Source organism: Aulonocara sp. 'chitande type north' Nkhata Bay, linkage group LG7 (assembly GCF_057382095.1).
Source record: "Aulonocara sp. 'chitande type north' Nkhata Bay isolate Kocher_YH1m ecotype deep benthic linkage group LG7, A_spYH_male_GT1.1, whole genome shotgun sequence".
In the NCBI taxonomy this organism is placed as follows: Eukaryota; Metazoa; Chordata; class Actinopteri; order Cichliformes; family Cichlidae; genus Aulonocara; species Aulonocara sp. 'chitande type north' Nkhata Bay.
The window spans coordinates 1,541,721-1,613,809 of NC_141350.1; the positions used below are offsets into that span (position 1 = coordinate 1,541,721).

Genomic DNA, 72,089 nt, shown 5'->3' on the forward strand with positions numbered 1-72,089 from the left:
TGATTTGGAGTTTGTACGTGTTTTGTCTCTAGGGGCCACCGTAAATATTTATATATAAACATATAGAAATAAAACCACTTTTTTTTTTACATTAGTAGTTCCTTTTGTGCATAATTTTATATTATTGTTAATAAATTAATTAAAGCAACAAAACAACCTGAAGAGCCGGTTTAGAGCCGAAAGAGCCGGATCTCTAAAAAGAGCCGGAAATCCCATCACTAGTCTGTGAGCGCAGAACGTGCTCACAAAGCAGCAGATTGGGGATGACGTCACACACATGGGTCCTCTGTCAGAATATAGGAAAACCCGGACATTTTTATCAATCTCGAAAATCCCCCACGGACAGAACGTGAAAAGAGGACATGTCCGGGAAAAAGAGGACGGTTGGTCACCCAGCTTTAGATAAACTATTACTAAGCTAGCTAACAAGCTAACTTAGCATGCTCCTGTTAGCTGTTTACATAAAACAGAATAAATACAGTTTAACACATTCTGATGAATCCTTCAAATAAATAATTTGTTTGTTATGAATTTTTATTTGGAGTTTCCATTTAAATATTTCACACACAGGTGGAATACATGTTCAGTTTCTTTGACTCCCTGTAACGATACACTTTATTCTTTAAAAATAAAAATCCATTTAAAACAATTCACATTTTCAGCGGCCCACTTTCAAAAGCATCTAAGCACTGAGATCATGTCTTTGTCTTCACTGACAGCCGGTGTCGACAGGATTTTCTGCTTTAATATACGTGATGTGTGTTTCTATGCACATTTCTTAGAGTCCATTTAGCGTGCAGAGGTGCTTTTGGATGCCAGGCTTTGTTACAGCAGAGATCTTTTCACTCGTTGAACATCAATACTTATTTATCTGTCTGCAATCCCGACAGGCATAATGTCATCTGAACACACAGTTTGATCATTTCCAGTGCAAATGATTAAAAGTGGAAAACGGAATAAATTAAGAACACAACAGCAGCTGAATGCATGTATTCATCACTCCTTGGAAAAAAGTAATTACACTCATATTTATTATGAGGAACACAAATAAATGCTATGTCTAAAATGTACTGTGTACTCTCAAATATCATACAACTGTCATTTTTAGTGCAATTTCATTTGTTTACACCACAACTTGCTTTCCGTCCCTTTTCCAAAAGCTGCATGGAGAATGAAATTATCAAATGTTAGCCTGCAAGTGTATAAGTGTGTGTGTGTATGTAAAAAAACATATATACATACATATATATGTATATATATATATATACATATGGGGGAAAAACCATGATGGTCAGCTTCACATCGTGGGCAAAAGCTGCAGATTTTCTGCACAAGTCGTGATTTTGGTTGAGCGCCGAGGTACTGAGGCGCGGCTACACGATGCAGCACGATGTTGGTCGTGGCCTTGCTGCAGGCAGCGCTGCAGCTGACCTCCTCACTAATGCTACTAAAATTTGAAGCTTTTGTGAGACTCTGTATGAATAGCGGGGCTTTTAGGCTCACAAGCTAACATTATCCTTCTGCAGTGCATCTTTCTATGGTGCTTTCCAGTCCACCACTTACAGCTGCTGCTCTCTACATTCCTATGGTCATTGCAGTTTCTCACAGTTCTGTACAGTATTGCACAATTCAAGTTCATCTACTGCCTCCAAACAGTGGTGAGGACTAATATTCGATGTCCAACGTCATAATCTGTCATAAACTGTCGTTATCCAGAGTAAATAAGACGCATTCCTTCAAGCAGGTAAAAGATTCAATTATCAAGTAATCACCCCACCGTACATTCAGTGAAACAAAGTCAAAGTAAACACCGGCTCCTGGACAGCTGACGAATTCTTCGTCTCCTTGTGGTTTTGGCGTAGCCCCCTGTCCTGACTTTGGTTTTTATGCATGTGTAGCACTGAGCACAGATACAAGTGCAGCAACACTGTGTGACCACTCGTCTCCAAGATGAAAGATTACGGTTTAAAAATGCTGTCATTCATTTACTGAGCAACCCAGTGCTGGCTATTTACAAACAGGAAATCAATGACCCACTGTTGTAACTAGAGATAAATGACTAGATATACCGATTGTGCAAATATGCCGTAGTGTCCAGTGTAGATTTTATCAAATGAGAATCTGTCTATTAAAACTTAACACTTAAATCAGACAGAAGAGAAATAACCTAATCCCAGGCTTCACGTTGGGACTGTGCAAAGATGGGTGTTACCTTCTACTGCGATAGATTTCAGAGAGCCTTCTTTATGGATTTTAACACAGCCTGATAGAAACGCGAACACGCTTATCTCTCTGAAGGATATGATTTTTTTCAAATGCCTAAAGTATACCTCAAAATCTACACTCCTACACAGACTGAGAAAATCACATAAAATCTGCCAAAGTTTGTTCTTTGATACAAATACATCATATTCTTAATAAGGATAAACTAATAAAAAATATTCATCTGTCGTGAAATCTTTATAGGAAGAAAAAGTCACCTCTCCAAGCAGGAACTCCCTCTCACACAAAGACTAAAGTGCAGGAGCCAAGAATGCACCGTCTGCATCCATCCGGCTTAATATCAGAGTCTAGATGTAAGGCTGTCGTAATGCTCTTCTGTGATTGGTTAACTGTGAAAATCATAGTCACTAACATCTTTTTTCGCCATGTGGGTATCGTTCACGCCCACAGATCAGACAGCTGATAGATCCGATGAAGTCAAAAAACCAGGAAGTAAAAGCTTTGATCAAAACGACTGCAGAGACCTTTTTCTGTTGTAGGCATGTGGATGTATAAAGAATAAAATCAAAGTCACTTGTAGGAAATAGCCTGGCAGGGCCTGGGGCTCAAACTGGTGCCCACTGGAGTACAAAGCGTAACGGCAGCGTCTGTGACCTGCAGACACAAACAGGAGAAAGGAGCGTCAGAAACTGAGCACACAGTTTTCAGTCATCGGTGTGGCATCACGTTCATTTTCTTATTAAAAATAATGCAGATGAGGTTACAAACCTTTACATTACAAAAAACGTCTAGTTTTATAGAAAAGCAGCCTGAACGCTGAAAGCTCTGCCTCCCGTTCTCCTTTAAACGAACCAGAAGCGGTCTGCGAGCGAGGAGCTCTGTGCTGATGTGGTGCTGCGAAGTCTTTGACATAAGGGCCAATCTGATTATTCAAGGATTTTAAATTCAGTTCCAGATTTAACAGGAAGTCAATATGGGAGAAATATGCTCTCTGTTTCTGGCTGGGTATCATCTGAGCAGCAATGAAAATGTATGCTGATGATACTGCCTGAGGGAAGCATGTATAATGTAAACAGGGCCGGCTGCGGCGCAGAGCCCACTGGAACCCCATAATTAACCTTAATTTGTGAAGAAGACTCCCCATTTATATTAAAAATTGGAGCATATTAAAGAGATTTGGTTCATCCGCTGCACGCAGTACATTTAAAGCCTACAGCATGCTAATCTCTGTAATAAAATATAAAGGTTTGAGGTGTCAACCTGAGGTCTAGCAGGCTCTAAGAGTATCAGCTGTAACCTTCACTAAAGCTGTTTCTGTGCTGCGATCAGCTACTCTTTCAGGAGTTTGGACATGTGGGTCAAGTGATGTCTTTATAATAATGGTTTCATTCATGCAAGCATTAAAGCCACTCAGTTTATTTAAAAGTGACAACAACTATTTATACTTTCAAGAGGTCACCATAGCAGGTACCTCCACAGATCTGATGCAGCAGATTCTTAAACTTCCTCCCTGACACACCCCAAAGCAACGTGAGTCTCCTCCTGAGCCCAAACCAAGGATTCAGCCGCCCCCTCAGTCCCAGGTTGCTTAACTAACGATCTACGAGGTCGATACACAGAAGCTAAAATGTTCTCGTCATCCAAAGACTTCTGAACCTCTGAAGTCTGATTCTGACCACACGGTGGCAAACCTGAACAGGAATCAGAGAGCAGGTCTGCTGTGTGCGAGCAGCGAGGAGCTGTGTCACGATTTTTATATCTGTTAATACATTACAATGTTTATTTTCAGTGTAATACCAGGGGGATCTATGAACGAACAATGAGAAGCTGTGTCTCATTGTGTACGGGCAAAAAGTCTATTTAAATCACAAAAAGTTACCAAAACACTTTCCAGCAGCTAAACGAATACGATTCAGTCAGATGCAGCATGCGTGTGGTTTGTGGCTGATGTGAGAAATACGCTGATTAAATCATTTCTTCGTGACGTGACAACACTGTAAAAAACAGTCCTGCATTCGTGCACAAAGAAATGGATTTGTTTGACAGTTCGATTAGTCTGATGATCCTCTGACAATATGAAGCTGCATTGACATTAGTCTTAAACAAGAGACTTTTACCTTTCACCTCAGAAAGGACTGTTCACGGCACAAATTCACTGTTCTTCACAGCCAGCGGCTGGAAAAGCCTCGACTTCCTGGTTCTGGAACATGTACTGTGAAAATAAACATGCACACGTTAAAATAAATCCCAACAGAAACGTTTCATATTATATCAAACAATTTGTTTACACAACAAATATGTGAGGACTGCACTGTACAAAACTCAGTATGAGCTAATAAATCATTCACTCATTCATGTTGTTATGAAATATCCATGCTAATAAACACCAAGGCTGTAAATGCTGGGAACAGAAAAGATTATGAACAAACGTGGCACTAAAGGGAGCTTTGAACATTTAATAAAAGGTTGTAATTTTAGTGGCTTTAAAACATCCAAAATACACCAAATCACACTTTATGTGTTCTTCATACAAAACTCTGAATTTTATGTATTTATAATTACTGAATAATCTCAGCTCAATTTTATTTACAACAACCAACTCGATGCACTTTATACTGTAAGGTAAAGACTCTACAATCACACAGAGAAAATGTCAACAATCAAGTGTTCTCATCTAAATTGAAGAGGAACAGAAGCAGGATGAAGAATGAATTAAGACTCAGACCACAAGTTAAAGTAACAGTTGTATTAAACAGAACTAGCAGGGCTCCACAGCTGGTCTTTGTGTCTTCAGTCAACATGAGTGGGCTGTGGGGGGGTATCTGAAGCCACCCGTGTTGCACATGTGAAAACACTGTAATTATAAGACAGTTTAACAGAGTGCAGTGCTGGGGTTTTGTGTTTTTGTAGGATAGCAGGAACATTCAGGGTCAACAATTAGGAAAAGGCAGTTAGCAGTGGTTGATCTGAAAAAACACTTCAGATCAACATGTCTGTGAAGGTTCTCAGTCATCCAGGTCATCGTAGTCAAGGAGCTTGCAAACAAAAGCGTCTGGACTTCTTTAAGTTGCTTGAAGACGTTTCACCTCTCATTCGAGAAGCTTCTTCTGGCCAATGTTCACATTTTGGACAGAGAGGACAGATGGTTTGAAAGAGGAGTGAAAGAAGCATCTATGTCCACTGTGAGCGACCATCTTTGAACAGAGGCGGGGTTTACGACACCAACTCTCTGCCATCTATAATCCAGTTTTGAGATCCCTTCCCAGACGCCTTAACGCCCACTCACATCCTGGGCCATCTGACCTCAGGAAATCACATGATAAGGTGGGGCCAGGTTTCACAATGAACACACCTGAAACTCTGGCTGATTGGGACCCACACCCAGTTTCACACCTTGGCTCAGGCGATTAGAGGATCATCAGGGGGTCCTTTTGTCCCTCTGTGGGGGGTCACTCCCACTAGGTTTATATCTGGGACTCTCCACCATTTGACCTTAGAACTGAAGAAGCTTCTCGGATGAGAGGTGAAACGTCTTCAAGCAACTTAAAGAAGTCCAGACGCTTTTCTTTGCAAGCTCCTTTGACTTCAGATCAACATTTCATGGCACTAGGTTACCATGTGACCATTCTTCAAGGCAATTTTTAAAAATGCAGATCTCTCAAAGTGGGTTTTTAAAAAGCCAGATGTTGGTGACGATGTATCGAGAAAGAGGGCTGCACCTCTGAGGCACGAAAGTGGGGGAAAATCTGACTGAAGAAACTCCAACAATAGTGACTGAGGAGAAAGCCAGAAAAGGCACAGCCTTCCAAAGTGTTCCCAAAACCTTCACTGCTTGAGCTGGCAGCAGACATTTAGCCAGAGTTGGGTTGGTCTGCAGTGCATGGACAAATTATGTTTATTTACTTCAAAAGAAGTTTCAACTCCAGCAGACACACGAGCAGGTTTCCCCTGCTGCTGTAGATCATTCCAAAGTATCATGGTGACTGATTGATGAGAACCCCAAGGCTTGAGAGGAGAGAAACTTTGTGCTACAGGGTCTGAACATACTCATTTTTACCCCCACACAAGAGTGCTGGCACCACAGGAAAGGCTGAGATGCTTTACAAAATAAGAGACTGGGGAGCTCCGGTGTCAGAGTCAGTTCATCATCACTGACTGGAGGCTGAGCAGGAACCAGTGTTTTTAAAATGTTCACAGGAACCAATCAGCAGGTGACACATCAATAGGCCAGCCCATGGGATCAACCAATCAGGAGGAGATCTGCAGAAGACTCTCAAAGATCCTCAAAGGTGGAGAGGTCTCATACAAAACATCACTAAACTCCAGTGAATATGAGGCTGTAAGAAGAATATTTTGTCCTCCTGCAGCTGCTGGTAGTGAGAGCTTCCCACAAGGTGAACGGTATAAAAACATCTGGAGTTTGTATCAGAGTCACATTCTGCTTCCTTAAGTGTCTCTGTCACAGAGCAGTATGGAGCTGCTGTAGTAAAGCTCCACCTGCTGGGGCTTTTTCACACTGCACTGATGTGACTGATCCTGTTACAGCATTCACTTTGTAGCTGATCAGTGTTTTCACACTGATGCACATCATCGTAGTGAAACTGAAGCACTTGTGTTGCTGTGCGGAAAAATGTCTAAGAATCAGATGAACATTGAATTTAATGTTACTGAAACTGGAAATAAAATAGAAGATGAAAATCTCTCCATCATCGCCACGTGCTTGCTCGTAGGGGATTGTTGGGTATTTTCAATATTATTGAGCTGGTTTACCTCCCAGTGACTAAAGCTTTGAGAGTCACATGACTAAACTTACTGGTTTGAGGTTGGGCTCCATCTCTGTGAAGTTCCACTCAGTCAGAGGCAGACTTAGACTGAAAGGCTAGAAGAAACAGGGGGGAAGCAGCATAATGATATGAATACAATAATACACTCCGCTGGCTGCTGTCTATAATCATTAGGGATGGGTACCGGTATCATGGCACCGGTTCTGACATAAACGGTAGTAACCAGACCGAAAAGCAGAGCACATTTCGGTGCTTTATTTCTTCTTCTTTTTTTTACTGAGATGTCACACACTTTGGATTCTAGCCAATCATTTTACGTTTCCGAGGATAGTAGGCGGGGCCAGGTACGTACGTTCTGTTAGAGCAGAGCTACAGATTAAAAATGTCCAAGGTGAAGTGGTCAAAGTCTGGCTGTACTTCACAGCAAAAGATGCAAACTCAGCAGCAACAAGTGCTTTAAGCTGATACTGTGATACTGTCAAAGGAGGTAACACCTCGAATCTGATGAAACACCTGGCGACGCATAGCGTTTTTTTAAAGCCGAGAAATGCGCCGTATTTGATAGCTTGCTGCGAGACCTCACACCGAGCACATCTACTGCGGGTAGAGGAGAGTCCTGGCCCCTAGCCCTGCCAGTGTAGCAGAAATGATGAGGATGATGATGCAGCAGCAGCCGTTCTTCTCTGCGTGAGTAGCTTAATGTTGTTCGTGTGTAATTTACGTTGAGTAGGCTAACCACGTTATTACATTAATGCATGTAAGGTGAACTAGCAAACACCGTCGTAGTTACATGCGGCTGTTCTCTTGTTTGATGGCAGATACTCCCTTCACCCTGGCCAAAAACGCTAAAATGACCAAAGAAAAAGTGGAAAACAGCTAAACTTTGGACAAAGTTTGTTTTTTCCATTGTTTAAGCACTGCTTCCAGCCAAGAGTGATGCCATAAATCCCCCATAGCTGCAGAAAAGGCTAACATTGTTATCTTTTTACAAAAAACAGCTGAACATGAGAGGTTTTTGGACAAAGTTGGTGTTCTTGATTCTTTAAGCACCGGTTCGAGCACCGTTTAAGCACCGGCACCGTTTCAAAAGTACCGGTTTGGTACTGGTATCAGATAAAACCTAAACGATACCCATCCCTAATAATCATCAAACTGACATCGGTCAGCCTGATGTCGCAAATATCTACTGACATCCATGACAGCACTGGTCCCAGCTTCCACAGCGTTTTGCTGATGGCTCCTAAGAAGCAGATGCTGCAGCTCCTCCAGACTCATGTCCACATTCTCCACTGTGTCTGCAACCTCAGCTCTGCACACACACATGGAGGATGTGTTATACAATTCATACACCTCACAGTACTTTTCTGTTGCATTACATTTTTCATGACTTCGTCCACCTGTGAGCACCTACCTCTCCAGAGCAGGTCTCTTGCTCCTCCTCTCCAGCATGGAGCCTACAGAGCCCCTCCCCTCCAGAACAGATTGGACCATTGCAACAGGAAGGACAGGTGGTTCAGAGGAGCACACCTCACACGGGGAGGTCAACGCTACAGCCTCTCCTCCCGGTACACTGCTTCCTTTTCCTCCCCCTCGTACCCCTGGACTCACAGGCTCCTCTTTGATCAGCATCATGCACTTCTCCCTACAAGCAGAGTCACACGTTGTGTGTTAAAAGTAGCTTTTAATAGTGAGCCAAGAAAGTCACACATGGATCTCCTACCTAGTCTCATCAGGCTGCATCTGCAGAGCCATGCTCGCCTGAGACATATCAGTAACATCGGATATAATCGGTCCTCCTGCAAGTCCGCTAGCAGAGCAGGAAGCAGTATCACTGGATGGCTGAGGGCAAAGAGGAGAGGACTGTGATGCATGTTTGCTCTAATAAATTTAGCACCAATGAAGTTGAAGATTTTCAGGATGCTTGTATTTAGTTAAAAAAACAAAACAACACACAACCTAGAATCTGTTCAAACATATCTGGTTGTGAGCCCACATAAATGCTTTTGGTTCCTGAAAACAGTTGAAGTCAGAATTTCGTTGGACTCGTTTAGACCTTTTTTCAACTTCAACACTTCTGTGATTGTTGCCTTTGCAGCAGAGCCTGTATGTAACAGTCCTTTACAGACTCATGTGTTTGACCTCGGACTGCAGTGAAGCACATCGGTGGCCCCCTAAATCTGTCACTGCACATTGCTTCCCCCTAGTGGTGACGTACAGTAACAGCTGGATTGATGGCGCTGGAGTGTTAGGATATGTATTCAAACAGATGAGGACAAAATGATTAACCCCTCCTATTAAAGGTTAAAAAGTGCATCAGTTATAAACACGCTTGTCTAAAATGGAAAAAAATAATTGTTGATGTTCATAAAATAGGAGATGGATCCAAAGTTATCATTCCAAGTATCATGAACTGGAGTGAGAAGTTTCATCAAAGAAAGCTGGACAGTAAAGAGCCAGTCTGTCAGAGGTAGGAAGCAAAAGATTTCAAAGAAGGAAACTAGTGAGAGATGTGTTTACAGCAGAAGAACGACCGAGACACTGGTGAATGACTTGGCCGAGTTGGGAACTGAAGTCTCAAAGAAGATAATCACGAGAAGCCTGCACAGGAACAAAACTCCACTTCTTCAGAAGAGACGTCTTCAAGCCAGAAGACTTTGGTCAGATAAGACAAAACTAGAGCTCTTTGGCTAGAAACACTACTTATATCTGAAGAGGCCTCTCCTGTTTGAAGAGCCACCTCCACAGGACAAGACTCAGTGGTCCATCTGCATCTAAAGGTCAAAGGTCACTCTTTTGAGGACGCCAGTGTTCACATCTTAGACAGAGAGGACAGATGGTTTGAAAGAGGAGTGAAAGAAGCATCTATGTCCACTGTGAGCGACCATCTTTGAACAGAGGCGGGGTTTACGACACCAACTCTCTGCCATCTATAATCCAGTTTTGAGATCCTTCCCAGACGCCTTAACACCCACTCACATCCTGGACCATCTGACCTCAGGAAATCACATGATAAGGTGGGGCCAGGTTTCACAATGAACACACCTGAAACCCTGGCTGATTGTGACCCACACCTGTTTTCACACCTTGGCTCGTGGGATTAGGTAGAGGATCAATAGGGAGTCCATGACCCTCTTGGGGGAACACTCCCACAGGGCTTAAATCTGGGACTCTCCACCATGAGAGGTGAAACATCTTCAAGCATCTCCAGATGCTTTTCTTCCCAAGCTCCTTAGACAACCCCAAGGACACCATTCCCACAGTGAGACACAACTGTGGGGAGTCGGGAAAGATAACAGAAGATTTTGAAAGAAAACCTCAAGCACTCCACAGTGAAGAACTACCTGTAGAAGGCCAAAGTGAATGTTATTGAATGGCTTGCACAATGCACTGATTTAAATCCCACTGAAGTTCTTCAGACTGAGGTAAATGCAAGAAGAGACCATCAAACATGGAGAAGCCTGAGAGCTTAGCCAAAGAAGAATGGGCTGTGATATTTCAGGCGATGTAGGTGCGAGTTGCCAAAACCTACAACAAAAGAATAGAATCTATTATCCAGCAAAAATGATATGATTCATTATTAGTATCAGAGGTGCTAATGATTCTGTCCTCATCTGTATAATAAATTATGATTTAACACAGTAGCTGTCATGGTTCTACATTTAGATTCATCAGTATTGGGAAGTGTGTATGTACTCGATCAGTTGGTTTTAAAGGTCATTTTAGAATCGCACATAGCCGAGCACTTAGGAAGGCCAGCTGTTTACCTCACAGCTGATTTGACTGCATGTTGCTACCAGCGCTGTTTGTGCTGAATGTGGAAGGTCAGCAGCAGCACAGCAGATTATTAATTATAGTTCCCAGTAAAATGTGTCCACACGGTACTTTCAACAAACTGAAAACCAGACTTGAGGTGTGTCGTTCTCACCGACTGGATGTAGAAGGGCTCGTGGATGGCTTCCATCTGGTGACTATGGCTGAACTTGGAGGCAGGAGGGCTGGGAGAGCCATCGTCCAACATCAGAGGCCTGGAGGAAGCGTTATTGTTTCACTAAGTTATAAAACAGTAGTAATATCAGCTACGCACAATGATCATCAATGTACTAATTAACAAATGGTTAATTGGTGTGACTGGAGCAGACGTCTGTTTGTCTGTGGTGTTTACACTGAAACCTGCTGAATGCTACAGTTCTTTTCGATCCATCTTTGTTACACGGCTTCATGTAATTAACAATGCTGTGTCACAAGATTCAGTCTTTCAAGAGCTCATGTGCTCCTTCGGTTTTGTATTTATTAACCAACAAGTCCATGCAGCAAACACATGGTTGTGTGTGTGTGCTTTATATCCACGGATAATAATCTCAACACTGAAGGGCAAAGTCAGCTGGCAGCAGCCAGTGGTGTGCTAGACCCCACCTCCACTGTTTTAAATCATTAAACTGGACCTCTGTGATGTGTATGTGGAATGTTTTTAATGGATTAACCAACAAACTGTATGCTTGTCTGTGGTGATACAGACCATCCAAGGAATCTGTGCTTCAGTTTACATGCTAACACTGTAACTATGATGGCAAACATGCTAGACTTGTGCACATGTTAAGACCCATGCAGAAATGAGCTCGAAGCTTTTTTAAAAGGTTAATTTTGGAGCAAGGAAACTTGCAGTGAGAGTAGATGAACTAGGACACAAAACCCAGATTGTGGAAGTGTATGAAAAAAAAGACACACATTTCTGCAAAGCATACATCTGAACTCTTCCCGACCCAGAAATACACATTTCTTTGGCACTTTTGTGTTGCGGCGTGCCGTTGCTTTCTCACGTCGGCCTCGTTCACTCTCAGTAACAAAGCTGAACCAGCATTTTACACACACAGCCTGTCGTGCAGGGTCGCGCACCCTGCTCTGCCTTCACTGTGTGTGTGTGTTTGTGTCTGACTGACTGATTCAGCACTTGTCTCCATTCACATCGCTTGTTGAGTTCGATTATTCAGTTTGTCAGCTGAGCCAGCCCTTCCCTCTGCCCCACTGTGGCCCTGTTTGTCTCACTTTTGTTGATTGCTCTACTGTGCGCCCATGTGTGTTTGTGCACGGCTCTGTGTGTGTAGGTGTGTGTCTACTCACAGCTTTCTCTTTAGGCCCACAGTGCTGGGTGTGTTGGACTGCATCTGGCTGAACAGAAACTGAATCAGCTGGCAAAGACAGAACGAGCATGTGTGAATCAGCAGCTCACACAGGAAAACATCACCAACTCTCATTTTTACCTTCAGATATAAACAGAACAGGAAACTGAGAGACACGAGCCCTAACCTCCCCGCTCACATGTTCAGACGATGAACCTTTGTGTTTCTCAGGTCTGATGGTCTGAACATTTTCACTTTATAAACTGATTCATCTTTTTGTGAATCAGACATGCAGCAAAAGTGCTGATGCTTCAAGTAACAATCCAGTAAGCTAGCTGACAGTGTTAAAACAGCACTCTATCAAAGCAAAGGAAACAATGCTTTATGACGCCAGAACATTTACCTTCAACTCTAAAACAAAAAGTTCAAAAGAAATACTGTAAAACACTGTGATACAAGTGCCGTCGGTCCTGCATTCAAACGTCTCACAAATTTATACATAAATCACCTTAGCTGTGAAAAGAACTTCATTTACTTTCCACCACAGCGACGAACCCACAGAGAACAAACATCCACTGTGTAGTTTGAATAACGTCTGGAAGGAAAATTATACTCCTGCTGCCGACCTCTGGCAGGTTTCATCAGTTACAAAGATGCTGGAAGCTCAGCGATAACAGAAAGAAACGGTAACATCACCGAAATATAGCTTTGAAGTATTTGTTCAGTGTTTATTCCTTTAGAGTGGAAGATACATGTGAAATACAGAAGCGTGAATGGTAAATGGTAAATGGCCTGTATTTGTATAGCGCTTTACTCGTCCCTAAGGACCCCAAAGCGCTTTACATATCCAGTCATCCACACATTCACACACTGGTGATGGCAGCTACATTGTAGCCACAGCCACCCTGGGGCGCACTGACAGAGGCGAGGCTGCCGGACACTGGCGCCACCGGGCCCTCTGACCACCACCAGTAGGCAACGGGTGAAGTGTCTTACCCAAAGACACAACGACCGAGACTGTCCAAGCCGGGGCTCGAACCAGCAACCTTCCGATTACAAGGCGAACTCCCAACTCTTGAGCCACGACCGCCCCGTGAGTCAAACGTGAAGGCAAAAACTTTCATTACTTACTTTTGTATCTGTGTTTTACATAAACATATAAATGCATCATGAGTACCCATAGACTGACCTTGTTCATGACTTTCTGTTGCTGCGTGTGGTTCTGTCTCAGTGACACCACCTCCCGCCACAGCACCTCATTCTGCCTGCAAACGGAGGGGAAACACTGCAGAGATCAGAAAGGCGGAACGAGCAGAACGAATGCGAAACATTACAAGTACGACCTGAACGTTTTGTTATAGCCACCTGTTTATAGACTAATTACGTTTTTAATAAGCAGAGTTAAAAACTGGGTTTCGATGTGATGCAAAGAAAAGAGCACAGTCGATTCTTCCATGTAGGTTTTTTTCACTACTTTAGGTTCATTCAGGTTAATCTCACGAGCATGCGTGCTTCAGGCACAAGCAGTGTTTCATTTAACCTGTCAGGCATCAGTGCACAGCAGAAATCTTTCAGCCAAACATGCTCAACAAGTTTAATCATGTGCAATCTCTATAATGTATTTATGACTCTATTAGCTGTCTTTTCCTCCATTTGCCTAAAAACAATCCACCCTGAGGAAATGAAGATTCTGTCTTTGTTTTGTTGATGTGCAAAAGAAGAAAAGTTTAAATAGTTGTGTTGGTTAAATCCCAAATTTCCCTCAATGTGGAAATGTGTGCAGGGTAGCTAAAGGAAGCAATGGCCTCACGTCGACATAAACACACAGCGATGATGTTCATCATCCACCTGCTGACACACTGACTTTCTGTGATGGATGTCCACACCATTGCTCACATACATATGCACGCACCTGTGTTCACGTGTGCTCACCTTTCTGAGAAGATTACCAGTGGTTACCGATGTGTGTGTGTGTGTGTGTGTGTGTTAGTCAGGTGAGCAGGTGAACATTCTCTTCTCTCATTAACAAACAATACGGAGCACAAAGCAGCCACACAACAGGCACAGCAGCTCTGTTCAGTAACAATAGTGTGTAGAAAAAAAGTGAGGTCATCTACTTAGCAAGAGAAACAAAGCACAGGTTAGCTGCTGCTCTGACACAATCCCTGTCTTCAACATGGGCCAGCAATGTGTGAGTGTGTGGGTCAGATGACCACGAGCGGACATCGCTGTAGCATGGCTGTATTTATTTTACCAAAAACAAGTTCAGAGGACAAATAAAAAAAATGTTTTTAACTAGAAAAATGTGAAATATTTTTTCAAGGAGACAGAAGAGTCAGGAAGGGCATCGTTTCTCTGCCAGTGTAAAACTGAACAAGGACACTTTATGCAGCCCAACAAGCGTCAGTCATGTTTCTGGGCTCCACACACACATCATACTTTTCAGCTCCCTCAGAGGTTAAAATGTTAAAATAAATAAAAACAGGATCACAACGATCCAAAAGGGCTAACTGTTTTTATTTAGGTGTCTACGCTTTAATAATTGTTAGTTAATATGAAAGACTGTGCTTATATTCTTCCAGAGAACAGCACAACACTCTTCCACAATCACAGTAATTCACATTCAAATTTCAGTCAAATATAAACTATTAAACGTTTCTGTGCTTACACGTGTTTATGACTGTAATAATCTACAAATGTAGTTTTTGCACCTACAGTAAAATAAACAAAGTGATTTTGCAGAACGTCTGATGCTCCAGTTCACACTGGACTGAAACGTGTGTCTGAAACTTCAGGCTTTGAGTCAAAGGGAACTTTTTTCAGCACGTTTGTGCGAATCGTCTGAAGTTGAGTGTTTTTATTTTCTGCTGCACTAAAATCCCTTTTACCTAAAAATCTGTTGAACTTTTGAAACAGTGTCGCCTCTGTGACAATGACAAATCAAAATCAAGAAGGGGCGGGACTTGTGATATCAGTTCGCACAGACCCACACAGACACACAGACCCACACAGACCCACACAGACACACACAGACACACACAGACACACAGACCCACACAGACACACACAGACCCACACAGACACACACAGACACACACAGACACACAGACCCACACAGACCCACACAGACACACACAGACACACAGACACACACAGACCCACACAGACACACACAGACCCACACAGACCCACACAGACACACACAGACACACAGACACACAGACACACACAGACACACAGACCCACACAGACCCACACAGACCCACACACAGACACACAGACCCACACAGACCCACACAGACACACACAGACACACAGACACACACAGACACACACAGACACACACACACACACACAGACACACACACACACACAGACCCACACAGACCCACACAGACACACAGACACACACAGACACACACAGACACACACACACACACACAGACACACACACACACACAGACCCACACAGACCCACACACACACACAGACCCACACAGACCCACACAGACACACAGACACACACACACACACAGACACACACACACACACACACACACACACACACACAGACCCACACAGACCCACACAGACACACAGACCCACACACACACACAGACCCACACAGACACACACACACACACACACACACAGACACACACACACACACACACACACACACACACAGACCCACACAGACCCACACAGACACACAGACCCACACACACACACAGACCCACACAGACACACACAGACACACACACACACAGACACACACACACACACAGACACACAGACCCACACAGACCCACACAGACACACAGACCCACACAGACACACACAGACCCACACAGACACACACAGACACACACAGACACACACAGACCCACACAGACACACACAGACACACACGTCCTGTACTCACTGCTTCATGTCCTGCATCTGACACTCCATGTTGTCCTGTTGTGTCCTGAGAAGCTGGACTTCGTACAGCAGCTTACTGAGGTCCTCCTGACGAACTTTAGTCTCTTCACTCTTCACTATGGACACCTGAAAACATGATGCATTCTGGGTAACTCATTTCCAAACTAACATTGATGTTGTGTGTTCAGGTAAAAACACCTCAAATGATGAATAACTCCAGCAATTATCAAGCATCAATATCGGGTCCATTTTTCTCACTTTCCCACAAATGCAAAGGAAAAATCACATTTCTCATTTTTGAATGATTTGAATTATATGTTAAGATAAATCATAAGAACTTTGGCATAGAATTAATTTATGACAACAGAAATACTACAGTTCTACGGGCGTTTTACACGAATGGTAGTTCATGTCCACAAACTACACCAATGCTGTGTTTTCATGTCACGTTTTAAAATCTCCTTTATGTGAAAATTTGAACAGTGTTCAGTGAAAAAAGCTGCGCCTGAACTCTTGAAGTATGATGTTGTCACTGGATGTCCAGAGCTGAGGGAGATGGTTTGTTACAGACTGATATAAAAAGAAAACAATGATTTCTGTTTCTCAGATGTCTTTTTGTAAGAGAGAAATAAAATTTTTTGTGCAAAACCCCTCTCTAAACGTGCAGCTTCACCTAACTGGACCAATAGCAAGGTCTTGGACTTTGGTCAAAGCACCACACTGTTATTGGCTTTGATAGAAGCGTCGTCTAAGGAGCTTGAAAAGAAAAGCATCTGGACTGGATCTTAATAATTTTTATGAAGGAAAACAAACAATTTAGCATAATGAAGAACTCCTTCAGAGACATTGCTCCTATCTGCATCCATACCTTTCTTTTGATGTGTTCCAGCATGTGCTCATGTCCCTGGAGGAAGTACAGATGTTGGAACTCTGTATCGTCTCTCTCAGGTTTCACCAAACCACTCTGCTCGATGTTTACCACCTTACGAAAACCATCTATAAGCAAAAAGTAGGACTGATAAATAAATGGAGAATGAAGAGGAGAGGAGAGGAGAGGAGAGGAGAAACTCACACATGTTGAGTTGCCGGACGAAGCTTGCCATGTTGTTGTGTTTAAAATATTTGGGCAAAACCTCCTTAGCAAAGCGACCCTGGTCAAACACATGGAAACTAGTCCCAGTCTGAAACAGAGAAAACACAGAAATGCAGAATCAGTTTTCAGGATCTCTGTGCATAGCTAATCCAGCACTGAGAGAAATACATCATTCATGTGCGTACTAATCTGTACTGAATCGTTTTTGTGTTGCAAACATTAGCGTACGGCAGCTCAGTGTGACAGGAAACACCGCTGTGATGTACTTTTCCTCAGATCAACCAAAAACATGAAGAAACTGAAGATCAGGTTAACTTTTAGCCTTTTTAAATGTGTTTACACATTGAGTGCGGTTACCATCGTGCTGCGTTTGATTCCATCTCTGGATTTCACAGACATCCAGGTAAGCTCTTACAAGTAGCTGAGTTAACTTTAAATAATAATACGTTATGAGTTATTAAATAATACTAACAATAGGGAGTCATCTGGAAAACTGGCCGATGCCGGGGTTCGTCTACAGATGACTGATCCCAATAATAACACATTTTAATCAGAACTAGCAGTGAGTAACGCCAGTAACGCAGCGCAGCACAAACTCGGTGTAAACATGAAAGTAAATGTTTGTCTATTTGGGAATTTGGTGTTTTGGTCAAGCAGAGAGTCTGTCAGTGATAAAATGCAACATCACTGTTTGAAACCAGGTGAAATCAACGTTATATGGATGCTGCATGTATTGGGGAACATTAAATGAATAACAACAGAACTTTTACCCAGTTTTTGCCCATTTTTGTCCTTTTTTTTCTTACCAGCAGGTATAAATTTGTACATTTTACCGAAATTCCGAAATTTTTGCGTTTCCGTGTGGACGAGGAATACGGAGTTGGTCACGCAGCGTCAAAGGTATGCGCCTTTTTCACGTCACACTGTGGCCACGTTATTGTTTACAGGAGATGAATCGCAGAATGGCAGATAGAGACAAAATACTGTTAATCTGACTGTCTGCAGGTTTACACGCAGTTACTGTCCCTCCATTTACAAAGGCAGAGGCGTCACCGTGTGATTATTTTACGTGTACTTGTTTTTTTCCTGTGTAATAATGTTCAACATTGCTGTCAATACATTTTTCAAAAATGCCTCTCTGTGCAAAATGGGTGTAAAAACATAAACAGCTGTGGGATCCTGTTTGTCCGTGATTTGAACCGAGGGAACAAACTGTGGCAGGATCAGCCCGATGTTATTTGTATCCTGCTGTAACTTTACTGTATAAAGAGCAAACATCTCCAACATGTCAGGAGCAGTTAGTCATTACAACAAGTGTTTGTGAACTAAAAATCAAGGATGTGGGATCCTGTTTGTCCGTGATTTGAACAGCCCAGCGCTGCTCCAGACACAGGAAAGACCAATCCTGCAGGGAGACCTACCTCAGCACCTGTGCAGGTGAAGCCAAAGGGAAGATTTGCTTCACCACATTTTCTAGTCTTTGGCTTAGAATGAAGTTGGTTTGGAAACATATTCAGCGATGCTTCATCTCCTGCTTTGCGTTTGTGTGGGCGCCCCGTGCTAGCAGTGTCCAAGCGTCCCCCCCTTTCATACCGCCCCCCCCCCCCCCCCCCCCCCCCCTTGCAATGGCTCAGCGCCCCACACTTTGGGAAGGTCTGCTGTAACTAAACGTTACACGCTTTGAAGGGGGTAACGCTTTTGTTAGCGGCTTTTGTTTGCATTTGTTAAAATAACTCAAACATGGATGAGCAGTGAGCTTTACATGCACAGCGGTGTTCTCGAGGACACATGGCAGAGCCTCTGTGCTGGATTTGTGATCATACTCGATGCCTTCACACTACACAAATAGATTTTTGTTACTATTTCAGATTAACAGAAATATTTACTTTACGATACTGTTCAAAGCTTTAGTCCACTGATGGAGTTACTTGTTACATAGGATCAATATCAGAAATGCAACTACTTAACAAGCTAAACAACCCAATAACAAAGCCTTGATACTGAAACCACTAAGTCACCACCAAATAAAGATCTTGCAACCGTACAATAAAGACATGTAGGATTTTTTGTACTGTTAAAGCTGCAACATCAGCTTCAACAGTTTCCCCAGAGCTTTAACAAGCTGGTCAGTCTCTCATAGACAACCTATGCCATATTCACTTCTTATATATACTGTACTAAAAATTAATATTAAGTAGTAACCATTAATATTAATGTAGATGTGACTCACGGCACTCCAGCAGATAAGGTGGTTGGTGTCTGGGTCCTCAACCAGGGTCCACAGCTTAGTTAGAAAGGCTGGAACATTACTAGTGTAGCTGCCATCCACACCAACCGCACCTGGAGACTCCTGCATAATGGCACCTGTCCGCTTCCAAGGCCTCTCACGAGGGAACAGAGTGTGCGAATGTATGAGGGTGAGTGTGTGTTTGTCTATATATGTGCACGCTCCCAGACTAGTCCATGTTTGAGAAACTCCTCTTCTGATGATCCCTTACTGATAATCCCAAGTTTGTCTCAGTGTCTTCGAGTCCATCTCAGTCAGCCGTGCGTCTCGCCGCGTGCTTCGTTTGTTTAATGAGTGTTTTTAAAATCTTCCTTCAGCCTGTTTTTCTCTTCCACTCTCCTCTCACTGTCCTCAGTACCACATCATCCATCCAGCTGAAAGCCATCACAGAAGGTCCATGTCAGCACACACATATGCACAATCCCGCCCCCCACCCCGGCCTCCCGCCCAGTCAAACAATACAGCATCCACACAAAAGCTTCAATAACACAGTGCTGTCCTACCATCAAAAGGCTACTGGTAAAAGTGAACAGCGTGCAGTGTGCCTTTATGTCAGCCAGAAAAGACAGAATTGATTCATTTGTGAGCATATCTTAAATATCTTTGTGTCATTATTAAGTACACATGTAACTCTTGTACAGTAAAACCACAGCAACAGACCAACTTTTTAATCATCTGAGTGAATCACAAACGAATGATGACTCGTGTCAGATATCTATCACTGCGGGTTTCATCTCAAGAGATTAAGTCCTTCTGTCGTTAAGTTCCAAAATCAGGCCACATTTTTAAAAGTACACAAAAAATTATTAGCAGTTCACCAGCAGATTCCCGTTTGACTAATGAGGAAGCACGCTCCGGCTCCCCGGAGGAGCCAATCATTCACCTCTAAACTATAATGTTGACCAAGCAGTAATGTCCAGGGCAGAAATATGAAGCCTACACAAAAGTGTCAGAAACTGCTGACACAAGTGTAGTCAACAGCTTTCTGCTAAACTTAGAAGTTGTTATGTGTGTGTGGGTTGCACACATACAGTTTATGGATGCAGCTTCCTACCCAGACTGCTAGCCTCAGTGGATAGCTTAGCACTCCATCCTCCTGTCCACATATAAATGGTAGTTTTATCTTCGTTTTGTATCTGAGTTTGTAGAATAAAGAACAGACTCATTAACTGATCAGTCACAGGTCAAAGGTCTTGACTATATTTGGTAACTGTTATCTCCAAAACCTCCAAAAAACAAAAAGTGCAAACTAATAGAAGACATCTTAGTGACCATGTCTGTCTTTCATGTTGAGGATGTAAAGGATAAATTTGTTAATGCTCAAAGACTATTAGCTATTGTTTATTTCAACTTCACACCAACAACCTCGCAAAAAACCCACACGTAGCATTTTGTGAAACTGAAGGATAATGAAGGGTAGCCTGTAATCTTCTGGTGGTTAGTAAGAACCAGAGAGACCATTTGACATCTTTTGTGCAGCAGCACAGAAAGCACGAAGGCTTCTGGTCTAACAAACCCTCCACTGACACTGAGGAAGTTTCTGCCCCTCCTCAAAAAGCACCGATGACAGGTTGGGGATGACGATGGTTCCCTAAAGAATACAAAGATGACCCTCATCACCTCACATATGCTTTCATACATTTTCCAATGCTGTAAATATACGTTATTGTAAAAACGATAACTGCTGCCCTCACTTTTCTCTCAGCTGTTTAGCACAGCAGTAACATTTTCTCAAATGTTTTATTCAAGAAAATTATTTCTGTTTCTTTCCATAGCTATGTCTATTTCCTGCTGACAATGCTCGGAGAAACACAGTTATCTTTAAGCTGTGTATACAACCACAATTCCAAAGACATTAGTAGCTGCACCTGGTGTCAGTTTGTCCTGGCTGACCGACGTCTGTTATGGCCTCAAAATACTAATTACAGGCCAATTAAAGGAGGTTAGTTAATGAGCAGATCTCCTTGCTTTGCATTCAAATGCTATGTTGGTGGTGTCCATCCATCCATCCATCCATCCATCCATCCATCGATCTTCTTCCACTTATCCGGGTTGGGTCGTCGGGGCAGCAGCATAAACAGAGAAGCCCAGACCTCCCTTTCCTCAGCCACCCCTCTCCAGCTTATCCGGGGGAACACCAAGGCGTTCCCAGGCCAGCCGAGAGATATAATCTCTCCAGCGTGTCCTGGGTCTGCCCCGGGGCCTCCTCCTGGTGGGACATGCCTGGAACACCTCACCCAGGAGGCGCCCAGGGGGCATCCTTGTCAGATGCCCGAACCACCTCAGCTGGCTCCTTTCGATGTGGAGGAGCAGCTCTATCCTGAGTCCCCATCTCTAAGGCAGAGGCCAGAAACCCTTCAGAGGAAGCTCATTTCTGCCGCTTGTATCCGCAATCTCGTTCTTTCAGTCACCATCCACAGCTCAAACTGTAGGTGAGGGTGGGGACGCAGATTAACTGGTAAATTGAGAACTTTGCTTTTACACTGAGCTCTCTCTTCACCACAGTGGACCAGCACAGTGTCCACGTCACCAATCAGTCTGTCAGCGTCCCGCTCCCTTCTCCCGCACTCAACAAAACCCTGAGATACTTAAACTCCTCCACTCCGGGTAGGAACCCATTCCTAACCCAGAGTGGGCACTCCACTCCTTTCCAGCTGAGGACCATGGCCTCGGATTTGGAGGTGCTGATTCTCCTTATCGTCTACATATTTTGTAAATCTGGTTTTCATATCAGCTGGTACACAGCGAATCCTTGCAGGATGGTAACACATGTTTACCAAGCGTGATACCCCAAACTCACACACATTCCATCATCCCTGCAGGATTAGAGCTCTGCTGCCCGTATTATCACTAGGACTCCCCCTACCCACCACATCACCCCTATCCTGAAGCAGCTTCACTGGCTAGCGGTTAAACTTTGCATTAATTTTAAAATACTCCTTTATAGTCTATTATAAGGCTATTCATACCATACCTCTCTGATTTGGTACAGATCTCCATCCCATCCCAGTGCCTCAGATCCTCCTTTTCTCTTTTTCTTTCTGTTCCTTCCTTTCGTCTTCCTTTCACCATGGGAGGCAGGGCTTTTAGTCGCTCTGCCCCTCGACTTTGGAATTCCCTATGCCCCGACCTCAGAAACATCAGTTCATTCCCTCTTTTTAAGTCCACCTTCAAAGCCCACCTGTTCAAGATAGCCTTCTCTATATAACTTCTCCATGCTCGTAAACATTTTTTTTATTATTGTGTTTATTTCCTGTTTTTATGGCTGTATTGTTTGTTCTGTACAGTGTCCTTGGGTGTTTTGAAAGACGCTTTTAAATAAAATGTATTATTATTATTATTTATTATTATTAAGATGTCGTTAGTTTTGCAGGTCACAAAGCATCAAACATGCAGCTAATCCTTGGCTAAACGAGACACTGTATAAAAAGCATACCCTGCACCTCGCGCTAATTCATCAGGTAGAGGATTGCAACAAGCATGGTGTTTGCAGGTGGGTCAGTTCCAGCATAGTGACGGTGCGCAGTGAAAGCTGGTCTTCAGAAAACAACGAGCCGTCGTTTCCTCTCTTGATGAACAGACGAGAGGAAACGAGTGCGTCAGTGTTTTTTTAATCAGTTGTTTACACTGAAATGTTTGAGCAGGAGACAGCACACACACACACACACACACACACACACACACACACACACACACACACACACACACACACACACCTTGTCCAGTTCATCCAGGTTCCAGGTAGCAATCTATAAACGACGTGGTTTACCGGGAACTTTGCTCTTTTTGTTCTCTGTCAACTTCTCCAAATCTCTTTCATGGGCGATCTAACAGGAAAAAAGCTTTGATGAGCTGTTTCGATGACTGCACCGTGTGTCATGCTGACATGGATGTTTTTAAACACATGGATAAAACTGACTCACACTTAATACTGCAGGTGCTGTATTGTTGATCCTGTGTTGCATCATACTACGTCCAGTAAAATAACAGAATTTTGGGGCTTTTTCTTGCTTTTGGGGGAAATGTTTGAAAATATATGGAGAGCTAGCACTCAGTGCTTGTGTCATTTGTGCCTGATTCAAATGTGCCTCAATGTGGTCACATGTGGTCACCTCAACATTTCAATTTCAAGTGACATAATTTTAATTTTTAATACGAACATTTTCCTGGTTTGAATGAGAATATTTGATTTTTAATATAGTGGTTATACATGATTATTGATCATGTTCATCTAAGGAAGAGGTTTCACCTGTCAGCTCCTTCACTTCTACGGGAGTATATCATCAAACATATGACAGCTTTGCTATTGTCTCTGCATTAAAACATAAAATAAGGATTATTTACAAAAGTTTTGCAAATCAAAACTTTCCAAAACATAGCCTGAAATACTTGAAGGCTTTCGGGAAAGGCAGCGGGAAGGTGCGCACCACAGGAAGTCTGTACAGATGAAAAAAGTGATGAAATGTAATTTTACTGAAGGTCTTGTTATGGTGTGACCTTGTTTGCAGATTGTATTTATTCTGCATAATATTAGTGACAGCATGATATTCAGAGGCGTCACTATGAAAGCAGCTCACCGTGCCCCAGCGATTAATTTGGATGTCTCATGAAAAAGACGAACAGAAAACTTGATGAATTCATCCTCGTTGCTCAGCAAACAGAACTTGGCAGATGATGTTTGAGGCTCCAGTGTGGAACAGCAGCTGAAGGTCTGTGGTCCTACCTGGAGAAACAATGTGAACAGACGTTTTTAGTCACACACGTCATTAAAAACAGAGCAACAAAAACAATTAGTTACTCACTGCTGGAGAAAAGCATACCAACGCTTTCCTGCAGAAGCTTCACAGCGTGCTGCATTTCTCCGAGAATCCTCTGCTCCATGGACTGTTTCCCCAGACCAAAGTTTCTCAGGGTCATCAGGCAGAAGCGTCTGTGCTCTAACCGGGACTGTAATCTGCTAAAACCACTCCTGGAGGGTGAGCTACATGCAAAAACGGAAACTTTTATCCCTTTAATTATGTTTCAGTAATTACAAGCACATCACCTGTTGTTCTCACTGCTACCACCAGATGGTGCCAGTGTAAGGAGTTTTGACATTCAGCATTTACTTTGTTTCACAGTATTTACATCACATTCATGTCACCACAGAAAGTATTCCCACTTAATTTATTTTAATCTTGCACTCCAACCACATGCAGACTAATACGTCTGCATTACATTTCCAGTGGCCACTGTTATCCGATGCAACTCTGAGACCCGAGGCTGTCATTGTGCTCTTACTCCTTTACCATTAAAATAACAAACGGAGGACCACAGCAGTTACATTTTCATAGTTTAGTGGTTTACACATTCACCTCACAAGCAAAAGTTATGCAGTTCAGTTCCAAACTTCGTTTGGCTCACGGCGAAGGCGGTCGCACTTTTCTCCTCTCCTCTTCCCCTTATCTTCGCTGCTTAGCCTCTTGTGTCCTTGTCCTGTCTCGTGTACTTTTCCCTGGACACTCTCTCACAGTCTGTTCTCTAAAACCTAAAAGAGGAATTATGGATTTGATCAACTGGTCTCTGAATGCAATTGACACCCCTTTCTCAACGAGAAGTCTGGGCTTGGGTGAGCCTGACTGCTGAAGATATCTACCTATTCGGAACCATGGTAACAGGGTTCTGGCTGATCGGAGCTGGCTTGACCCTGACTTATCGAAGAATTAAGGAAGCGGAACCGGCTGTTCAAACCCCCACAAGGCTGCCCGCTGGGATTGGAACGATGGGACGAGGCGTGAGTTTCTCAAAATGGGCTCATTGAGTGCAGCACGGAGAAGATCTTGGAGAGGCTACGGCTGCTGTGAATACTCAGAATAAGATCTCTGAGTGAAAAACTGGATTACATCTGGAGGGGCTCGCTCGAATAACAACTTTGAGCGCAAATTCGATCACATCTTGGGGAAGTGCACTGCGGTCGTGAGTTCTCAGAATCGGCTCTTTGAGCAAAAAGAACGACAACATCACGGAACGTAAGTTTGATAACATCATAGGAAGCTCGCGGCTCTCCAACGGGAGATTGAGAGACCAGTGTCGGACTGTAGAACAGCTTTGAAATTCATATGAGTTGTTCGCACTAAAGTAAAAACCATCATCACTTCATGCGGAGACCCCTTCGGCGCCAGCTGCGGCCTCAAGGCTGGAGCTGAACAACAACACCCTGATAACGACTGTGTTTAGACTGCTCCCCCCATTCCATGCAAGGCCACCTGGGTTGGCTGGCAGACTGTTTACTTAGCATGATAGGGCGAAGGACACTGTCTCAGCTGAACTCTGGACACACACACACACACACACATACACTTACACTGATAAGCACACACTCATCCCCCTCCCTTTCCAAACGCCTTCGATGCTTGTTTCCTGCGGGGGAACACGGCGGGTCTGTGCGCCGCGCTGGAATGGTAGCGCTGTGCAGGGCGGCTGCTGTGTTCGCTTCGGATTACTCCTCACCCCCCACCCAATCCTGTGACTTGTCATGTCTTTCACAAAGTTGTGCTGTGGACATTTATGTGCTTTTTTGTGCAGAGGAGTTTTTTTGTTTCCTGTTCTCATGCTGTCCTACCATGGAAGCACAGCATGAGTAGAGGTCTCCTTTTTTCCTCTTGTACTTCCCCATTGTAGTGTACATTTCAGTGTTTTTTCTGTAACGCTACCGATCTCCGACCTGTATCCCCATGTGATGTCTGTATTGTGTGTGTAAGGTCGGGAGGGTGGGGTCCCATTTCACTGCAGGGCAACCTGCATGTGGCGAATAAAGCTTTGATTGATTGATTGATTGATTGATTGATTGATTGATTGATTGATTGATTGATTGATTGATTGATTGATTGATTGATTGATTGGAAGAGACACAAATCCCTTGGGAGCTGTATCAGGAAGAGGATCTGGTGTAAAAATTGAGACGAGATGAAACATGTCTGCGGGGGCTGCATAAAGAGACAGAAAGTCACAGAAAGCTATCGTACCTTTCACTTGTGCAGCATGATTGTACATTAGGTGTTGTGGTCTGCCAGAGAAGTCAGCAGCTTTGTGGATCAGGGCCTCCTTTAAGGCCCAATGATAACAACCGCAGGCCTGGGACCAATAAAAAGGCTGTAGATGTTACCATAGTGTTCAGCCAGCTGGGGGAGATAAAGTGGCATGTTTTATAAAAATAGGGTATGAAATTCAGATTCAGTGCAATTATGAGACACTGTAACATTGATTTACAGTTGATTTTAAAAAGTTATCGTCGTCGTAAAGATTTAGTCCAAACGAGTGACCTTGTTTGGACTAAAATCACCTCACAGCAGCTCTGCAGAGCATTTTTATTCTTTTAAGTTAGATTTTTTGATAAATAACTGACCATCAGGTCACAGAGCCAAGCCCCCTCTGTTCTGTGAGGAGCTCAGCTCATCAGCTCGGGCAGACAAACAGCCGAGTGAAATAACTACCACGAAAAAAAAACCTTTGGCATATTCAACTCTATTTTCATTCATCTTTTAAGATATTTATTCAACAAGTGAGTATCATTATATCTAGACTAAAAACAGTCATTTCCCTTATTAACCTGTATGCAGCTTACCGAATTTCCCGGAGGAACCCACCGGAGGGATTAATAAAGTTTTATCTAATCCCATCTAATATTTTATTTTTAGAGAGAACGGAAAACAAAAACTAACACCAGGAAACAATTAAAGATGCAGGAATCTCAGACAAACCTATCAGTGTGTACATCAATGAATGCATATATTAAAAAAATTGTAGAATTGTTTTATATATTTAAAATATTAGAAAAGATATTAAACTTTACCCCCTCTAGACCAGCAATAGGCTTCTCCAGATCCTGCATTGGCTTCCCTCAGGTGACCCTGGATCCTCCCTTAGTTATGCTGCAATAGACGTAGGCTGCTGGGGATTCCCATGATGCATTGAGTTTTTCCTTTCCAGTCACCTTCCTCACTCACTATGTGTTAACAGACCTCTCTGCATTGAATCATATCTGTTATTAACCTCTGTCTCTCTTCCACAGCATGTCTTTATCCTGTCTTCCTTCTCTCACCCCAACCAATCACAGCAGATGGCCCCGCCCCTCCCTGAGCCTGGTTCTGCTGGAGGTTTCTTCCTGTTAAAAGGGAGTTTTTCCTTCCCACTGTCGCCAAAGTGCTTGCTCATAGGGGGTCATATGATTGTTGGGTTTTTCCCTGTATCTATGAAGCACCTTGAGGCGACTTTTGTTGTGATTTGCCACTATATAAATAAAATTGAATTGAATTGAGATCCAACAGGTTTCCAAAGACGGGGATTGGTCGCAGGCCTGTAGGGAAATTATTGGGTCTGTATGCTGAAAAAAGCAGCAGGAGAAGCAACAACACCAACAACAATATCAGAGCAACAGATGCAAACATGGTGATGCTGTGATTCAATGTATTCTGTTTCATCGGGCCTTTGTACACCCTAACCTTAACCCTTTACTGTACAAACACAGACAACCTTTGCACAATCGTGGGGCCTGCAGAGGCACTGAATCGGGTTAGTCATTTGTTCGACACCGACTTGATCTACGCATGTCTGTGCCATCATAGGCAAGCAAATGTCTGCTATCACTGTTGCCACAGAACATAATGGTACCTATGATGCCTACTTCACTTTTAATTTAATATATAGAAATGCAAATATTTAAAATTGTACTTTTTGTTTTAATGTTTAACTGACAAAAGTTTAAAAAAAGAAAAACAATGGATGCCTGTATTAGGACTGTTTTTACAACTTCAGATATTTATTCTTGGATTTGCATGATTCACAATATTGGAAAAATACTGCATTTCAAACCATCTTTTTAAAAATGTTGTACTGGTACTTGGAGCAGCTCCACCCACTTTCCTTTGATTGGCTGCTCCTCGGAAATCAAAGGTTTGAATATTATGTGGGTGGGCGTGATGTACTCCTGAGACGGTCGCATCAATGGGATCCATTTTTTCCCCAAGCTATTTGTAATCAGTTAGACCTGGTAAAACTGTAAATGTCTCATTATACAGGCAGAGGATGTCTGGGCTTCTTTGTGCCGCTCTCCACAGACTCCGCCCCCACAACCTGAACCTGGATGAGCTGTAGAAAACGGATGGATGGATACCATCACATAAAAATATATAAGCTTTCTGTAATTAATATTTAGAATATTTCTGTATTTTTAAGAGACAGTAAATTAAAATACATGTTGTAGATTTAACATAATTTTCATTTTTAAGGACAAACATGTTGAATAAATAGTATTTAAACATGAAAAGATAATGAAATACATATGTACTACAATAAAAATCTTTAATCCATGTTTAAGGTAAGAAGATGAAATATGAGCCCATAAAACTGTCAAAATACAAAACAAGAAACTACAAATCAAATCAAATCAAATCAAATCAAATCAAATCAAATCAAATCAAATCAAATCACTTTTTATTGTCACATCACATGTGCAGGCACACTGGCACAGCACATGCGAGTGAAATTCTTGTGTGCGAGCCCCACAAGCAACAGAGATGTGCAAACACAACAACACAAACGAGCAAAATACAAGAATGGCCAACCTGAAACTAATAAATATATGTACAATATATAATAGTGTATGCATTTCTGGATGTGTATACTAAATATTTTCCTACGTGTGTGTGTGTGTGTGTGTGTGTGTGTGTGTGTGTGTGTGTGTGTGTGTGTGTGTGTGTGTGTGTATACACATTTTTACAAATTAAATAGTAAAAAAAAAAAAAAAAAAAAAAAAATAATAATAATAATAATAATAATAATAATAAAATATATAAAATATACAGAGTTGAATATGTGCAAAACAAGTGGCATTTATATACAGTATGGAGTGCATAATGTTGAAGTTCCAGTAGTGAAGCTGAGGTGTCTATGACGTGTTCAGCAGTCTGATGGCCTGATGGAAGAAGCTGTCTCTCAGTCTGCTGGTACGGGACCGGATGCTGCAGAACCTCCTTCCTGATGGAAGCAGTCTGAACAGTTTATGGCTGGGGTGACTGGAGTCCTTGATGATCCTCCCCGCTTTCCTCAGGCAGCGCTTCCTGTAGATGTCTTGGAGGGAGGGAAGCTCACCTCCAATTATCCGTTCAGAGCACCGCACTACTCGCTGGAGAGCTTTGCAGTTGTAGGCGGTGCTGTTGCCATACCAGGTGGTGATGCATCCAGTGAGGATGCTCTCAATGGCACAGTGATAGAAGGTCCTGAGGATGCGGGGGCTCATGCCGAATCTTTTCAGTCTCCTGAGAAAGAAGAGGCGCTGCTGGGCCTTCTTCACTGTTTTGTTTGTGTGTACTGACCACGTAAGATCCTCAGCCAGGTGTACGCCAAGGAACCGGAAGCTGCTCACTCTCTCCACAGCAGCGCCGTTGATGGTGATGGGGGTGTGTACTTCTCTGCACCTCCGGAAGTCCACTATCAACTCCTTTGTCTTTGCGACGTTGAGGGTGAGATGGTTGTCTTGACACCAGTGGGTCAGGGCGCTGACCTCCTCCCTGTAAGCCGTCTCATCACCGTTGGTGATAAGACCCACCACTGTAGTGTCGTCCGCAAACTTCACAATGTTTGTTTAACAACCGAAAGTTATTATTATTATATCAAGTGAAAAAACTAATGATGTTATTTTTATTTGTATTTATAATAACTTCTGTGAAATGATGAAATTAAAAATTGTCTGTTAACCCATTTTAAGTTAAAGTGTTTCTTACCATCAAAATCTATAAAGACCTGTAATTCGGGCTGATGTAAAGACTATACATGTGTTTTGTGAGTTTTTAAATCTGGGACAGTTGTAAATGAGTTTCTGTTAATGTCTGAAAACCAGGAAGATCTGCTGAACAACCAATAACTAAAATTAATTGTCACAAAAGATGACCTCAAAAAAGAGTCTGCATAACCATGAGAGTGTAAAACAACACACACAAATCTGGGTTGTAATGGATTTATTGTTTCACTTCTATGAGAGAAAACACTCTTTATTAACACAATGATGGGTGTGGTGCGGTCAGCTGAGCGCACCATCCGCTCCGAGCTCCCTGACCTGCACTCAATCTACAGCAGGCGGTGCCGGACCAAGGCCAGGAAGATGGTGAAGGACCTCAGCCATCCCAACAACAGACTGTTCTCTCTGCTGAGGTCAGGAAAGCGATTCCGCTCCCTGAAGACCAACACAGAGAGACTGAGGAGGAGCTTCTTCCCGCAGGCGATACGGTCTCTCAATCACACCACCACACAGTACTGACCCACACATACAGTTCTTACACACACACTGGACCTTCTGGACTTTGTTTTCACTTCATCACTTAAATCACTTTAAGCATGTTTGCACTGCACAAGACATAATGTGGATCGCACAACACTGGTCACTATATTCTTCATTTCCGGTTAATACTTGTACAGCTGCTGTTATTGTGTATATATTTATTTATATTTCTTCATACATTCTTATTTAGTTCTATATTGTGTATTTTGTTGTACAGTTATTTTATTTTCAACTTTAATTTATATATTTTATCTTATTCTTCCCAGTTAAATTTACCCTTCATTCTAATTTGTGTTGTACAGTTATTTCATTTTTAACCTTAATTTATATTTTATTCCTTCCTAGTTAAATTTACCCTTTTTAATTTTTCATATTTATTTCCTATCTTATTCATAGCCTTTTCCTTTTTTGTTTTCTTTAGGTCACGAGCAGTTGTCCAAGCATTTCACTACATATCGTACTGTGTATGACTGTGTACGTGACAAATAAAATTTGAATTTGAATTTGAATTTGATTCACATCCACACATCTTTTTTTTTTTCCAAATTAGATGTTGGATGACTGTTGGTCAGGTTTTTTTTATATAGCTCCAAATCACACAAAGCGTTGCCTCAGGGTAGACCCTGCAGTATTTGGGAAAATCTAATACATAGTTTAGAGACTAATTAAGGATCAAACCCTATGTTGGGATAGGTGCACTCGCCCAATTTATGTATATTTTACTTTTGTGACTGTTGACTTTAAGGCAGCAGAAATTTATTTTTATTCAATTCTAAGTATGCCTCTATTTTTATCTGAGTCACTGAGCTACAGCGTCGGCACACCATCTCACTGTGGTGTCCTGAGTTGGATCTTCATGCTAAAAGGTTTGGGAGTTAAGGTGATCCCGTAGACCGGAGTGAAGTCTGGTTCTCCTGCGTCCTCGGGCCAGATGAACTGATATCTCATCAGCAGAGTCACCATGATGAGGAAGAGCTCCATACGAGCCAGACCCTCTCCGAGACAAATCCGAGGACCTGAGACATTAAAAAAGGTCTCAGTACCATGTAGTTCACATATTTGACGACATATTACAACCCTGTCTCTGCTGCTGCTCCAAGTAAGATTTGTCTATGCTCTTGTACCTGCAGAGAAAGGCATGAAAGCCTCTGGTTTAACAAACTCTCCTTGGTCATTTAGGAAGTTTTCTGGGTTGAATTCATGAGGGAATTTCCACTGTCCGTCCTCGTTGAGTACTGAGGTCAGATTCTGGATAATTACTGTACCCTGAAAAAACACCAAAACAATAAAAGACATTAAGAAAACTCTTCATTGCCTCTATTCCTAAAACCTATATAGCCGGTTGCCTCTTACCCTGGGAATGGAATATCCCATGAGCTCTGTGTCCCTGGTGGTGCAGTGGAAGACGCTGAGAGGAACAGTGTTGGCAACCCTCTGTACTTCATGAATCACTGCCTGGATTAAGACATGTTTTATGTAGCATAGAGCAAAAGACAAACAGTGCAGGCTCACTAGTACTAGCAGTTATCTAGTTTCTCTCTATAAAGAGATTGTAATGAATGAATGATTACAACAGCTATCCAAATCAATGGCTTCAATCAATGACAAAGCAAACTTTGTCCGAAGCCTCTCCCAGATGTTATAAGGTGAGAAGCATAAGGTCCATTGCAAAGCATTTGTCTCCATCTTCATGTTTAATGTGAGTCTTCTTGTCTCTGTCTTTAGTATGTCTTCTATCCTTGAAAGTTGTGCATTGTCAACACTAGGGGTGCAACAATACATGTGTTTGTATTGAACTGTTGGATACAGTGCTTTCGGTTCGGTACGCATATGTATCGAACAATACAAAATTTTTCATTTATTTTATCAACTTTTCTTCTGATGATGCTGTCTGTGTTGAGAGTTCAGTGGATCTGCGTTTGACTACTCCGCCTAGGCTGCATTGTCGAGCACAGATCCACTAAGCACCGCCCATATGCATTCACTCAAGCTAGCGAGACAGAAGTTAAGCTCGTTGCAACATGGCAACTGCCTCAACGCTACCCGAAATTGAACCTCCCGCACCATCGTTCAGATCTGGCGTTTGGAACTATTTTGGTTTTCATGTGAAGCATGACCCTGATGGTAAACACGTCATGGACAAAAGTACAACAGTATGTTGGATTGTGTCACTCAATGCTCAATTCCATCGGTGGGAACACAACGAATATGACTGCACATTTATGTCGACATCACCCTAGTGCAAAGACAAGTGGAAGCAGACAAAAACAACAACAAGCACACATGCTACAAACTCTACCCGAGTCATTTAGACAGCCGTTAGCACATGGTTATAAGAGGGCAAAAGAAATAGACAGGGCAATTGCAACTTTTATTGCTGTCAATGACAGCGTGCAGCAAACAATCAGACAGCATTCAAGATGTGGCTTCAGTCTCGCAACGATGGCGACTATCAACACTACAGGGCCCTTCAATCGGCCACGAAGAAGGCAATAGTAGCGGCAAAGGCGTCACATTATGACAAACTCTACAAAGAACTGGACATGCCTGGGGGAGCGAACAAAATCTACCGCCTCGCCAGAAACCGCCATCGAGCAACGCAGGACATCGGCCAGGTCAAACACATCAAGGATGCCAACCATCAGATCCTCCATGACCTGCCCATCATTCTCAAACGTTGGAGCAAGTATTTCTCAATTACCGCCCAATTCGACTCCTGTGCCACACCATGAAGATTTTCGAGCTGATCATCAACGCCAGGCTGCAAGAAATCGTCACAATAACGCCCAACCAGTGTGGCTTCGTCAAAGGATGCGGCACAATAGATGCCATCTATGAGGCCCGCCTGCTGTTGGAGAAGCACCGAGAGAAGAAGACCATCTATATGGTCTTCCTCGACCAGGAAAAGGCTTTCGACCGAGTCCCTCATGACCTGATCTGGCACTCTCTGCGATCACACAGGGTCCCCGAGGCCTACGTCAATTGGATCAAGCTCTTGTACAGAAATGTGACCAGCAGAGTCAGAAGCCCAGTGGGAACATCACCACCTTTCAACATCACTGTGGGCGTGCACCACGGCTCCGTGCTGTCCCCGCTTGTCTTCATCCTCTGCATGGACACTGCGACCGCTGACCTCCAAGCTCCCCACCCTTGGACACTCCTCAATGCTGATGATGTCTTCCTCGCAGCTGAATCTCGAATGGAGCTGCAACACCAAACATAGCAATGGAAGACACGCCTGATTGAGTACGGGCTGAGGTTGAAAAAAACTGAGTACTTAGAAGCCGGCCCCCAAACCGACAGCACCTGGCAAGAGTATCTCACTTCAAGTACCTCGGATCAATGATCAGCAACGATGGCGACATCCTGCCAGACGTACGAGCCAGGATTAATGCGGCCTGGATGAAGTGAAGCCAAGTCAATGGTGTCCTGCGCGACCGACGAATGCCTGACCGCCTCAAGTCGAAGATCTACAAGAGCGTTGTGCACCCTGTGGCCATTTACGGATCAGTGTTGGCCAGCCGCCGCAAAGCACGAACAGGCCCTTCACACAATGGAAATGCGGATGCTGCGATAGTGCCTGGGCCTGACACGATGGGACCACGTCACGAACATCGACATCAGAAAGCGGCTGGGCATCGCACCAATTACGGAGAAGATGCAAGGAGCGCGACTGCGATGGTACGGGCATGTGGTCAGAAGTGACAAAAAATTGGTGGCAAGAACAGCAGTGCGACTCAGCCCCCAAGGCCGGCGACCAAGGGGCAGACCAAAAAGCCGATGGATGGAGCGAATTAAAGACGACGTAAAGATTGGCGCCAACCTGAACGACGCCCTTGAGCGTGCTGAGTGGAGGCGGCTTTGCAGAAAAGCGGACCCCGCAGAGCGGAAATAACACTGGGAGGAAGAAGATTATTTTGTTGTTTCAGCAGCATTTAATTGAAAAACTGTACTTTTGAGGTAAAAGAAATATTTATAATTCTAATAAATTGCAAATGAAAAAAGGCATGAACATTTTTTTGTATCGAAAAAATATCAAACCATGACACCAAAGTGTCGAACCGAACCATCAATTTTGTGTATTGTCGCACGCCTAGTCGACACATAAATGCTTCTGTTTTTGTTTTGTTTTGTATCTGTAAGCAGACCATAGCAAAAAAATTTGTAACTTGTGTAAATATCTTTTACAAACACAAATCCTTTTTACACACTCACAAATTCTCCTCTATAGATGCGGAAACATAAAACTTTCAGATATTTGGGTTTACAAGGTTAAAAAATATTTATGACCAAAATTTGAGCCCACATAATCTAATAAACAATGAACCGTAACTGGGAAACCTAGAAGCTTATAACTAAATGAACTTAAACGCAAACCATCAACATAAATGAAAACTCAAAACGCTGGCTCGATCATGACAATACTACAGCGACATAACCAGTCGAAATGTTCAGTCTGCAATACCCTGCATTTGGGTCTTCTTGTCTTCATTGTAAAATATGAGTAAACATATGACCAGACATATGTTGTATGATTTGTACCTGCACGTAGGGCATATTGTGTCTATCTTCAAAACTGGCGCGGTCCTTCCCGTCTAACACTCGGTCTATCTCGTGCTGACATCGTTCTGTGGGAGATGTTGCATCATACAATGTGTTGTAAAGAAAGTCAAAAACAAATGTTACATAACAAACAACAGTTAATGATATTTAAAGAGAAAATGAAAATTAGCAATGTGGTAAATGCCACGAGTGAATGATGAACTAAACATAGGATTAGTCAAGTTTTTAATAATGGGTGCTTTTCATTTGCTGTAATTCTGCATTGTTTTTCGACACCCTAACATGAACAAAACAAACAAATTCAAGACAAATTCATATGTAATTTCACAGGCTTATAGACCATTTCCAGCTACTTCTAAGTATACCTTATTAGGTTCTAACATGGGAATTGTTGCATATTACTAAAAGATTGTGAAAGCACAGCTCTAGCAGGGACTCTTTTTGTTCACAGTAAAAAGCAAAATCTTGGATCAAAATCATTTGTTTTAGTCTAGCGTACAAAAACATCTGGTGTGCACAAAGTAATATCTAGCGGACAGATAACGCAAATAAAACACGGCAGTGTAGTGTGATATTTTACTATAAATGTGCCAACAAGTTGAATTTTTCTTGATTATAAATGAGTACGGGGGGAGTTGTATTACCTTGTATGTGTGGATAGTTCATCAGGTAAAGAAAACCAGTAAGAAGCGTGTTAGAGGTGGTGCCAGTCCCAGCGAAGTGAAGATTCAGCGAGTACATAATGAGCTCTTCTTCTGAAAATTAAGACTCTTCATCAACTCTCTAAAAATGCAGAGAGTGATAATTGTACGAAACATTCAAGCAAGACAAAAATGTATCTTATCATACATATAAGAGTATGAGTGTTATACTTGTGTAACAAGATACTGAGTAAATACTGAGAATTTCCATTTATTTATTGCTTTCCTTTTCACGCTCACACACCTTCTCCAGTTCATCCAGGTAGCAGTCAATAAAGTCTCGTGGCTCTCCGGGAACTCGGGTCTCTCTGTGCTCGCTCACCATGCGACGTGAAAGATTCTTATAAATCTAAAACATGCAATTCTTCATTACTTTTCGTTTTTCACTGACAGTGTGCATGCGTATGTTTCTATCTTTATTGTACAAACGTGTGTTAAGAATGATCTTCAACATTACCTCCATTTTCTTAAAGGCCTTTTGGAAGGGCAGTGGCAGGTTACGTATTATAGGAAAAGAGTCATACAGCTGCAGAAAAACAACCAAACAACATAATTGGTGGAAGAAGACGTATTGCTGAAGATAACTTTTAAGATTTTTATTTGACTGGCAAAACTATGTTGGATGGACAGTCAACAAGTCGATACAAAGTCCATTCTGACTTCTAAACAATAAGAGCATAGCAGTGATTTCACAGTGGATTTTGATCTTGAAGACGTTTCACCTTCAGCTCTAAACTGAGCTGAAGACTGTAGCCATGTTGGCATGCTCCAGGCAGTCTCACAGACCTGTTAGGAAACTGTAAACACTTTGCCTCGATAGCATTGCTGTCAGTTTTACTCACCGTGGCCCACGGTCCATTGACTATCTTTGAAACCTTGGTAAAGACTTCAACAAACAGTTTGATTAACTCATCATCGTACTTGTAGCGTCTAGCAAACAGAACCTGGCAGATGATGTTGGAGGCTGCATTATGAAACATAACCTTAGGGCTCATTGTTTTACCTGTAGGAGACATAATGAAACAAGACAGCACTGTACGAGAGTACAAATCAATATTCTGAAACCAACAGCACTGTGCAAAACTGTTGCGTGAACCCATCGATGAACATACCAACGTTCTTTTCCAGGGTACTGATGATGTGTTTGATCTCGTCATGAATTCTCTCCCCCATTGAATTCTTTCCCAGACCAAAGTTCCTCAAAGTCATCAAAGCAAAGCGACGCTGTTCCCTCCACTTAGAGCCATAATCTGCCATAATGACTCCTACAACAGGTTGAGCAACATAAAGAAGAAAGAACTCAAAAATGTTCCCTGTTCCAAAGCTCTCCAACCTCTTGGCCTAAAACGTAAGTGAACAATTGATCCTCACAGTGTAGTTTAAAGTCAGTAAAACATCAGCAACATCAACTTTCCCAGGTAGGAAACATAAACCACTGTGAGTCTGTTTCGCTTGTTTTGATGCACGCGAAAGTCATGACAGGGGCACTGGAGAAGCAGCAACAAAACACCCACCAAAACGTACATTTGACTCTGAGTCGCACTTAGAATTTCTGATAAAGAAGATTTTACTATTATTCCATTATACCTCATATAACATATGATGTAAATTCTACCTTTCCCATCACTGAGCTCATTAATGAATGAGGTCGTCCAGCAAAATCAGCAGCCTTGGTCACCATAGCCTCCTTCATGGCCTTTACACCATTGATGACTACAGCTGGTTTACAACCGATGAAAATACTGTAGACATCTCCATAAGACTTCCTCAGCTGGGAGGAAACAAAATGACATGTTTGAAATCCATGCGTCACACCCTCAGATGAATATTACATTTTGAAGGGGCTTTAAACATGGTTCAAGGTTCAAGGTTCTTTATTATTTGTCACATGCATAGTTATACAAGTATAACACACAGTGAAATGTAGCCTGACACGCTCCTCGACATGTGCAAAAATTGGGGGGGGGGGGGGGGGGGGGGTGTAGAGGAAGAACATTATATATATATATATATATATACACATATAGTATATACATTGGGTGAATGTGCATTTGTAGCAGCAAGCAGGTGAATTCTGTACATTAATATGAATAGACATCTGACTATTTTACAGGATAGACAATATAAACATATTTAAAATTAAAGGAATTGAAATGTACATTGTGCCTTGGTTTAGAGTGTCTGGAAGAGTCCTGTCTCAGTCAATTATAGATGATGTGAGAGGGCGGGTGTGTGTGTTTAGGGCCCGGATGGCTTGGGGATAGAAGCTCCTCTTGAGTCTCTCTGTCCTTGCCCGGAAGATGCGGAACCTTCTACCAGATTGCAGAAGTTGGAACAGTTTGTTGCCAGGATGGGACGGGTCCTTCAGTATCTGCGCTGCTCTAGTCCGGCATCTCCTGGTGTAGGTGTCCTGAAGCGGGGGGAGAGCAATCCTGCAGCAGCGTTCTGCTGTACGGATCTCTCTCTGGAGAGCTTTTTGGTCCTTCACATATTTACCGACCAGAGGAATTAACATTTTATGTGGTCTAAAGCAGCTATGAAAAAAATTTAATTAAATGTAATTTATGTCCTTAATATTTCTCTACTATGACCTGAAAATAGGACCCTGTGTACGCATCCTGCTAGACACAGCTTGTGGCATATTAGTAAAGCTATATTGACAAATTATACTCAATAAAATAATTGGTTTTTTGAAGCATATACTGCTCTTTTATTATTTTATATAAAGAAAAATAAAGATAACCCCCTTCACACATAAAGAAAAACTCTGTTGGCAAATACTGACTTATCAAGAAGGTAAGGTCCAATCTGTATTGGCTGGGTAAATGCCAACTGTGCAGAGAGTCAGTTTTATACCAACAACATATTAGGCAATCACAGTAAAAAGGTAAGATCAGTACTGTTAACCCTTTAAGACCTACCATAGAACCAAGTCCGCCAGAGCTTATATTATATGTTTACATGCTGTGGAGCCATTTTTGGGAGCATTTCAAGTTGCTATACATCAATACAACCATTATAGCCCAGATTTTAATAATATGTCTGCATTAAGTGCATAGTAATTACATAAATTGCAAAAAAGTGCAATAAACTACAAAAAAAATTGAAAATCGTTTTTGCTTTTTAACATATATTTCTAGTTAGAGAAATTTAAGAGGCTTATCCCAAACAAGTTGCACAAGATAGTTTCCCACCACAGGAAATTTATTTTGATTGTCTTCATAGTTTTATTTTTGAAATACACCAATTTTTATATACTGCAGGAAAAACGAAAATAAATATTATACAACAAATTTGCAAAAAAGCCGCACATGCATCAAAATAAACTATTTCCAGCAGTGCAATATGAGTCCTCAGCATCCCAGAAACGACACAGAAAGTCATAAAGTCAAAGATAACTTTTAAAAACACCAGTATAGGCTCATGAGGCCCTGATGGTAAAAAAAAAAAGCAAACTACATTTCCGCGAAAATGACGTCACTTCCGGTTTCGAGCAGGTAATGGCGGACATGCAAAAGTTCACGCTGACGTCTATTCCAATGTAGGAAGTGTTATGAACAGCTGATTGGATGGCAAAGCGTGTTTCTGGAATATTATGTTTTTGTTGCTGCAAGTGCTTTTTATGCAGTTTTTGCAAAAAGTTATGTCAAAAGTTCGGCCGCTCCATCTTATTAGGGAAATTAGGACAAGCTGATGGCATAAGATGTACAGGGAGTGTAGAATTATTAGGCAAATGTATTTTGTCCACATCATCCTCTTCATGCATGTTGTCTTACTCCAAGCTGTATAGGCTCGAAAGCCTACTACCAATTAAGCATATTAGGTGATGTGCATCTCTGTAATGAGAAGGGGTGTGGTCTAATGACATCAACACCCTATATCAGGTGTGCATAATTATTAGGCAACGTCCTTTCCTTTGGCAAAATGGGTCAAAAGAAGGACTTGACAGGCTCAGAAAAGTCAAAAACAGTGAGATATCTTGCAGAGGGATGCAGCAGTCTCAAAATTGCAAAGCTTCTGAAGCGTGATCATCGAACAATCAAGCGTTTCATTCAAAATAGTCAACAGGGTCGCAAGAAGCGTGTGGAAAAACCAAGGCGCAAAATAACTGCCCATGAACTGAGAAAAGTCAAGCGTGCAGCTGCCAAGATGCCACTTGCCACCAGTTTGGCCATATTTCAGAGCTGCAACATCACTGGAGTGCCCAAAAGCACAAGGTGTGCAATACTCAGAGACATGGCCAAGGTAAGAAAGGCTGAAAGACGACCACCACTGAACAAGACACACAAGCTGAAACGTCAAGACTGGGCCAAGAAATATCTCAAGACTGGTTTTTCTAAGGTTTTATGGACTGATGTAATGAGAGTGAGTCTTGATGGGCCAGATGGATGGGCCCGTGGCTGGATTGGTAAAGGGCAGAGAGCTCCAGTCCCACTCAGACGCCAGCAAGGTGGAGGTGGAGTACTGGTTTGGGCTGGTATCATCAAAGATGAGCTTGTGGGGCCTTTTCGGGTTGAGGATGGAGTCAAGCTCAACTCCCAGTCCTACTGCCAGTTTCTGGAAGACACCTTCTTCAAGCAGTGGTACAGGAAGAAGTCTGCATCCTTCAAGAAAAACATGATTTTCATGCAGGACAATGCTCCATCACACGCGTCCAAGTACTCCACAGCGTGGCTGCAAGAAAGGGTATAAAAGAAGAAAAACTAATGACATGGCCTCCTTGTTCACCTGATCTGAACCCCATTGAGAACCTGTGGTCCATCATCAAATGTGAGATTTACAAGGAGGGAAAACAGTACACCTCTCTGAACAGTGTCTGGGAGGCTGTGGTTGCTGCTGCACGCAATGTTGATGGTGAACAGATCAAAACACCGACAGAATCCATGGATGGCAGGCTTTTGAGTGTCCTTGCAAAGAAAGGTGGCTATATTGGTCGCTGATTTGTTTTTGTTTTGTTTTTGAATGTCAGAAATGTATATTTGTGAATGTGGAGATGTTATATTGGTTTCACTGGTAAAAATAAATAATTGAAATGGGTATATATTTGTTTTTTGTTAAGTTGCCTAATAATTATGCACAGTAATAGTCACCTGCACACACAGATATCCCCCTAAAATAGCTAAAACTAAAAACAAACTAAAAACTACTTCCAAAAACATTCAGCTTTGATATTAATGAGTTTTTTGGGTTCATTGAGAACATGGTTGTTGTTCAATAATAAAATTATTCCTCAAAAATACAACTTGCCTAATAATTCTGCACTCCCTGTATTATTGTTATGCATGGCCCGGCGATATGAGCCGCTAATAATATACAAACTACAGATCCCATAATGCAGCGCTGCAGCCTCCTTGCCGAACGCTAGGCTAGCTGGGAACATTCCCGCTTCAATCAAGTCAAACTTCTGTTATTGCGAAGCTAGCCGCTCACAATGGTGGAGAGAAAAGTTGATTCTGAAAGCAGAGCCTTTCAGCACCAGTGGGATGGCCGAGAGATCTAAATAAAGTGCTGAAACGCCCGCATCACCCTATGCGTACCATAGAGGAGGTAGCCGCGCAAATGCCTAACTCCACAGTCTTTTCTGTCCTGGATGCGAAATGCTCCTTTTAGCAGAAAACTCTTGACCACAAATCATCCATGCTCACGACTTTCAGCTCTCCATTTGGCAGATTCTGCTTTCTCAGAATGCCGTATGAAAGAAACTCAGCCAGCGAGGTGTTCCAGCGTGCAATGGAGCAGATCTTTGCTGGATACCCCTGTGCTATCATTGTCTACAACATAATCATTGGTGGAAGAGATATGAACGAGCATGAACAGAATCTCAGAAAGGTACTCGACCGTGCAAAGGAAGTCAAGCTGAGACTCAACCCCCTGAAGTGCAAATTTCGACTCAAAGAAGTCTGTTATGTTGGACATGTCTTCACAAGCAAGGGCTTAAAGCCTGATCCAGCAAAGACCAAAGCAATCAAGGAGATGCCCACACCTGAAAACGTCACAGCTCTCCAGCTCTCGGTCACAGCTCCTCTTCTTAGGGATGATTAATTACCTAGGAAAGTTCCTTCCTAATTTCAGCGAGCTCTCAGCCCCACTTCAGGAGCTAACGTGCAAAGACATTCAGCGGTGCTGGCTGAAGCAGCATCAAGATGCATTTGATGCTTTAAAATAGAACCTAACCAGTCCACCCACTCTCAGCTACTATGATGTCCAGAAACCCGTCACGCTTACGTGCAATGCCTCGCAGTATGGACTCGGGGCTGCATGCCTCCAGGAAGGCGCCCCGATCGCCCACTCCTCTCGTACTCTGACGCAGACTGAGATGCGCTGTGCGCAGATCGAGAAGGAACTTCTTGCAGTTGTATTCACATGTTCCAAGTTCAATGATTACATCTACGGAAAGCAAATCCAAATCAGATCATCAGCCGTTGGTCACTATCCTAAACAAGCCCATACACTCAGCTCCAGCCAGACTGCAGAAGTACAACTTTCAGATGGTGTACAAAAAAGGCTCGCAGATGTATCTTGCCGACACTTTGTCCCGTGCTCCCACAACCTCGACAGATCAGCACAGGTCCAACGAGATCATGTCGATCCAACAAATCTCTTCTTCTAGGCTGACTGAACTGAGGGAACACACTGCCTCTGATCCAGAGCTACAGAAACTGAGCACTGTCATAATGAGAGGCTGGCCTTGCAGACAAACTCAGCTGCCCACAGAAATTCGTCAATACTACCCATATCGAGATTAACTCACCCTTGAAGATGGCATTGTCATAAAAGGCCCGAAGACAGTGATCCCAAAGTCTTTGCAAAACGATTATCTCGCCATCCTCCACAGAGGGCAACCAGGCACAGAAGCTACTAAACGCAGGGCCCGTGGTATCGTGTTTTGGCACACAATGACTGAAGATATAGAGCAAGAAACAACTGTGTGTCCGGTGTGCAACAGCACCAGGCCACATCAACAAAAAGAGCCACTCAAGCTCATGTGTATACATATATACATACAGTGGGGCAAAAAAGTATTTAGTCAGCCACCGATTGTGCAAGTTCCCCCACCTAAAATGATGACAGAGGTCAGTAATTTGCACCAGAGGTACACTTCAACTGTGAGAGACAGAATGTGAAAAAAAAATCCATGAATCCACATGGTAGGATTTGTAAAGAATTTATTGGTAAATCAGGGTGGAAAATAAGTATTTGGTCACCTCAAACAAGGAAAATCTCTGGCTCTCACAGACCTGTAACGTCTTCTGTAAGAAGCTTTTCTGTCCCCCACTCGTTACCTGTATGAATGGCACCTGTTTGAACTCATCATCTGTATAAAAGACACCTGTCCACAGCCTCAAACAGTCAGACTCCAAACGGGAGGACGAAGAATACCGAGTTGCATCCCAAGAACACCATACCTACTGTGAAGCATGGGGGTGGAAACATCATGCTATGGGGCTGTTTTTCTGCCAAGGGGACAGGACGACTGATCCGTGTTAAGGACAGAATGAATGGGGCCATGTATCGTGAGATTTTGAGCCAAAACCTCCTTCCATCAGTGAGAACTTTGAAGATGAAACGAGGCTGGGTCTTCCAACATGACAATGATCCAAAACACACCGCCCGGGCAACAAAGGAGTGGCTCCGTAAGAAGCATTTGAAAGTCCTGGAGTGGCCTAGCCAGTCTCCAGACCTCAACCCCATAGAAAATCTGTGGCGGGAGTTGAAAGTCCGTGTTGCTCGGCGACAGCCCCAAAACATCACTGCTCTCGAGAAGATCTGCATGGAGGAATGGGCCAAAATACCAGCTACTGTGTGTGCAAACCTGGTAAAGACCTATAGTAAACGTTTGACCTCTGTTATTGCCAACAAAGGTTATGTTACAAAGTATTGAGTTGTATTTTTGTTATTGACCAAATACTTATTATCCACCCTGCTTTACGAATAAATTCTTTACAAATCCTACCATGTGGATTCATGGATTTTTTCTTCACATTCTGTCTCTCACAGTTGAAGTGTACCTCTGGTGCAAATTACTGATTTCTGTCATCATTTTAGGTGGGGGAACTTGCACAATCGGTGGCTGACTAAATACTTTTTTGCCCCACTGTATATAAACAAATATGACAATTTCTTGGAGAGTGTCTTCTTCTTGGATGATTACGGTTGTTCTTATGTTTTTAAGAAGCCCCCCAAAAGTTCTCAGTCCATAACCTTGTGGTGGACCACTAGAGGGCTCCACTCACACCCTTTGTATAGGAAGTGTGTTCCTGTGTTTTGCGGCGCGATATGCGCAGTTGATGTTGGAGACGAATAAAGAAGGAGTGAGAACTGAGAGCTCTGTGTCATTGATGCTTACCTCCACATTGGTGACCCCTGACTCGAGCATGCAACGGGCCGTAGATAACGCAGACTCCGCTATGGATGCATCAGCGGCCGCTGGACCTCCGCCTCCTGTTGCAGCTACGTTCGCTGTGGCGCTGAAACTGCCGGACTTTTGGCTCCATGACCCCCCGTCATGGTTTGTACACGTGGAGGCTCAGTTCGCCCTTCGCGGCATCTCGGCTGACTACACGAAGTATCACCATGTGGTGGCCTCGCTCGACCCGCTGGCCACCCGTCACGCGATGGCGCTCCTCCGGGACTCACCCGCCCAAGGGAAATACGCCGCCCTCAAAGAGCTGCTTCTTCGGCGCTATGCCCTCTCCGACGCCGAACGAGCCGAAAAGCTCCTCAACCTGTCAGGCTTGGGTGGCGGTACCGCGCTCGAGCTCATGGAGAACATGCTATCGTTGCTCGGGCCGGATGACGGTGGTTTCCTCTTCGTGCACCTCTTCCTCCACCAACTACCGGCCGCCGTAAGAGCTGTCCTCGCGAACTCTCCGCTTCTGCCTGCGAAGGATTATCGCTCCCTGGCTGAAGAAGTGGATCGCATTCTCCTGGCTAGCCGCACTTTCAACGTTCACGCCCTGGCTACGGACACGCCAGCGCCACCTTCCACGCCTCCACCTGCCTCCCCCGGAGCATCCGCCCCCTTGCTGATGGCAGGGATTGCTACACGCCGGCACCGCGGAAAGAGCATCTGTTTCTACCGTCAGCGTTTTGGCGACAGAGCGCGTCGCTGCCTGCCGCCTTGCACTTTCACGGCCCAGGGAAACGGACCCGCCAGCGCGCCGTAGCAGCCGCGACCGCTGGCAATACAGAAAGGCTGCTCTTCATAGAGGACTCGCGCTCCGGGAGACGTTTTCTCGTGGACTCCGGCTCCCAGAAGAGCCTCCTCCCCCCTACCGCTGCCGACGGACTGGCAGCGAACTGTGGGCCGCAGCTCATTGCAGCTAATGGCTCTCCCATCAAAACGTTTGGGGAAAGGTTGGTGACTGTTTGTTTTCATGGCCGGGATTTCCAGTGGAACTTTGTTGTTGCCGCTAGCTCTGTACCTATTTTGGGTGCTGATTTCCTGTGTGTGTAACGGAGGGAAGGTGATTCTATTTCCACAGTGTTTTTTCTAAAGGAAGGAAACCTTCCTCCAAACGGACAGAGCAGTGGAGCCGCCAAGGGAAAGCACATGATTGAAAAAACTGTATAATTAAAATATAATTTATTATATTTAAATAGTTAAAAATGTAAAATGAATTAAAACAACCCTGGCCAAGGGGTAACACAATAAAAATCAATAAAACACAACATTAAAAGTCCAGTGGCATCCACCACGGTATAAAAGTCACAAAGAACTAAGAAATCCAGCGAAATGGTGTAAAAGGGAAACCCAGCGGAGTCCTCGCCTTCCTCCCTGCATTCCGCGTCCCGGTACGCTGAAGAAAGGGAGGGAGCGGCAGTCACTATTCTTTTCAGGCAGTTTTCATTCGTAAAAAGGGGATAAGTCGAAGACTTACCCCGGGTGGGCAGAGCTCTCAACTCCGCCCGCCGGAGCTGTCTCGCCACCAGCTGTCTCGCCGCCTCTGCTCTCCCGCAGTGCACAAGCTGGGCTCTTGTTGCTACTGCCGTCCGACTGTTCGCTCCGCGTCCCTAGTCGCTGGTGCTGTCCGTCCTCCCCTGGAACACCAAGCTCCAACAGTCAAGGCTCCAAGACTGCCAGACTCCTCGAGTGCAAGACTACAGGACTGACACACACACTCCGGCCCGTCTCTCGAGCCCCATGTGTCACGCCTCTGTGACTTCACTCTGAAGCCTCACGTCAGGCCTCTCAGACCTCATCTCTTAAGCCTCCGTGTCACTCCAGGCTCTTGTGGGTTCCCGTGACACTTATGGGTGCCTTCATGCTTCGGTCCTCTCTTGCCTTTCGGTCGAACTCCTTCCTGTGGTCTGCCAGGCCCTCTTATTGGCCTCTCAGGAATCTCTCGCAGGTGTGATCAGTTTACTATCAGGTAGGGGCGGAGTCTTTCCAGGACAAGTCACCAAATAAATACCATTAAAACATGCAGTAAAACTCATAAAAATAACCCAATGTACAATATTAAAACATTAAAAAGATAAAACACAACAAAAACATGCACAACAAAAAACCTAGGTAACTTGTCTCTCTCCACCCCCGTGACATGTGCTCATGGACTACTTGTCGATGTCGCTAACAGATGTTTAATCGATGCTCTCTCGTTTTCTTCGCTACCCTGTTTTACTCGGGCCGCTGAGCCCCTGATTCGGGCTAATGTAGTGACCTCCGGGGATGCTTTTCAGCGTTTGCTTTTAGAGTTTCCATCGCTGTCTGTCCCTAATTTCTCTAGCACGCTAACGAAGCATGGGGTTGAGCATTATATTCCCACGGTCGAGCCCCCGGTGTTCGCGCACGCGCGCCGCCTCGACCCCGCGAAACTGTCCGTCGCTCGGGAAGAGTTTGCAGCCATGGAGCGCCTTGGCATTGTACAGCGTTCGAACAGTGCATGGGCCTCTCCGCTTCACATGGTGCCCAAATCGGACGGTCGGTGGCGGCCATGCGGAGATTTCCGCCGTTTAAATAATGCCACGGAGAATGACCGTTACCCCATCCCCCACATTCAGGATTTTTCTGCCAATCTCGCCGGAACGTCTAAAATTGACTTGGTGCGGGGGTATCACCAGGTTCCCGTGCGCGCCGAAGACGTTCCTAAAACCGCTGTCATTACCCCCTTCAGCTTGTTCGAGTTTTTGCGCATGCCGTTTGGCCTGAAAGGTGCCGCCCAGACCTTTCAGCGGCTGATGGACTCCGTTTTGCGTGGGCTGCCGTTCATTTTTGTTTATCTGGACGATATATTGGTGGCCAGCTGCCCAGCGAGCCAGCACGAGTCCCATCTGCGCCAGGTTTTCCAGCGTTTGGCAGCGCACGGCCTGATCATCAACCCTTCCAAGTGCCAGTTTGGGTTGCCTGTTCTGGATTTCCTCGGGCACCGCATTTCCGCTGAAGGTGTGGTTCCGTTGCCCGACAGAGTCCAGGCCGTTTCGGCTTTCCCGTGTCCCACGTCGGTTAAAGCGTTGCAGGAGTTCTTGGGGATGATAAATTTTTACAACCGCTTTCTCCCCAGAGCTGCCCACCTGCTACAGCCACTCTATGCTGCCTTAAAGGGTAAAACAGCCAAAGATCCGGTTGACTGGCTGCCGGAACGCGTCCGTGCGTTTTCCGCAGCCAAGTCTGCGCTGGCTGACGCCGCCCTGCTGGCCCACCTGCTTCCGTCGGCGGAGATCGCGTTGACCACCGACGCCTCTGACGTGGCAGTGGGTGGGGTGTTGGAACAGCGGGTTTCAGGTCTCTGGCAACCGCTCGCCTTTTTCAGTCGTACGCTCCGGGATGCTGAACGCAAGTACAGTATTTAGTATTTAGTATTTATTTATTTATTGTCATTGTCAAGAACAATGAAATTGTGTTTGGGGCTTCCATACAACCCAAAAAAAAGAAGAAAATAATAAATACCCCTTAAAACCCAAGTGTACATATTTAACCCAGTGTGACTCCAATGCAATAAGACAATCCTTAGCAATAATGTTCGTACAGTGTTTTTGACAGGGAGTTGCTGGCCCTGCACCTCGCGACATGACATTTTCGTTTTTTCCTCGAGGGTCGCAACTTTACTGCGTACGTTGACCACAAACCTTTGACGTTTGCGATGTCCAAGGTCTCTGACCCATGGAGCGCACGCCAGCAGCGCCAGTTGGCGGCCATTTCTGAGTTTACCACAGACATTCAGCATGTGGCTGGTAAGTCCAATCACGTCGCTGACTGTCTCTCACGTGTGTTGGTTTCTCCGGTGTATGTCGGTATCGACTACACTGCCATGGCTGCCGAGCAACGTGCTGACCCGGACGTCCTTGCCCTTCAGTCATCAAAAACGGGCCTCGTGCTGGAGGACACCCCGGGCGGGGGCGTTTCCACCGGCCGCCCCCGCCCGGTGGTTCCCCTTTCGTGGCGTGGTCGTGTTTTTGACTCGGTGCATGCCCTCTCTCATCCCGGCGTCCGGGCCTCGGTCAAGCTGGTCAGCGCCAGGTTTGTTTGGCCGGGCCTTCGCAAGACGGTGAAAGGATGGGCGGCGGTTTGTATCCCATGCCAACGCTCGAAAATCCACCGGCACACACAGGCACCCCTCGAACCTTTCCGTGTCCCGGGTAGGCGTTTCGATCACGTTCATGTGGACCTGGTTGGTCCCTTGCCGCAGTCACAGGGTTTCACGCACCTTTTGACTGTGGTGGACCGCACAACCAGGTGGCCGGAGGCGGTACCCCTGGCGTCCACGACAGCAGCGACGGTGGCCAGGGCATTTTTGTCAACGTGGGTTTCACGTTTCGGCCCCCCTGCTGACATTACCTCGGACAGGGGCCCCCAGTTTGTTTCCGAGCTTTGGTCTGCTATTGCTGACGGCCTGGGAGTCAAGGTCCACCGCACCACAGCATACCACCCGCAAGCTAATGGGATGTGCGAACGGTTTCACCGGTCACTTAAGGCCGCGCTCCGTGCTTCCTTAACAAGTGGCGACTGGGTCGACCGTCTTCCGTGGGTTTTGCTGGGATTGCGTAGCACGGTTAAAGAAGACCTCGGGGTTTCCCCGGCTGAACTGGTCCTCGGCCAGCCTCTCCGGGTCCCCGGGGAATTCTTACCTGAGAGCCCTCCCCCATGTTTCGATACGTCTTTGTTGCCTTTTCGCCCCCCAAGAGACTCATTTCCTGTTCCTGGTCCTGTGCACCACTGCCTGCCTGACACTTTTGTTCCGAGTTCATTGGACTCTGCTCGTTTCGTTTTCGTCAGGCACGATGCCCATAGGACTCTGCTGCGTCCACCATATGACGGGCCATACAGGGTTCTTAAACCAGGCAACAAACATTTCATTTTGGACTTTGGCGGTCGGCAGGAGGTTGTCTCTGTTGACAGACTTAAGCCTGCACATGTTATGCAAGAGGATCAGGTGGTCCCGGCCCAGGCCCCTCGCCGCAGCCGCCCACCTGCCACCGGGCTGATGGATTCTGTTTTTTCCCCCAGGAGCGACCCAAAATCAACGGAGTCCGAGTCGTCTGCAGCTTTTTCTGACCGCCAGTGCCAGCCTCGCTCCCGGGCTGGGTTGCCCTCTGTCAGTTCCCCACCCCCCTAGTTCAGTCGTTCCGGCCGTTTGCTTAAGCCCCGGGTCCTGGACTAGTTCTGCTGGGTGTTCGGGGGGGCATGTGTGGTGGACCACTAGAGGGCTCCACTCACACCCAGTGTATAGGAAGTGTGTTCCTGTGTTTTGTGGCGCGATATGCGCAGTTGATGTTGGAGACGAATAAAGAAGGTGTCATGGTTGGCTGTGTGGCAGGCGGGCAAGCAGGAGTGGTGGATCCAAAATGCAGGACTCAGACACAGAAGTTCAACTTAAAGCGCAGCTTTATTGCTGGAAAACCTCTTACTAACTAAACTCACCCAAAGACAAACAAAAACGCTGGTGGACTAAAACACTGAAGCAGAATACTGAACTGGAACTAGAGCTAGAGCTGGAAACAAAACACTGGTAACACGGAGGCAAAACACACACAGCTTGTTGAGGGTACGACGCAACACTGACACAGAGAAACACAGGGTCTAAATACACTGGGAAGTAACGAGGAGAATGAGACACAGAAGGAGAGCACAGCTGGGGGAAATTAGAACTGACGAGACAAGCAAAGCAGGACACATTCACATAAGTCACGGACCTTCAAAGTAAAACAGGAAGGATCACACAGAGACGCGAACTTGACACAGTGGAGACTGCAACTAAGAAACACAGACATAAACCATAAGGCAGAGGACTCTAAGAACCGAGAGACACAGAGGGGAACTCAAACATGCAGACACAGACTTACACAGAACAGAGGGGACATAGAGAAACATGAAGGGCAAGGGATCGAAACTAGAAACCATAGAAACTCACACAAGTACAATAATACAAAAATTACAAAGAACTGAAACGCTGGGTCAGGAGACCCAGGACCCTGACAGAAGGAGTGAGAACTGAGAGCTCTGTGTCGTTGATGCTTACCTCCACAACCTCATATAAAAAAATCACATAATTAATAAAAGATGGATTTTAATAAAATCACAATCAACATGAGTGTGTGAGCATCTTGTTTATTGTCTTTTTCCTACATAAATCAGACTCATTCAGCTTTGCTTTTCTAATTTTTTCCCTTTGCTGTTTCCTACCATTTGAGAACCATTACATAAATGCTGTCTCATCCCAGCTCATTCCCAGCAGGATGAGTCAGTGTATTTCCTATTTTAAAATGACCTTTCTAAACTAACTGGCATTCTATTTCCATCTGCTTCTTTGTATTCACACTGCCTCACTGTGGCCTTCTTAGTTGGACTTTCATGCGGTAAGGTTTGGGAGTCATTGTGATCCCAAAGACTGGAGTGAAGTCTGGTTCTCCTGCATCCTCGGGCCAGATGAATTTAAACTTCCTCAGCAGAGTCACCATAATGAGAAAGAGCTCCATGCGAGCCAGACCCTCCCCGAGACACATCCGAGGACCTGAGGCATTGAAAGAGACTGCAAAATTATCAAAACAAAAACTGTTTTAACTGGCCCTGTCTGTCCCCGTCAGTGTGCTCATGTACCTGCAGAGAAAGGCATGAAGGCCTCTGGTTTAACAAACTCCCCTTTGTCATCAAGGAAGTTTTCAGGGTTGAATTCATGAGGGAATTTCCACTGTCCCTCCTCGTTGAGCACTGAGGTCAGATTCTCAATGATCATTGTTCCCTGAGGGGAAAATGAATACAAAGAAAAAATGTCCACCACGGATGCTCTTTATTGCCTCAGTTGTTCAAACATATTTAAAGAGCTGTACCTTACCTTGGGAATGGAATATCCCATGAGCTCTGTGTCTGTAGTTGTGCGGTGGAAGACACTGAGAGGAACAGTGTTGGCAACTCTCTGCACTTCATGAATCACAGCCTGGACCAACAGAAGAGATTGTCTGTGCTTAATCGACTCTGGGAAGACTTCAGGTGCTCAGACAAAAAATACATACGAATAGATCAGGTCGGTCATCTGAGATGATTACACACTGTCAGGTTTTTGATTATCATCAGCATCATCAGGAAGTGATGGAATGGCAAAACGTAGAGTTTCAAACTTCTGTGAGCAAGACTTTCTAGGATGATAGGTTTCAAGCTGGTCAAGTGCCTCTATGCACTTCATTAGTTTAGTTATTCTCCGTATTGTCTTCATCTCACATGTCATTACACTGAGTTTCAGCAAACCTTAAGCTTGATGCAGACTACTGCTTAACAATTATCCACCTTACATCATAACCGATTAAGGTGCCTCTTCATATTAATATTATGTCATTGTTAATATTATCCTCTTTGTCTTATATAACAGCAATAGCATATTATAATATTTTATTAGTGTGTACCACTATACTACTCCTGAGCCAATTTGATAGTTAGGATCATCTTATTCAGCAAACAGATAATTTTGAATTCATCCAATCTGCGGTCACATTTGTTCTCTCTGTTGCATGGTGGACCAGGCAGTTCTATTATAATATATTATTTATATTTTATTTTGTATCCATCAAGGGCTTCAGATGACCTGCAGAATCATCCTTTTCCCAAGGTGGAGACAGTTACCTTTTCACACACTGTCCTTGGCTGAACAATGACACAGCCTTAATATACTTTATTTATTTTATTAAAATATTTTCGTGTGAATTATTTGCTTTATAGTCATTTTATACATGCTGGGCATGGTCATCATGCCAACTGTGTTTCATTGTTAATATCACTTTACAGGTTGTTATCCTTGCTATTATTAATTTCAAATACTCTAAAGATAATTTCTACTGTAACTTTCCCTTTGTTCATCTTTATTTCGTACTTTTTATATTTATATCTACTCAGTGGGGTCTGTTTTCAACCCTTTTAAACTACTGTGATCTCTAGTTTTCACTTAATAAGGGATTATTATGTTCTTCCTGATATGGGTGTTGCTGCAGATGCGGCTGCAGGAATGAGTGATGGTTTACTAAAAGGATTGTGGGAACTGCACAGTGTCTCGTCTTCTGGTTTTACTAAACTGGCAGTTGGATTCTGTTCTTCTGACTGTTTATATTTTGTTTTCTTAAATCTCTCAGTTTACAGACACTGTTTTTGTCCGGCGTCTGGACTTTTCTTTTCTCACCACTGCTCGTCAGCAGGAGTGAGTTTTAATTTCACTTGCTTGATTACCCATCTTATTTATGTATTTACTTATTTTTGTTTAAGTAATATATACACAATACAGCTGCTATCACCTTCGCTGGTATTAGAGACGAGAGTGGTTGCTCACACGCCCTTCTACTTTCGGACTATTTCCAAAAGCGGTGTGAACTTTACGAGACGGAACTCGACCGTTCTCTCAACTCACCAGCACGTCAGTGAATAGCAGTAAAAAGAAAAACACAGTAGGAGCAGCTCAGTCTCTTATTGGACCGTGAAAATTCAGCTTGCTCCGTTAATTAAAACAATACACACACACACATTCACATTCACACCCATTCGCGCGATCGGAACCCTTATCATAAGGGGAGCTGCCAGTCTTTCTGTAGACGAGCTACTTATTCCCTAGACCCTGTCTAGACCCAGCTGGGGGAGCTACCCAGAGCTCCAAACCTAACCCACAGAAGTGGGGAGCTTCCAGTCGACGAGCTCCAAGCTACCAGTCGACGAGCTACTTTAAACCCACAGAGGTGGGGAGCTTCCAGTCGCGACGAGCTACTTTCGCTATTTTAAATTCCCTGAATTTAAAATACGCTTTTACGCAAGATTGTGTCAGTGTGTCTGTATCTACCTGGTCGGTGTCGCCGGGTCTGGTCCACCTCGATCGGGCCCCACCACCGTGGGTTGCTTTCTAAGACGTTGGCCAAGACCCAAATTTAACGCTCTTGGTCTTTTTCCACACACCTGGTGTGTGGGCTGTCGACAGGCGAACAACGTGGACTGGTCACGGAGATGGGACACGATGGAGGTGCTCCGGCTGTCGAAGGACCAAGAAATGTTGGGGGAAAACTCTGTAAAAAACCCAGGAGAAATAAAGACACAATGAGACAAAGTTACTTTCTTTATCAAACGTGTACACGGGTGAGCTGCTAAGAACAACTCACACCATGCACAGTGGCTTGGTAATTTTTATAGGCACAGAGCACAGAGACAGTGAGAACAGGATAACAAATAATAAACAGATAAAATAAAACAACTCCATATATGGTGCTAGTCTCGTCAGCAGAGAGCTAGGGAAGATAAAACAATCTAAAACAATATGTCCCAGAAACAAGATGTGTTTGCTGGGAAAGTCTAAAAAGATAATTCTAAACTAATCTAACCATAGGCAGAGGGCAGACAAAAGGCATCTTTGTACATTTAAAAGAAGGTAAAGAAACATAGAATCATTTTTCCTGTAACAGCTCCTTTTTCACTTTTATACAAAAAAAACTTTAAAAAGCTTTTAGCCAGTTTTAGACATTATTGGAGTGGAGGGCTCGTCTCCCAAGCAACTGGCAGAATGCTGTAGTGGTGAGATAAGTAATGTAGCCTCAGTGAACAGTCAGGCAGTCTCCCCTGTATTATCACATGCCTTGTGGTAAATGGACTGATTCTTATATAGCGCTTTTCTACTCTCCTGGAGTACTCAAAGCGCTCTATACAACATGCCTCATTCACCCACTCATAAAAGCACTTCTAAACTCAAGTGCAACCTAAACTACATTCATACACAGATGAACGCATCGGAGGGCAACTCAGGGTTAGTATCTTGCCCAAGGATATTTGGCACGCAGACAGGAGCAGCCTGGGATTGAACCACCAACCTTCCGATCAGTAGCTGATCTGCTCTACCACCTGAGCCACAGTTGTGGTGCAACTACTTATTAGTAGTAATAAATGTTTTGGGGCAGTACACACTTACTCCTGTTAGTTCATGTTCCCTGAGCAGTGGCAGGAGTATTACATTACACGCGCTGTTGGGTACAACCCAGAGCCTCTTCAAACACAGAAGTGTTTTCCTCAGCCAGCTGTTTCCTCAGTTGGCTGTAGCTCAGGCGGTAGAGCAGGTCATCTACTGATCGTAAGGTTAGTGGTTTGATTCCTCGCTTCTCCTAGTCTGCATGCCAAATATCCTTGGGCAAGATACTAACCCCAAATTGCTCTCCGATGCATCCATCGAAGTATGAATTTGTGTGTGAATGTTAGTTAGAAAGCACTAAGAAAATGTGCTTGTGCGAATGCACAAGTTGTGTAAAGCGCATAGAAACAGCTTTAGTGAAGGTTACAAATGATCTTCTTATGGCCTCTGACAGTGGTTGTCCTGCTAGATCTCAGTATAGTGGTCAAAAGGTTTGACCATAATGTATTATTACTGAGAGCTGAACGTGCTGTAGGTATTAAAGCTACTGTGCTGCAGTGGATTGAATCATATGCAATAAAGGTTAATTATGCAGTTTCAAAGGATTTTGTGCTGGGACCAGATCTGTTTATATTATACACGCTACCCTTAGGCAGTATCAGTCAAAGGCACAGCATACATTGTTATTGCTATGCAGATGATACCCAACCTTATCTGTCCATGAAGCCAGATGGCACACACCAATTAGCTAAACTGCTCTAAAATGAGCAACATCCCATTTAAGCATGACACTGAAAAACTAGTTCATGCATTTATTACTTCTGGGTTAATAATTTTAATTCTTTATCATCGGGCTGTCCTGAAAACTCCCTAATAACCAGTTAATCCAAAATACTGCAGCTAGAGTACTGACAGGGACTAGAAAGCATAGCATATGTACCCCATATTGACTTCTCTTCATTGGCTCCCTGTTAAATCCAGAATTCGTATTTAAAATCCTTCCACTCACATAAAAGGTCTTATGTTAAAGACCTCATAGTACCATATCACCCCAATAAAGGACTTCTGTCTATTGGAGTTTCCACCTCCTGTTCTTCATCTGTTCTTATTATTGTGGACCCTAAGCATTTTTTGTGTCCCTTTTATATTAATATTGTTTATTTCTTAGCCTTTTTGTAATTGAATGGATTATACCTCACTCTTCCATAAGGTCCCTTGAATTTTTACAGCTGCCAGCAGTTGTGTCGGCTTTTGAATTAAACACACCATTGAACAACACCTGCTAAACAGAGGGACCTCCAAAGGTTGATTCTGTTCATCTGGACGTAGTTCAACTGAAAATGCTAGATGATTGAGCACGCATCAAGACGTAAACCGAGGGACATTTATAAGTAGAACTGCCTGATGTACAGCACCTGGGTGTAAGGCATCTCGTTCCTGTCTTCAAAACTGGCCCGATACTTCCCTTCCAGTACTTGGTCTATCTCTTGCTGACATCTGTCTGTGCAGACAAAATAAAATAACACAATTCACATGACGGCTTATATAACATGTTGAGACTATCACACTAGGAGAGTTGTTTCCAGCCAACGCATTGTTGCGACTACATTCTTGAAAAAGGAACTGGTTTGATGTTGTCAGTAAAGGAGCATGTCGTGTTGAGAGTGAAGTTATTTTATATGCGTGCAGTGGGGAAAACATATGAAACCTTCTGTATTAATTCACTTCATCTTGTCAAACAATACCAGTCATTAAATACAAAATCCACAGTTGATCTAATGGAAATTATTTCAGCTGACTTCAGTAGGACTCATACCTTTACAAGATGTGATGATATGTGATGCGCAGGGCACTTTTTGACCCCTAATTAGTTGCTACCAGGTGTTCTTCAAATTAGATTCTACTATGTGAAGCCTAAAGTGCACGTGAATGTGACAAACTGAAGATACAGAGCCTGTAGCAGATACAAATATCAAAAAAACATATTATGTCTTATTTACATGTGCAGATTTACCTTGTATGTGTGGGAAGGTCATAAGGTAAAGGAAAGCAGTAAGGAGTGTGTTGGAGGTGGTGTCAGTCCCAGCACCATGAAGATCTAAAGAGTACATAATGAGCTGTTCTTCTGAAAATGAAGAACCGTCATTGCCTCTCTAAAAAGAGGAGAATGATTATTGTAAGACAAATGTCTTTTTCAGTTGTAATAAGGAAATGCATTTTTTAAATGTGTGAATTAAAACTTTATGGATATCTCTCTTTGGTGTTGAGAAGCGTACCTTTCAGTATATCTGAGAGACAGTAAACAGACTAAATCCAGCTTTTTATGTTACAGTTTTTTCTGATTGCTTAAGCACATTTTTTGTAACTATTGACTATTTTTGCAAAACTCTTCACACAAATAAGAAAACCTGTCACCCAATCATCAAAACATTGTAGTTCTCTTGCAAAAGCAAACACAGCTAGATTAACTCCTCACACCTTCGTAAAAATGGTGTTTCCGTATCCAACAGTACACACAAGCCATCATCTACTAAGCACACAATGCGCCAACTGCACACTGATGGTATGAATACAAAACACATCTGGCTTTTGCTTTCTCTGTGCACAAGGTAGGCTATGTCAGTTTGAGCTCATACTTCTGTCATAGATCCATAAGCATAGAGGGATCCAAACTTCAAGTACTGCTGTTTATTCAAACACATCAAAACAAACACAAGTGTTTATTTCCAAGTATAGGATTATTTGCAACCGCCATAATGACTATATGGGTTACTTGGTCTGCAGTGAACATGCTTCCTCTGCCCCAGCATCTGGTCATCTAGCAATTCTGTAAAGTAACAATTTCAGTATTTTTACAGCAATGGTATTGGTGTGTTTCTCATTGGCATATGGCAGTGCTACAAATCTTTGTGCAAAGTGACTGTACTCACCGATTCTCATTTCAAGATGTCCTTATGGTGCTTGCTACAGTGTAGCGGCTCGAGTTAGGCTGGACCCGTTGGCCAGCTTCCCTCAGGGTCATTCCACGGTTGATGACATGGTCCACTATTGTAGCTCTGATGTCATCAGCAATTCTATTTCTTACTCTTCCTACCCTTCCTCTCCCCCCTCCTCATCCTCCTCTCCCCCCTCCTCATCTTCCTCTCCCCCCTCCTCATCTTCCTCTTGCTCCTCCTTGTCCTTGTCGTCCTCTTCATCCTACTTCTTCACCTCCACGTCCTCTTCCTCGGCCTCCTCTACTTCTCACTCTTTCTGCTCCCTCCATTGTACTCCGCACACACAGCTTACCTGTATTGTAGTGCTTAGGCTGATTGCAAAGTGAACTAATTATCTAGAAAAGTTTTCACATGTGAAAGTGTGCCAGACAGTTGGCAAATTAGTGTTAATGATAGCCATACATGTGTATACTTTTGCTAGGAGTGTGTTGGAAATTTGGTAATTGAGTGTTGTGGAGTGAATTGTGCCTACAGTTTTGCAAAGTGTGTGTTACAAAATTGCAAACTGAGTGCAAAGCAGTTTTTGTGCTTTTAGTTTTGCAAACTCAGTGAGTGGTTTTGCTATAAGTCTGAATAGTTTTAGAGATTGTGCTACAGGAATCACAGTTAGGGTTTAAGCATTCAGAAAAAACTGTAAAAGTGACACAGAGGGCTCAAACGTCATGTTTCTGTACGTGAGTTTGCTAATTGTAATTGTAATTCTTAATCAAATATATAATCAAAGTATAAGTCTAATTAATATGTTGAATTAGGAATGCCGTCGGGAAATGAAAATGATTATCGTGTCTGGATTATTTGTGCGCTGGCATGATTCTGCATCGACCCTGTCAGATTAGTGTGTGTGTGTGTGTGTGTGTGTGTGTGTGTGTTGTGTGTGTGTGTGTGTGTGTAAGATAAGAAATGTGTCTCCAGCCTTCATAATGTGTATCTAATTTTGCTGACAGGTAATTATGTTTAATACTAGCCCGAATACAATCAAGTATGAGTTTAACCAATACGACGAATCATAAAATATGATCTGAGTAAGGAAATAATAACAGTCCTCTCACTGAGATTCTGTGTGGAGTGGCTTGTTCATGTTAAAGATGACCTTGGAGGCTGTGTGGATGGGAGTGGGGAATAAGCGAGACACTAAAGAGACACTCTGATGTTAACATGTATAATTTGAAAAAAGCTATTCTGAGTATACTGTAATAGGCAAAAACAGGATTATGATTACAGTAATTATCACTAATTCTAACTTTGGTATGTAACCAAGTGCACAGATTTAGAGGAGAGCTGCTGATCATGGCTGTGACTGAGGGGATTTGGGCTCAAATGGAGGGCCATCCTTGCATGCACACCTTAGGCCAGAATGAGCAAGCTCAACATATGGATGACTGAAAAGCAGTCAGAGCTGGGCGAGTCTTCTTCACAATTCCATTATCTAAGCTGTTTTCCTACAAGGTAATATTCATAGACTTAGACTTTTTTAAACAGAACCAATTATAGACGTTCCTGTATTGGGTCAAAATTCCACAGTGGAAAAGCCAGGATTCCACGAATTCAAAAGATTACACTGGTTAGATTTGATTCTTTTCACACTCACACACCTTCTCAAGTTCATCCAGATAGCAGTCAATAAAGTCTCGTGGCTCTCCAGGGACTCTGGTCTTCTTGTGCTCATTGATAAAACCAATTGCAATAGTCCCATAAGTCTAAAAAGCAAAAGCTGTCATTCACAAAGAAACAAAAACATATTCTTCCTACTGATAAAGTTTTTGTTAATATTACCTCAAAATTCTCAAAGGCCTTTTGAAACGGCAGTGGCAGGTTACGAATTATAGGGAACGAATCATAGAGCTGGAAAGAACGATAAGTGAGTTTTGTTTAATTGGGAGCAGAAGAGGCCAGTCCAGATTGGTAAATATACAGCTGTATATGTAAAACATCTGTATATTAGTTTTGTTACTGGTAGAATTGTGGGTTTAAGAGCTCAATATAAATTATATACTTAATTGAGCTTTATTACTTCATAAAAACGTCCTCACCATAGCCCACGGTCCAACGGCTAGCTTGGAGTTCTCAGTGAAGCACTGAACAATCTGTTTGATTAGCGCATCATCATACTCAAAGCGTCTCGCAAACAGAACCTGGCAGATGATGTTGGAGGCAGCATTGTGAAACACAACTCCAGGACTCATGGTTTTACCTGGTAATGTAACACAAAACATTACAGAAATAATGGCACAGCACAAAATTCAGTTATGTGGACACTTACCAACGCTCTCTTTCAGCGTACTAACGAGGTACTTTATCTCTTCATGAACCCGGTCCTCCATTGAGTGCTTCCCCAGACCAAAGTTCCTCAAAGTCATCAGAGCAAAGCGACGATGTTCCCTCCAACTAGAGCCATAATCTACCAAAACGACACCTACGACAGTAATAGCGACAAAGAAGGGAAGAACGTTTGGATAATCAATGGTGGCATTTTGTTCTTTCTCAGAGAACCTCGACTTTCTGGCTCATTTCATCTTTTATTTATGTCCAGTTCAATACAGCTCGATACACCAGCATCTCACTGGAGTTTCACTGCAGTCAGAAAGGACTGTTAACATCTCTAGCATGCATGCTAAAATTCAATTATTATTTAAACTGTGAATGATGCAAAGCTAGTCGAGTCCAGTTCCAGGATAACTACAAGGATCTTGAAATGAGAATAACAGGTCCATTGATAGAAGCTGCTCTGGGAATGCTAGACTCTTGCTGAACCTACAGGCTAGTACCATATTTTTTGGACCATAAGGCGCATTAAGCGTAACAAAACAGATAAGTCAAACTTTACTCAACTCATTCTTCTTGTTTCCTCCACTTCTGTACCATTGATTCATCAATGATGAATTCTCTGGCCGCTGCTCTATTCCCATGTTGTTGCAGTATATTAATGACTAACCTCATATTGTGGATGGATTATCTCAGTTGTTCTCCTGACTGAAGTTTGGTCCGTTTACAGCATCCTGCCATGCGATTGTGTTTGCAGGAGCCTTGCGATCACTACGGTAGCCGTAATGCTCCCACAGTCCATCAAGCGGTGCGGCTTCATAGCTTACCAAAGTCGTACTAAAACATTTGTTGACAGATTTTTGAGTGTACCACATAAAATCAGTTCGAGGTCAGTAAGCACAACCAGAATTCATATATGGTAAATGGCCTGTATTTATATAGCGCTTTACTAGTCCCTAAGGACCCCAAAGCGCTTTACATATCCAGTCATCCACCCATTCACGCATACATTCACACACTGGTGATGGCAAGCTACATTGTAGCCACAGCCACCCTGGGGCGCACTGACAGAGGCGAGGCTGCCGGACACTGGCGCCACCGGGCCCTCTGACCACCACCAGTAGGCAACGGGTGAAGTGTCTTGCCCAAGGACACAACGACCGAGACTGTCCAAGTCGGGGCTCGAACCGGCAACCTTCCGATTACAAGGCGAACTCCCAACTCTTGAGCCACGATCACACAAAAGTGTGTATATAAGGCACACTTTTGAGAAAAGGATTTTGAGTGCGCCTTTTAGTCCAAAAAATACGGTACAACAAAAAACATCTCATTAATTAGAAATAACAAACAAGATGAACCAATGTGGTTTGAAAACTTAGCTCAGCTTAGACTCATCTTAGAATTTAGATTCAATTTATAACTTATTGCTTTTTACATGATAGATGAAGGTTATCAATAATAACGTAGCTTGTTGTGTTTTTAATTTGCATTCATGTATTTGTGTTGTTTTCTGTGATAAGATTGTGACGGAGTGACCCGTCTCAAGGCAGAGTCCGCTGAGTATGACACCGCCACCATTAGACCGCCACCATTAGTTCGATTTGGCACCAGGGGCGGCGTATCTTCCTGTCGACCGAGTAGAGGAATAAAAGGGGTGAGGAGCAAGTTGTGAGCCGCATCGGGGGTGGCTAGATTTTGGTTCCCACTTACTTGTTAAGGGCGTCGGTCGGGGAGACGTGCGGGGGATCGCCAATCGTGCAGGGTGACGCAAGCCGATGGTATGGGGGTGTGGGGTTTAAATAATGTGTCTGGACCGTCATGAGAATGGCCTCATTACGTGGGCCGTTAATGTGTATATGAAGTCGGGTAGACTTCCTGGAAATAGTTGAGAGCCTGTATCAATGTATATGTTTTGTGAGTGTATAATGAGAAAGAAATTCTGGGGGAGGGAGACGGGGATTAAAGTTAGAATAGAGAATTGGTGGTGACGCCAAGGGGGAGGGGTTACGGGATATAAGAGACGGCGAGCCGGATATGAAGGGGAGTGTGTTGTAACATACAGGCTGTGTAGCGCGGATCTCAGTTTTATGTCTTTGTAACCATCTTTTTATGCACTGGGGAGGCCGTTTCAAATAAAGTATCCACACTAATACCTTACCGACTACGCCTGTGTTTGTCCGGGAGAGGTCTGGAAGGGGACCCCGTGACAAAGATGAAGTATAGGACAAAGACATATTAAAGAGCAGTTTAACCCATGTCTGTTTTCTTACCATGATTATTTCCAAAACGATTCGTGTTTTCCCCTATGTATGCACTAAATAATAACACACTAAAACCTCCAAGATCAGTATCAAATATACTACCAGTCTGGTCTGGTACACTACCAAGTTTGGACACGCCTTCTCATTTAATAATTTTTGTTTATATTTACTACTTCCTACATTTTATATAAATACTGAAGACATCAAATATATGAAGCAAGACTTATGGAATTATGTAGCAAAGGAAAAGCTGATAAATAACTCTAAATGTGTCTTATATTTTAGATTCCTGTAAGCAGCCGCCCTTTGCTTTGTTGACAGCGCTGCAAACACTCGGCCTTCTCTCAACGAGCTTCATGATGTCGTCACCTGAGATGGTTTCACTCCACAGGTGTGCCTGTCAGCGATCATTTGTGGAATTTGTTGCCTTGTTAATGGGGTTGGGACCATCAGGTGTGTTGTGCACAGCTGACAGCCCTATTTGACAACTGTTAGGATTCATATTATGACAAGACCCAATCAGCTAAGTAAAGAGAAACAACAGCCCATCATTACTTTAAGAACTGAAGGTCAGTCAGTCCAGGAAACACTAAAACTCTGAATGTGTCCCCCAAAACCATCAAGACTACGATCAAACTGTCTGACATGAGGACGCCCAGGAAAGGAAGACCAAGAGTCACATCTGCTGCTGAGGATACGTTCATCCGAGTCACCAGCCTCAGAAATCATTAACAGCAGCTCAGATTAGAGCCCAGATAGATGCCGCACAGAGCTCCAGTAGCAGACACATCTCTACATGTTCAGAGCAGACTGTGGGAATCAGGCCTTTATGGTCAAATAGCTGCTGAGAAACCACGACTGAGGAAAAGCAACAAGCGGAAGAGATTTGTTTGGTCTGAGAAACAAGGAGTGGACGTTAGACCATCTGTGGTTTGGTCTGATGAGTCCAAATTTGAGATCTTTGGTTCCACCTGCCGTGTTTTTGTGCAAAGGTGAAGCATGGAGGAGGTGTGATGGTGTGGGGGGGGCTTTGCTGGTGACACTCTTGGGGATTTATTCAAAACTGAAGGCACGCTGAGCCAGCACGGCTACCACAGCATCCTGCAGCAACATGCCATCCCATCATTTATGTTTAACAGAGCAATGACCCCAAACACACCTGCAGGCTGTGTCTGGGCTATTTGACTAAGAAGGAGAGAGATGCAGTGATGTGTCAGATGGCCTGGCCTCCACAGTCACCTGAACCCAGTGGAGATGGTTTGGGATGAGATGGAGCGCAGAGTGAAGGCAAAGGGCCAACAAGTGCTCAGCATCTCTGTGAACTCCTTCAAGTCTGTTGGAAACCATTTCAGGTGACGACCTGATGAAGCTCACGGAGAGAAGGCCAAGAGCGAGCAAATTTCACACTTTCTTTATTTAGTAAATAAATCCATATGTGTTTATTCATAGTTTCAAGTAGTCGTGACAGTAAAGAAAAAACATTAAATGAGATGGTGTCTATATTTTAATTTTTTTGTTGTAAAATATTAGGTGTATAAAATTCATATGATAGATAACATCTGTTCTACCTTTCCTTTTGGTGACATCATTAATAAAGAAGTCTTGGGGTCGTCCAGCAAAATCAGCAGCCTTAGTCACCATCGCCTCCTTTACGGCCTTCAGCCCATTGATGACTACAGCTGGTTTCTGGCCAATGTAAATACTGTAGACATCTCCATAAGACTTCCTCAGCTGGGAGGGAACAAAATGACATGGCAGTTTTTGAAATTTATGAACCAGATACTCAGGTGGACATTTCCCTCCAACACGGTTAAACATTTCTGTCCAGTAATTTCAGTTATTCTGTGGAGAGAAAAAAGCATCAAATGAACTAATCCTGAACATTTCATGGAGGGATACAGAGGAAGCCCACATATTTACAGTGGGGCATGCTTACATTTGTGGATCTGTGCCACAAGTAACATGACAGTGACTGAAATCATTTACACATATTCAGATCAACATTTCTTTCTAAAGGACTTAAACATATTTACCAAATTAGTTAAGCTAAGTGTTTCGGGGGAAGTACCATATAAAGTTTATGTATGCAAAAGTTAACAGTCATGACATAAAAGGAACTGTACTGGTAACCAGTAAGTTGTTTATTGCATAAAGGTGCATGTTTAGCATGAACTTTCACAATTATTTAGGGTTTTACTCATATTCTAAAAGATGTTAATGAGTGTGTGACCGATTAGAGACGCAGGTGTTATTATAGTCTCCATTTCCTAATTAGTTTTTTTTTTATTTATTTTTACTTTTTCCAGTGTAGTTTAGTTTCATGGTGGCATTTTCACTTTCAGTGTAAGATTTTTGGATTTCAAATGATTTCATTTACCAGTCACAGATGTTAATTTATATTAATTAATAAATCCACTAGTGGGATAAGAATATGACATTTAAACACATTTCATTGCAAGGTTTTTCTTACCCTCTCAAAGTCCTTCAAGGGGTTCTCTAAACTCAGCTGCAAAATGGTTCCCAGTATGGGAAAGACTGGGGGTCCTGGTGGGAAGTTCTTTGGCCTCTTGGATTTGACCTGAAGGATGATAAAGAAAACGCAGATCCATAGCAGCACAACTGAAAGAAACATGATCATATGAGTTGGACTGCACTGAGAGCAGTAGCTGGCTGACCTGATTATATACGCGTAACTCAGCCAGCTGTTAACCCTTTGCTCTATGTGAAAGGTTAGTCACAACTTTGAAAGAACAGCACACATTGCTCAACCACTTTTAGCGTGCATATAGGCTACTGTACATCAGTACCTGTCTTCTCTAACAATATGCAACAAGAAGCTGAGGTTATGAAAGAACAAAGATAAGGGGATCTCTCTTTATGATCCTTCACTCCACAGTTAACGAAACATGTCTCAGTCTTAAGGTGGTCATTTATGTGTGAAGCATCTTAAATATACCACAGCCCTTAGTTCACTGTAGAGGCTAGCTGGTTGACATGCTACAATCTAATAGCTCAACTGTTCTGCCTCTGTCTTTTGTCCTATGAACATTGATTCTTTATATTAAACGCGAGTGAAGACGTCACATAAATATGATAGAGCCAAAGGAAGTTTTTGGTTTCTATTCATTCGTTGGTTTCTCCACCTCTCCAATAATTTGCCATATTTCTTTTTCAAGGATTGGCGAACATTGGGAGCCTAAGAGCACTGCACTGTGTGCTGTGATTACGTGTGATGGGTAGACATGATGGAGTATTGCAGGAGTAAACAAAGTGAATGCCTAATTTCTCAGATGTGGTGAAAGTGTGGGAAATATTTTAAAATTTCCTGAAATGTTGAAAAAATGTTGAAACATTGTGGAAGATGTAAAAGTAAAGACATTAGTTGGAAAAGAATTCAATTCAATTCAATTTTATTTATACAGCACCAAATCACAACAACAGTCGCCTCAAGGTGCTTTACATTGTAAGGTAGACCCAACAATAATACATACAGAGGAAAAAACCCAGTTGTGATCCATAGCAGCACAACTCAAAGAAACATGGTCATATGAGTTGGACTGCACTGAGAGCAGTAGCTGGCTGACCTGATTATAAATGCGTAACTCAGCCAGCTGTTTACCCTTTGCTCTATGTGAAAGGTTAGTCACAACTTTGAAAGAACAGCACACATTGCTCAACCACTTTTAGCATTCAGAGGCTAGTGGTGTCTATTCAATGCCTTGTTCTCCGCTTATTTGTTCTTTTTCTTTGTACTGGAATGGAAACCTTTGGTAGTCTAAGAGCACTGTGCTGGGTTTGATTGATACAGATGATGGAGTATTACAGGGGTAAAGAAAGTGAATGGCCTAATATCTCAGAGGTAGTTTATGAAAGAAAACTGTGAAAAACCTTTGAGAAAATATGCTGAAATATTTGAAAAAAATCTTGAAGAATTCTGTAAGATGTTTAAAGTCAAGACGTTGCTGCTGCCCTCACCATGCGATGTACAGTTTACACGGACAGTGAGCTCAACAAGTGTCCAATAAAACACTTGAGACCAGAGCAAAGTTTGAGGTAGTTTACTGGACCATATTTGTTAAACTGTAAGCAAACATAGATAAAGATAAAAGACAATTTCAGTGTAAGTTCACATCAGTCGCACACCCAATTCAATATATGGTCAAGTAAAGTAACTCTGCACGGTTTGGAAGCCATTTAACAGTGACATACTTAGTTCTGACTGGATAGTACCATCTGCCTCACTAACTATAATCATGAGACAATTAAATTACAAGAAAATAACAATCTGTGAATCATGAAATCAACTGAAACATACTTACAGATTGTACAAACTCAACATCAAATAATGCCTCTTTACACTGCTGTGCCCCAGAATAAAACGGTGGATCTGTTTTATATGCAGAAGTTTAAATTACTTTACTGGGATCCGTACACTCCCGGCCTGGCATCTATAAGATGCCAAATCCAGAAACAACATATATACACTAACAAACACAACAAGCAAACACAAACAAGAAGAATGACCTCTGACACAGGTCTCGGGAAAAGTCACCATTTCTGATAATCTTTAATAACATGATGTTTACCAGGAATGAGTATCAGGCGTGATTCATCTGATGTTAGCTGGGCTCTTGTTAACCACCCGACAACTCTGAGATGTTTCGAGGAAAGGTTGTGCTTTGCTGAGTTGGCTTGATTAGCCATGAGGAAAAGACTAGCTGGTCAGCTGGATTGTTGTCGGTATACACATACTTCCATTGTCTTACTCTTGTGAACTGTTTGATCTGTTCTTTTCAAACCATAGATGGCCGCCACTGGAGATCGGCCATTACCAAACACATGGACCTTCATCTGAAACTCAAGGTTGAGGTCACAAAACCACAAGACAGAAATAATACCAAAGTTTTTCTTTGGGATTCAAGAAGCTGTGGAACATTTGCTGAATGTCAGTTAAACTGCAAAAGGTTCGCACTTGAAACAGATAAGCAAAGCGAACAGGCTGTTATTTAGACCTGAGCCTGGCGTAGCACATGAAAAAGGGACATATTATTGTACTGAGCGCTGAAGTCAAACACTCCCTTGATTTGCCATGACTACTGCGGATGACAGACACCAAACCTTGATAAGTACCAGCATTCTTTACCATGTAAGAAGAATCTGGTTGACCATTGCAGGACATCTTTTCCATGAACTGTACATAGTGGCCTTTCATCTCTGGCTTCCTTCCTACACCAAAGAGACATGAGACGTTTGAGGTCTTACTTCCTGTTGTAATAGCTGACGCTGTTTCGGTGACTGAAATGGGAGAGGGCCCACCCAACTGTCAGATCGATCCTTGACGAATTCATATGCAAAGAAAAAGCTTCTTTTCAAATGATCGTGACAGCTTATTATCCTCCATTGTTAACTAAAGATCTGCTTTCCAAGGTTATCTTGAACTGGCTTTCCCCTGTGAACCGCTTTTTGTGTCTAACCGTTCTTCCCCACTCGGTGACACACCCGCCGGGGGTCAAACTCTGGTAATTGGTAATTCTGTTCTCAGACATGTGAAGCTAGAGACACCGGCAACCATAGTCAATTGTCTTCCAGGGGCCAGAGCAGGCGACATTGAAGGAAATTTAAAACTGTTGGCTAAGGGTAATCGTAAATACAGTAAAATCATAATTCACGTCGGCAGTAATGACACCCGGTTACAACAATCGGAGGTCACTAAAATCAATATTGAATCGGTGTGTAAATTTGCCAAAACAATGTGGGACTCTGTAGTTTTCTCTGGTCCCCTCCCCAGTCAGACCAGGAGTGACATGTTTAGACGCATGTTCTCCTTAAATTGCTGGTTGTCTGAGTGGTGTCCCAGAAACGATGTGGGCTTCATAGATAATTGGCAAACCTTCTGGAGGAAACCTGGTCTTGTTAGGAGAGACGGCATCCATCCCACTTTGGATGGAGCAGCTCTCATTTCTAGAAATATGGACAAATTTATTAAACCCCCCAAAATATGACTATCCAGAGTTGGGACCAGGAAGCAGAGTTGCAGTCTTACACGCCTCTCTGCAGCTTCTCTCCTCCTGCTACCCCCCCAAAAACCCATCTCCATAGAGACTGTGTCAGCTCCCAAACAGACAAAAAACAAACTAAAAACCAGCAACAAACAACTTAAACATAAACAATTACAAAGAAAGAACAATACAGTATCCACATCTGAACCAAAGAGTAAAACAGTGAAATGTGGATTATTAAATATTAGGTCTCTCTCCTCCAAGTCTCTGTTAGTACATGACTTAATAATTGATCAACAAATTGATTTACTCTGCCTTACAGAAACCTGGTTGCAGCAGGATGATTATGTTAGTCAAATGAATCAACACCCCCGAGTCATTCTAACTACCAGAAACCTCGAAGCACAGGCCGAGGGGGCGGTGTGGCAGCAATTTTTCACACCAGCCTATTAATCAACCAAAGACCCAGACAGACTTTTAATTCATTTGAAAGCCTGATGCTTAGCCTCGTCCACCCCAGCTGTAAAACTCAGAAACCAGTCTTACTTGTTATCATCTATCGTCCACCTGGGCCTTACACAGAGTTTCTGTCTGATTTCTCAGAGTTTTTATCTGATTTAGTTCTGAGCTCAGATAAAATAATTATTGTGGGTGATTTTAACATCCATGTAGATGCTAAAAATGACAGCCTCAACATGGCATTTAATCTGTTATTAGACTCAATTGGATTCTCTCAAAATGTAAAAGAACCCACCCACCACTTTAATCACACTCTAGATCTTGTTTTAACATATGGCATAGAAACTGAACATTTAACAGTGTTTCCTGAAAACCCTCTCCTGTCTGATCATTTCCTGATAACATTTACATTTACAATAATTGATTACACAGCAGTGGAGAGTAGACTTTATCACAGTAGATGTCTTTCTGAAAGCGCTGTAACTAAGTTTAAGAATATAATCCACCCACTGTTATCATCTTCAATGCCCTGTACTAACATAGAGCAGAGCAGCTATCTGAACGCGGCTCCAACAGAGGTCGATTATCTTGTTAATAATTTTACCTCCTCACTACTTACGACTCTGGATACTGTAGCTCCTGTGAAAACTAAGGCCTCAAATCAGAAGTACCTGACTCCGTGGTATAATTCTCAAACACGTAGCTTAAAGCAGATGACTCGTAAGCTGGAGAGGAAATGGCGTGTAGCTAATTATAGGCCAATCTCCAACCTTCGTTTCATATCAAACATCCTTGAAAGAGTAGTTGTCAAACAGCTAGCAGATCATCTGCAGAGGAATGGTTTATTTGAAGAGTTTCAGTCAGGTTTCAGAGCTCATCACAGCACAGAAACAGCTTTAGTGAAGGTTACAAATGATCTTCTTATGGCCTCTGACAGTGGACTCATCTCTGTGCTTGTCCTGCTAGACCTCAGTGCAGCGTTCGATACTGTCGACCATAATATCCTATTAGAGCGATTAGAACATGCTGTAGGTATTACAGGTACTGCACTGCAGTGGTTTGTATCATATCTATCTAATAGACTCCAGTTTGTGCATGTAAATGGAGAGTCCTCTTCACACACTGAGGTTAATTATGGAGTTCCACAGGGTTCAGTGCTAGGACCAATTCTGTTTACATTATACATGCTTCCCTTAGGCAGCATCATTAGAAGACATAGCATACATTTACACTGCTATGCTGATGACACCCAGCTCTATCTGTCTATGAAGCCAGATAACACACACCAATGAGTTAAACTGCAGGAATGTCTTAAAGACATAAAGACCTGGATGGCCGCTAACTTTCTGCTTCTTAATTCAGATCAAACTGAGGTTATTGTACTCGGCCCTGAAAAGCTTAGAAATATGGTATCTAAGCAGATTCTTACTCTGGATGGCATTACCTTGGCCTCCAGTAACGCTGTGAGGAACCTTGGAGTCATTTTTGACCAGGACATGTCCTTCAACACACATATTAAACAAATATGTAAGACTGCGTTCTTCCATTTGTGCAACATCTCTAAAGTTAGAAATATCCTGTCTCAGAGTGACGCTGAAAAACTAGTTCATTACTCCAGGCTGGACGACTGTAATTCATTATTATCAGGATGTCCTAAAAACTCCCTGAAAAGCCTTCAGCTAATCCAAAATGCTGCAGCAAGAGTCCTGACAGGGACTAGAAAGAGAGAGCAGATTTCTCCTGTTTTGGCTTCCTGTTAAATCCAGAATTCAAAATCCTGCTCCTCACATACAAGGGCTTAAATAATCAGGCCCCATCTTATCTTAATGACCTTGTAGTACCATATCACCCTATTAGAGCACATAATCAGAGTACCCCACGCAGTGACTTCAATTCTACTCCAAGCCAATTTGATCTACCTCACACATGCGAGACAGCTCTCATATGTTGGAATCTTATTGTCGCAATCACACATTAGAATCAAGAAATGTTGTTAGCTGAACCCGAGCACACTTTTGGCCTCACCCGAAGAAGGTCATCCACACTGCTGTATGCAAAAATTAGATGAGGAGACAAAGCCACGTGCTGACATTCACAGCACACCACAACCCGGTTTCAGTGACATTTTTGTAGATGGCTCAGTGTCTAAGAATAGCCTAGGACAAAACTGTGTAGGCTATGCAGTAACGACAGCAGACAGAGTGATAGAAGCAAAACTGCTAACATCCTCACACTCCGCTCAGAGTGCAGAACTCAAAGCAGTCATACGTGCATGTGAATTGCACGCAGGCCAAGATATAAATATATACACTGACAGCCAGTATGTTTTTTCAGCAGTGCACCACTTTGCAAAAATCTGGCAGAACAGAGGAATGATTACATCTACTGGAAACCCGGTACAACATGGAAGTCTTCTGAAAACACTATTAGATGTAATAATATTGCCAAAACAGTTAGCATTATGCAAATGTGCTGCACATTAGAAAGATAAATCAGAAATAACTAAAGGCAATAACTTTGCAGGTCAAGCAGCTAAGTTAGCCGCACAAAAAACTGTAGACACATTAATGTCTGCATTCACCATGCAAATACCACTTGACGTACTTAAGGATGAACAAAAAGCAGCACCAACCACAGAACAGAAGAAATGGTTAAAGTGTGGAGCACAACTAAAAGATGATCTGATGACTTGTGAAGGAAAACCAATACTTCCCAAATCCCTACACAAAACAGCAGCATTAGTGACACATGGAGTTACTCATGTGTCATCGGTGGGGATGATTCAGATCATTAATACACACTTTTACACTCTGAATTTCGAAACTTCAGTAAAAGAATTTGTGAGAACATGCATGATTTGCCAGAAACACAACTCACAGGGAAATCTAAGGCCAAAAAGAGGACATTTCCCCACACCACCTCATCCATTTCACACCATTCATATGGACTTCATTGAATTAAGTGAAGGTCAAGGCTCAAAATACGCTCTAGTGATTATAGACGTATTCTCAAAATGGCCAGAGATTTATCCAGTGAAAAAAGCAGATGTAATCTCAGTGGCAAAATGTCTATGTAATCATTTCATCCCAACATATGGCATCCCTACTCTGATAAGATCAGATAATGGGACACATTTTGTCAATGATGTGATCAGCAAAGTCTCTGAAGCACTAGGATTCAGCATGAGAAACCATTGTGCTTATCACCCACAAAGTGCAGGCTTAGTGGAGAGAACTAACTGCACCATAAAACAGAGACTCAGAAAATGCATGGAAGAAATAGGAAGACCATGGCCTGAATGCATAGGTCTAGTAAAGATGTGGATGAGATTAACACAAGGCTCTCAAAAACTTACACCATTTGAGGTTGTTCATAAGATAAGATAAGATAAGATAAGATAACCTTTATTAGTCCCACACGTGGGAAATTTGTTTTGTCACAGCAGGAAGTGGACAGTGCAAAAGTTATGAGGCAAAAATTAGAATACAATAAGAATAAATACAGTACACAACTGTACAGAATAGAATAAAATACTATATACAGTAGAATAAAATAAAATAAATATACAATAAGATAAAAATAGAATACAAATACAAATACTATATACAACTGAGTAAAAATACAACGATGACAGAAAGGATTATTGCACTTAGTATTATTGCATATGTATGGATGTGTGTGCTTGATCAGTTAAAGTCTTTATTATGGAGTCTGACAGCAGTGGGGAGGAAAGACCTGCGAAATCTCTCCGTCCCACACCGTGGGTGCCGCAGTCTCCCACTGAAGGAGCTGCTCAGTGCTGTC

At 43.1% G+C, this 72,089-nt stretch overlaps 2 protein-coding genes, 1 long non-coding RNA gene and 1 pseudogene across 8 annotated transcripts; all 4 read right to left on the minus strand.

Annotated features, from left to right (window-relative positions):
- Window positions 1-536: 536 nt before the first annotated feature.
- hsf4 (heat shock transcription factor 4) lies at window positions 537-23,392 on the minus strand. 4 transcript variants are annotated; one of them, XM_086297894.1, is made up of 14 exons: window positions 23,145-23,392; window positions 19,372-19,802; window positions 17,121-17,229; window positions 16,917-17,044; window positions 16,050-16,174; window positions 13,314-13,389; window positions 12,126-12,193; window positions 10,933-11,032; window positions 8,728-8,846; window positions 8,419-8,649; window positions 8,199-8,316; window positions 7,037-7,102; window positions 4,341-4,435; window positions 537-2,877 (listed from the first exon to the last, which is right to left on the minus strand). In XM_086297894.1, the coding sequence occupies exons 2-13, from the start codon at window positions 19,495-19,497 to the stop codon at window positions 4,376-4,378; spliced, it is 1,326 nt and encodes a 441-aa protein (XP_086154020.1). In that variant the 5' UTR covers window positions 19,498-19,802; window positions 23,145-23,392; the 3' UTR covers window positions 537-2,877; window positions 4,341-4,375. The 4 variants fall into 4 exon arrangements, with proteins under 4 accessions (XP_086154020.1, XP_086154019.1, XP_086154022.1 ...); XM_086297893.1 differs by lacking the exon at window positions 23,145-23,392 and adding an exon at window positions 22,403-23,046; XM_086297896.1 differs by lacking the exon at window positions 19,372-19,802.
- A 3-nt stretch (window positions 23,393-23,395) lies between these two features.
- LOC147324243 (uncharacterized) lies at window positions 23,396-24,580 on the minus strand. Its single transcript, XR_015130115.1, has 3 exons — window positions 24,249-24,580; window positions 24,006-24,151; window positions 23,396-23,865 (listed from the first exon to the last, which is right to left on the minus strand). It is a non-coding gene; the product is annotated as an uncharacterized LOC147324243 (long non-coding RNA).
- A 7,272-nt stretch (window positions 24,581-31,852) lies between these two features.
- Window positions 31,853-37,529, minus strand: LOC147324244 (cytochrome P450 2J6-like; annotated as a pseudogene). Its single transcript, XR_015130116.1, has 8 exons — window positions 37,119-37,529; window positions 36,849-37,009; window positions 36,464-36,532; window positions 36,251-36,355; window positions 35,950-36,088; window positions 35,285-35,370; window positions 32,096-32,197; window positions 31,853-32,008 (listed from the first exon to the last, which is right to left on the minus strand). The product of XR_015130116.1 is annotated as a cytochrome P450 2J6-like (transcript).
- Window positions 37,530-50,538: 13,009 nt separating this feature from the next.
- Window positions 50,539-64,496, minus strand: LOC147324245 (cytochrome P450 2D3-like). 2 transcript variants are annotated; one of them, XM_086297898.1, is made up of 11 exons: window positions 64,298-64,496; window positions 63,396-63,558; window positions 59,565-59,717; window positions 59,335-59,495; window positions 59,078-59,146; window positions 58,897-59,001; window positions 56,323-56,461; window positions 55,724-55,809; window positions 51,279-51,380; window positions 51,044-51,185; window positions 50,539-50,957 (listed from the first exon to the last, which is right to left on the minus strand). In XM_086297898.1, exons 1-11 carry the CDS (start codon window positions 64,463-64,465, stop codon window positions 50,770-50,772), a joined length of 1,476 nt encoding a protein of 491 aa, XP_086154024.1. In that variant the 5' UTR covers window positions 64,466-64,496; the 3' UTR covers window positions 50,539-50,769. The 2 variants fall into 2 exon arrangements, with proteins under 2 accessions (XP_086154024.1, XP_086154025.1); XM_086297899.1 differs by having other exon boundaries at window positions 63,396-63,669; window positions 64,298-64,430.
- Between the last annotated feature and the right edge of the window lie 7,593 nt (window positions 64,497-72,089).

Excerpts from the sequence above, each read along its gene's own strand:
- hsf4 (XM_086297894.1), bottom strand. The coding sequence starts at position 19,497 with ATGCAGGAGTCTCCAGGTGCGGTTGGTGTGGATGGCAGCTACACTAGT. Across the intron at positions 8,847-10,932 it reads AGCCCTTCTACATCCAGTCG|CCATCCAGTGATACTGCTTC; the intron begins GTGAGAACGACA and ends CTTTGCCCTCAG. Across the intron at positions 4,436-7,036 it reads TGGAGCCCAACCTCAAACCA|TACATGTTCCAGAACCAGGA; the intron begins GTAAGTTTAGTC and ends TTATTTTCACAG.
- LOC147324245 (XM_086297898.1), bottom strand. The coding sequence starts at position 64,465 with ATGATCATGTTTCTTTCAGTTGTGCTGCTATGGATCTGCGTTTTCTTT. Across the intron at positions 59,496-59,564 it reads TACGCTGAAAGAGAGCGTTG|GTAAAACCATGAGTCCTGGA; the intron begins GTAAGTGTCCAC and ends TTACATTACCAG. Across the intron at positions 51,381-55,723 it reads ACGAGATGCCTTACACCCAG|GCTGTGATTCATGAAGTGCA; the intron begins GTGCTGTACATC and ends CTGTTGGTCCAG.